This window comes from Lynx canadensis, chromosome X (genome assembly GCF_007474595.2).
Source record: "Lynx canadensis isolate LIC74 chromosome X, mLynCan4.pri.v2, whole genome shotgun sequence".
NCBI classification, from domain to species: Eukaryota; Metazoa; Chordata; class Mammalia; order Carnivora; family Felidae; genus Lynx; species Lynx canadensis.
The window spans coordinates 116866492-116938580 of NC_044321.2; the positions used below are offsets into that span (position 1 = coordinate 116866492).

A 72089-nucleotide genomic window follows, 5' to 3' on the forward strand; every position below is an offset into this window, starting at 1 on the left:
TATCCGTAGGCTACACACGAGAAAACTGCGGTCTTGTCTGAAGGGAAGGTGCTGTTTGGTCTCTCTCCTGCCATCTGCATCCCTAGAAATTCCATACCACACAAGCTGCCTTCCAACCAGCTATCATCTGTGTGTGCGCACGCGTGCACGCACATGCTCACATGCGGGCTAGAAACCTATTAATCGTTCTATGAAGAGTCCTTATTGGGCCCTCCTCTATTTTGTGAATATTGGCTTGTGTATGGAAGGATTGTCTTCAGCAACCAGCGATGCTTTCCTCCCCAACCCCCATGGCAACAGCCTTTCTTTGTGAATTAAAATAAGTTTGATATGAATCTTCAAACTGGAGTTTTGACAGGTAGGTAAGAAAAACAGATCACTGAGTACATTACACCCACTGTGCTGTAAGATAACCATTATCTTCCATAAAACATCATTGCATTTTTTTCCCGGCTTGACTTTAATATTAGCATGCCAGCAAAGTGCCTGTGTGATTGCGGTCAGTACTCTTTCCCCAAAGGGCAAACCCATCACGGGGTGGCAATGAGTGGTATCACCAGTATGGCGCTGGTCGAAGGCCAGTGGGTGCTCTTTTCTTGCACACAAGACAAAGCTTCTCCCTGGGACTGGGAATGTCGAGCAGTCTCTTACTCTCTAGGGATACCAGGCCTGTCACGTCCAGAAGAAGGTTCTAGGTTCTCCCCAACATCACCCCCACTTGAGCTTCGGCTCCGTGTTTCATGAGACCAAAGGTTGTGTGCCAAGCTTCCACAAAGAGGGAGATTTAGAAGTCCGCAGGAATAAGAGGATAAAAGGAACGAAAGGAGGATCCTAGAAAGTTGGGACGCAGAATGCGTAATAGAACGGACCCCAGAGATGTTTCCTAAAGCAGGAAGTCAACATTCCGGCTCCGAGAGAAATGGCCAAGGATATCTCAAGACCTAGGCTGATACAAAACAGTAGGACAAGCACAGCTAGGTATAGAAGGGACTAGCCTAGAGGCGAGAGCACATGAATAAGTCAAGGGAGACAGATATCTTAAAAAGTAATTATAAGGCGGATTATGGTTGAGCTGGGGAATGTAGAGCGTTATGTGAACATAAAACAGGGCAACCAAACAGGATAACATCAGGTGTCGAGTGCAGCAGCAAGTGTATAAATCTAAAGAAGGAGGAGGAGGGGGAGGAGACGGAGGAGGCGAAACGCTAATGCCTATGGTTTCAAATATATGTCAGGTTTGCTGATGCCCAGGCTTACGATACGAATATAAGAAACTTCTGGAAGGCAACAGCTCTGTTCTGGCGTGCTCTGCTACAGGCAAAGAAGGGCTTTATTATGGAGAGAAGGTGGCTTCTGAACAGCTTCTCTTTCATGGATACCACAGATCTCCAGGGCACTTTTGATACAGGTCAGGAAATCTCTTTGACACGAGAGGGCCAGAGGGCTGGTCCTAAAACTAGGGTGTGGGTACCACAGAAAATGTCTTACAATTAGAAAACCGTGATTCAAATGCAAAACCAACTTGGCTCTTTCTGGAGAAATGTAGTAAGAGGGAGCCTGGGGGAGGAGGCCTGTGGAAGACTGTGTTATTGTTCAAACAGTCCCTGGTCATCCCACAGGGAAGGTTGTACATTCCTGCCCCGTCGGCCTCAGACATACAAGTTAGTTTGGCCAATAGAAAGTGAGCAGAGAACAGACCGGGGTTGCTGTGAGGGATACTGGGGGGGGGGGTGTTGATGAGCTAAATGGGCGATGGGCATTAAGGAGGGCGCTTGTGGGGATGAGCCCTGGGTGTCCTATGTAAGCGATGAGTCACTGGGTTCTCCTCCTGAAACCAAGGCTACACTGTATGTGAACCAATTTGCTTTTAGGTAGCTAAATTTAAAATAAAGAAAAGAAGAGGCAGAAAATGAGCAGAAAGATCCATACCCCATCAGGACAGAAGCCTTGAGAGCCATCGTGCCCTTTACCACCGCCTTTCTTTTTCTTTTCTGCCGCGACACGAGCAGCGGGCATGAGATGTGAGTACGAAGTCAATTAGCTAATTAGTGAGTACGAGCCGCTCAAATTTAGGATGTGTTTTGTTACCACAGTCTAACCTGACCCATGGAAGATTTTCTCTGAGGATACTATGGAGAGCTCAGTTTAGAAACAAAGCCGTCCATTGATCTAAGAACAGGTAAGAATCGAGCACATATGGACTCATGAATTTGCGCCAGAGCAAAACCAGCTGTCTGGCCCTGAGCCCACGGACGGCTACTATCATGGGCATGTAGCAAAGTGTCACTTAAAATAACAAGGAGAAAGGAACTCTGCCGGTTGCCTTTGTTCGGTGATTAGTGAGCGTCGTAACAAAAACCCGGTGTTACTCAGCAACTCAGGAGCGTGGTTTGGTTGAAGGAGAAAAGATGAGGTATCCAGACAGAATCTGAATTCCCACTAGGTCTCTAAGAATGCCTCACCTCCATTCGCTGCTTAATAACCCGATCTAATGCCTTTATGAAGTTGGAAGTTTCAGAATAGTTTTTGTTAATGGTGACTATACAAAGGGATGAGATTTTTAAATATGAATGAAGCTGTCAGGGAGGAAGAAAAGTTTTGTGCGCTGCTAGGGTCTTCTGGCTGGTCTAATAATCAAATCGACATGAGACAGAGGAACAGGGGAAAACCAAATTCAATTACGTACATACAGGGGCCCCTTAAGAGGACGAGGCCCAGCCACAAGCAGTCAGGCGGTGGAAGCTTCCATATCCCGTCCTGAACTGAGGACAAGGTGGCGGGAGTGAGGACAGCGAAGGAGACGAAGACAGGTCACAGGCAGACGGGGACAGCCAGGGTTCGTAAGCAAAGGTTTGCTATGCCAAGCAGAGAATTCTTTCTAATGGTAAACAAAGCCATCTTCGGTGATGGCTCTTTCCCTGATACTGCTCCCCGACTTAGGAAGGCCCCCAAGTCGCGGTGGGGGGCGCACGGGGCGTCCGGTCTGGTTCCCCAAACAGCGTGGCAGTGAACCCGGGCTCTGCAGGGGGCGCTCCGGGGTGGCCCGGACCCAGGCCCGGGCCCCTCTGCGGCCACCACAGCCTGGGGCCCTCGCGGGGTCGCCGTGGGCCGGGGGCTGGGGTTGAGTCATCCGGTGTAAACAGGGAAAGAAAGAGAGGGCGACCTATGACCGAAGGCTGGGGGAGGCAGGAGCCGAGGGAAGGAGGGCGGGTGGGCGAGGCTGGAAGTGCTTTCCTCGGTTGACCGGGACCCAGCTGCCGAGGCTTTTTATACGAATCCTGTGGGTGCGAGCAAGGGCGTGTGGGAGGGCTCGCACACGGCGGGGGAGCAGGGCTGAAGTGTCCCCGTCTAACACGGGCCAGCAGCCCCGACGACGAGACCGAAAACATGGACCGAGATCGGGGCACGATGTCTGCTGCTGACCCCCCACTGGAAGGTGAGCACGTCTTCCGCCAGCCGGGGCTTTGTGAGCCACAGCGGGCTCAGAGTTAGGAGATGGAAAGGCCCCCTTAAAGCAGAGCTTGTGCAGGCCTGAAAATAGTCCAGTTTTGCTTTCTAGGAGCATCCAGTTGACAGAGATAGTAAGAGGGTGCCAATGCACTTGCATACCGAGTGGGTAAGGCTCTCGGGATGAAAATGCGCCAGCGGCCTCCCCGGGGTGCGCGCTCTTCCTGGCCGATGCTCTGGCCTTCAGAAACCCCCTGGTCCCTGAGGAAATTCCCCTGGTGGAGAAGCAAAGGCTGGCGCCCTGTCCCCGGGTCTAGAAAAGGAGCACGTGGACCGAGCCCCGGGATCCGCACGGGACTTGCCCAGCGCCCGCCCCGCCCCCCGCTCACCTGCCACCACCCCCAGCTCCAGCCTGATTCCCGGCGGGAGCCGCAGGGTGGGCAGGAGGCCTGGGGTAAGGAGACGGGTGTGGTCTCTGAGACTGAGCTGACCGATGTGCTCAGCTCTACAGACCGTGGCCCCGGCAGCGTTGGCGCGAAGGTTCCAAAAGGAACACGCTTAAATGCACACGCGAGGTTGGCAAGGTGGCCATCGACACTTAGTTTCATTTTGCCTTCACAGTTTGGAGGGTTTTATTTATTCCCAAGCCGGAGTGACTCGTTTTAAATTAAAGTGTTGCATACAATTAATTAATTGCCACCAGGACGTTCTTCCTTAATCTCCAGAATCAGCACGACTCCTTCAGGGGAATCCTTCTTAAGCACACCATGAAACGGACCCTCTGATTTGCAAGCCACTGGAATTGCTTTGGGATTCAGTCCAGCCAAAGAGAACTATACTCAGCCTTCTCCCTCCTCCACACTCACACCCACACCGTCACCAGATCAAAGGATCAAAGCCAACTCCCAAGTATAACCAGTGTTTGCCCCGCTGGAAAATTAGCTGTCGAGAAAATTTCACTGGGGGGCCTAGATATTCACTAGATATTACCAGAGGTTCCTCCTAAAAAAGCTAATTCTATTTGAAATCGCAGGTTTTGACAGAATTCAAAAGATTATGCAACTGTTGGGTGATATGCAGCAATGTAACCCGATACATCTAATATAATTTACACTTAATTAGCATAGAGGGTTATTTCAATATTGGAAACTTGACTATGCCGGTATGACTTTGAATTGTTAATTTTTGGTGTATCAAACATAAGATTGGAAACTGACACCGCAGTGAGGGACTAGATATCAAACTGAATTAAGACAAGATTCCCTACATTCTTGAAGGGTTTTTTTTTTGTTGTTGTTGTTTTTTTTAAAACCCAGTGATGCTGCAATTAACAAACCCTGGGAGAACAGAGCTCCTTTTATGACAAGCTCAGCTGTGGGAAAGCAACCAACAAAACAGCACTTCTCCCACTCACAGAACTGGGAATCTTCCTATCCTCTGCTCTCTGAACTCCAAAATCAGGGCGGGCCCAGTGGGGGCAGGGGCTGCCCAGAGGCCCGGGGCTCTGGAGCACATCTGAGAAGCCTGGCCCTATAGGCTGTGGAGTAGACTTCCCTCCGGCAGAGATGTTTGGGATGAGGGACCTGCAGAAGTTGGTGAGCCAGGCAGGGTGCCAAAGAGCGGGGACCCTGAGACGGGCGTGCGGGCAACAGCAGAAGAAACCGGGAGGCCGCAAAATAGACGTCTTCAGACACGGAAAGGGCTGCCGTGTACGAAAGAGCACTTTATTAAGGTTAGCGGCACCGGAACTTTGTGCCATACCTAGCCACCCACCCGTCCGTGTGGCGTCATCCCAGCCAACTGTGGAAAGGAGGGCTTTGTGATAGTGATTCCAAGCAACAGCCGGCAGGCGGGGCAATGTTTTAGGCCGGCAAAGAACCCCATCTTCCTATGCTAGTTAAAAAACAAAACAAGACCAAAAAACCCCAGTGAACAGAACCAACACCGAACGGACAAGACGTGTTAGCTTTTAATGTCACAAACGTGAAGACCGGGGGTCACTTTTTACAAGATGCGCCTGTGTGTCGCGCATTATCAGGAAGCACCGACCCAAGTGTCCGCAGAGCCCCCAGGGTTCACGAAGGACTCGCGGGTCCTTCCACGCGCTGCCTCTATCCTCTGTCCTGAAATCCACCTGATGTTATTCTGTTTCAAAGAGATCGTATGTGTGTGTTGTGTGCAGGTTTTGCAGCTACAACTTTAGTGAACGAATACAATTCTATCAGGAAAACTAGCCCTTGGAAGTCTAGACTCACGGTTGCCCACACTGCAGAAAAAATAACGACCAATGGCTCCGGTGTACCAGAAGCTCTCCCTATTTTCTCTCAGGTAACCCTCATGGCGATCCCCAAGTCAAGTGTGAGCTCAGTTTTACAGAGGAGGAAACAGAGGATCGCCAGGGCTGACTAACCCCACTGGTCACGTGGATAACGAAGTCCAACGTCAATGCCAAAATGGCCACTCGCCATTACACCGCCCTCCCCGCGTCCCTCCTACCCCCCGCCCAGATCCTTGACCGTGGCGCCTCCCCAAATTATTTTGACACGGCTCATAGCACATGGATGGGGAAAGGGTGCGATGCCCAATACGTTGCGAAAACGGGCTTAAGGAAATCTTGGTGAGTTTCTTTACAACAGCGTTTCTTAGGGCCATTAAGAGACGAAAAGACACAGGCCTTATGTTTGCTGTCGCCCTTCTTGCAGGGTACCACCGAGGCCAGAGCAGGACACGGGCCCTGGGAAAAACCTTAAGCTGCTTTCAAACCTCCCTCGCAGGCAAGCACTGTCCCAGAGAGCAGGGCAGGCCCTCTGCAGCCAGGACGCATGAAGACCCTGGGCTTGTCCGCATCTTGGCTCCGGTCCTGCGGACATGCGGCCTGCCCACGTCCTGCTGGGGGGCCGGAGGTGGCAGGGCTGACGCCCACGAGAGCCTCCCAGCAAGTGCACGAAGAGCCTCACCGCCTCTGGGACAATCCGTGACCTCCGGGACGGGAGGGCAGCTGAGCGTGATGAGGACAGGCACTGTCTCTCTGATTCCCAAGGCCTGTCATTTCCCCAGGGCCAGTGGAGCCCGGGGATCGGAGGGCAAGAAGCCCAGCCGTGGTGTGAGGGGACGATTGTGAATGGGTCCTGTGTGCTGAGCGGAGAGGAGGGGGAGCTCTCCTCTCTGGGCTCTGGCCACTCGCCAGACCTGAAGCAAGGACTGGATACGGAGAATCGGTGTCGGCGCTGGCGTGGCCAGATGCCGGGCACTGCGTATAAAAGAGGCTGCATTTGGAGAGGCTGCATTTCCTCAACAGGGCTCGGCTCTCTCCTCTCCGTTCCTGCCTCCGGCCTTGCCTCCTCCAACCCACTCTCCGCACGGAGGCTCGAGAGATCTTCCCGAAGCAGACGTCTGACTCTCTCTTTCCTCTCTGTAAGACTCTTCGGTAGTTCAGAAACGGGTGCTCCGAGAGGGCCAGTAACTTGACCCACTAGCACATTCGGCTGGTGTCAGAGCCCCCACTGCTTTTACCTCCAACTCCCACTCTGGCTCCCACCCGGGTGTGGCTCTGCGCCCTCTTCCGGGGGCCCCGGCCGCAGATGAACCCCCCTGCTGGGATTACCCGGATCCAGATGTCTCTCGGAACCCACTCCTGATCTTGCACTCGTCTGTCCGTGTCTTCCCCTCCCGTTACACCGCAGGCTCCTCGAGCCCGGGGAACGTATCTCGCGGAGCCTCACATCCCAGCCCATAGCACACGGCCCGGCCTCGAGCACACGCGTGTTGAGTGGATCGCATACAATTTCCCGGGGCCCCGGTCCCGCGCTCTCTGTCAAAGTCGATATACGCTGGCTTTCAGAGGTGCTTCACTTCGGCTAATCCAAAGTACGAGCATCAGCGGCTCTTAAGACCCATGCCGGCAAAAACAAAATTGATATGGAGGCCAGAATAAAAAAAGCAGGCTGGGGATTCAAATGGCTCAAAGTAGAGGTGCGGTGTGGGATCGTCTGCCTGACTCTGAGATAACTAGGATACATTTTCCAGATAACAGCCTCTGTTCCACTGTACAAGGGATTCCCACATGGTCCACGGGAAATCGGTTTTTCAAAAGAGAGGGTTTTCTTCCCTCCTGTAGCTCTCTTTAAACACTGGATTTTCAGTTATTCACCATTGAACTTGAAAGCAAGAACATTTTAAACATCCATTTACCTTGTTCTCTGTATGTTTATAATCAGCTCTACTTTAATTGTCACTAGTAAACTTAGGGGCGCCTGGGTGGCGCAGTCAGTTAAGCGTCTGACATCGGGTCAGGTCATGATCTCGCGGTTCGTGAGTTCAAGCCCCACCTCGGGCTCTGTGCTGACGGCTCAGAGCCCGGAGCCTCCTTCGGATTCTGTGTCTCCTTCTCTCTCTCTGCCCCTCCCGTGCTCACACTCTGTCTCTCAAAAAATGAATAAACGTTAAAAAATTCATCTTCCCCAGCAAATTTATGCAGTAACACTAAGTATTCACCATAATAGCAACAAATATTTGTAGCAGCAAATAAAACTGGACATGTCTTTTCATTTAAAACTGTACCTTCCAACCTGCTGACTCCGGTCCACACTGCTGGGGGCAGGGGAGACGGATGCTCTCAAGTTCACACAAGCAAGGCCTTTTTTTTCCCTTTTTTTTAAGTTTATTTTTTTGAGAGAGAGAGAGAGAGTGCGCCTGAGCGGGGGAGGGGCAGAGACAGGGAGAGAGAGAATCCCAAGCAGGCTCTGCCCTGTCAGTGAAGAGCCTGACTCAGGGCTCGAATTCACGAACCATGAGATCATGACCCGAGCCGAAATCAAGAGTCAGACGCTTAACCGACTGAGCCACCCAGGTGACCCAAGGCCATTTTTCCTAAGGTCAGGAGTGCAGGCCACAGATTCTCAATTAATATGCTTGCTGTCATATTAGATTCCTTGGTTCCAAGAACTAAATATTTCCAGCAAGAATTCCCTCTCGTATAAAGGCTGAATTGTTTGCCATTATACACATAAATTGGCCAATTCCAACAAGGGAGGGACTCAACCCAAAATCCTTGCAGTTCTGAGTCCTGAGAGTGAGCAGGGTCTCTCGATTCAGTCCTTCCATATGGGACGGCATCAAAACCTTGCCTGCCTTCTTTACTGTCACATCTCCGGCAAGCAGCCCAACGCCAAACACGTAGTAGGTTCTCGGCAAAGATGTGGTGAACGAGTAAGTGCTATTGAATGAAAGAGAACCTTGAGAAGGAGCTACCACTTAGAGAGCTCATGCATGTAGACGTTAGGAGCTCCAACTCTGGAGCCAGACTTCCTCCGTCCCAATCCCAGCTCCACCCTCGACAAACCGTGTGACTTCAGGCAAGCCCCTAACCTGTCTGTGCCGCGGTTTCCTCATCTGTAATACGATGATGTCAATCATGCCTCCCTTAAAGAGTTGTTGTGACGATGGGATTTTTTTAATGTCTACTTCTTTTTGAGAGAGAGAGCGAGGGAGCGAGCGTGAGCGTGCGTGCAGGCACCCGTGAGCAGGGGAGGGGCAGAGAGAGAGAGAGGAAGAGAGAGAATCCCAAACAGGCTCTGCGCAGACAGCGCGGGGCTCGAACTCCCAAACCACGAGCTCACGACCTGAGCCGAAATCAAGAGTCGGACGCTTCACCGATGGAGCCACCCAGGCGCCCCAGGATAGAATGTTTTACAGCATAGAAGGCACTGAGAAGAGCGCCTGACTTTTACAGTGAGCGCTGGGTGAGAATACTGTTGGCACGAATTATTGCCAGGCCGTGCTGGTTGCGGGGCAACGCGAACGCACCAAAGTCTGGGCAAGCAGACAGCATCGTCTTTTCTGTGGCTCCGGGAGATAAGGCTGGCTTATCTCTGTGTCTCGTGCTCAGTGGCTGACCAAGGGAAGGTTCTCAATAACTGAGGACTGTTGGAATGGACGGCCGCTCGCTCAGCAGTCCGGGCCGACTGGCGTTCGCACACGTCCACGCCACGCCACGGCTATTCTTTCCAGTCAGTAATCCTTCGAGACTCTGGCTTCACCCCTCCGCTTGGAACCTTCTCGCTCTTTGCCGGCTCTCTTGGCACGGCGTTGTATTTGGAGTCTCCACCTGCCTACCCGCTTCAGTTTGACGGTCCAGTGGGACTGTCCACAAGCTCTTTCATCATTTCTCCGCAGGGTAGGGTCTCGTAGACAACGCCTCCCTGATTTCATAGACCAGAGCCTGAGGACATGAGACAGCCCCTCCCAGATCGCAGCGGTCACAGGTGCCAACCTTGCACAATGCCCCAGGGGCCTTCTTTCCTTGCAGGAGTGACTCCTATCCCGGAGGCATTATTCCTCATAGTGAGGGGCAAGGGCTCTGAGGTCAGACCAGCCCGGGTCACGTCCCCAGTCAACCGCCTACTTGCTCCGTGACCTCAGGCATGTTTAACTTTAGGATTTTGTTTTCTAGTGTGTGTGTGAAATAAGAATAACCACAGACACCACCTCCTAACTGTAAGGGATAATGCCTAGAATGGTGCCACATACAAAGAGTGTCCAATAAATGCCAGCTACGATGCATGCAGTCAGCTCACGGCACTAACCGCCTACTGTATGCCAGTCCTCATGTTACACGTTAGGAATTCAGTGATGAACAGAACATCTTGGCTGCCCTCAAGAAGTTTACAGTCGGGCGGCACCTGGGCGGTTCAGACGGTTAAGCCTCCGACTTCGGCTCAGGTCACGATCTCACGGTTTGTGGGTTCGAGCCCCACGTCGGGCTCTGTGCTGACAGCTCGGAGCCTGGAGCCTGCTTTGGATTCTGTGTCTCTCTCTCTCTCTCCCTTCCTCTCTCTCTCGAAAATCAAACATTAAAAAAATTGAAAAAAAAAAAGAAGTTTACAGTCAGATGTATATAGCATACAAGTAAACAGACTGGTGTGTGACTACGTGAGGGACACGATGTGGGGGCGTTCGTGTGAAAGAGAAACCTGGACCGTGTACTCACATGGGCAGCTGCCCAAGGAGTTAAACAAGTTTTGCCAGTGTGGTATATACAGGTGAATCCCGGTAAGTTAAAGATTAGCATAACAGCAAAGTTGCTCTTACCGAAAACGACACCAAAAAGGAGTCTATGCAAAGAGTTTTCAAAGTCGGTAGGTGTTTCTGTAGTCTCGGTGAGTGGGACCCGTGTACTGGGACAGAGAGAAACCAAGGGAACATGCTAAGTTACTGTCCGTTGTCGTAAATGCCTTCCGAGCCAGCCCACTGTCATCTGAAATGACATCTCGGCATAACTGTGAGTCTGATCTTTCGGATGCAATCTGATAATTGTCTCTTACAGGTTATGACAAAGGTGTACCTAAGGGAGCCACCTCACCTAGAGGTGGGGCAGGGAAGGATCAGAACAGGAAATCTTTCTATCAGACTTAAAAGATGAGTAGAAGTGGGGCACCTTGGGTGGCTCAGTCAGTGAAGCGTCCGACTTGGGCTCAGGTCATGATCTCACGGTCCGTGAGTTCGAGCCCCACAGCTCGAACAGCTCAGAGCCTGGAGCCTGCTTCAGATTCTGTGTCTCCCTCTGTCTCGCCCCTCCCCCACTTGTTCTCCCCCTGCTTCAAAAATAAATGAACAAACATTTAAAAAAAAAAAAAAGAGGTGAGTAGAAGTGAGCCAGCAAAGAGTTTGAGGAAGGACCGTCCAGCCAGAGGAGGACACTCTGTGCCACATTAACTTAAATGGATGCATTTTTGGATCAGGGGAAAAAGGTAAAACATATAGCCTTATTAATGGACAACCCCTTCAAACTAATGCCAGGAATAACTAGGATAATAAGGTGGCTACATTTTGGTCCACAGCCTAGCTTCCGTTCACGTGTAATCTTAAACACAAGATAACATCACAATCAGTTGAGCTAGGGAAATATGGCTTATGCCAACCAAGCAATCTGCTATGGACAAATTTAACGAGTCCGAGAATTATATGTGTTTAATTGACCTAATTTCACTTGTCACATCTTCCACCTTTGCGTAATTTCGCTGCTACATTGAGCTTTAGCCTATGAATCATGGCGCCCCAGAGAGCCATATCTTCAGTGGGGTATAATGAAGGTATAATCGCAGGAAATGTGAACAAGGTCTCCAGCAGCCTGAACATTCCAATTATCACCCTTGCTTTTGGACGTGATTTTTTGTTTCCCTTGCTTGTCTAGTCAGGTAATTGATGCTAAGCCTTTTTAATCCTCTTACTGATTGATAATAAACCAACCAAGGATGTAACTTCTAGTGAGTTTTCACTTCTATGTATTTCCATCTTAACACTGAAGATCCGGTTAATGTCAAGAAAACAAGAGATGCAAAATCTTACTTTTGGAAACTTTTGGGTACTTCCTTAAAGCTGAAAACAAAGAAAATGCGAACGACAGTTACAACACATTTCCTATAAGGATTATTCCATTTTCTTTTCCCTCTTCTTCATTCTAGTACCTGAGTAATTCCTTTGGACCCATTAGAAATGTACATGCTACTGCAGCTGAGTCACACGCTTACATCCCCAGAATTTCTCACCTCTTGTCTTCAGGAGAAAGCGAGTGAACAGCAAGCATTTACCTTAAAAAGGCGGCTTCGTGTGGATATGTTGAGATGAATAGAGATGTAATTGCTAATCTGTGACTTCTTCATTTCTAGAGGTAAGCAGTGAAAATTGGTTAACTAAGGTTACCCTGAGTGCCCGGAAGGCAAGACACAAAGTCACTGCTGTAATCAAGGAGAAAATAGCATATACAGTACACGATCCAAGTGATGGGGTCAGAGACAAGTGTCCAAATAGATCCTGTTCACCCCCTCTCTCACATAGGAGCTTGGCAAAGGGTGAGTTCGGCTGGTCAATCCGACAGGGCTTTAAATGCTGTCGGAGGTACCTCTTGCCTAGGGTTTCCTTGAATCAAGCTGGGTTCCGATACCGAAATTTTTGCTCTAAAATGATTTTGATATCAGGTTACAAGAATTCAAAATTACATTGCTTCTCCCCAGGGCAAAGTGGAAAGCAGGCGATAATACCCAGAGTCAAGATGAGAAGGTCCACAAACAATGATAATCGAGAAACGGTAATGAAAACAAGATGTAGACAGATGGCCTGGATTCCTACGTGGGAGTCTTCTTTGTCTAGAAATGGACTTTGGATAGTGGTAGTCGATCATGAAAAATAAGGATTCGAGGCCGTAAGAGACAGATATGTGGAAACAGTGGTGAGAAGGGTCCAACCAACCCCACCGAAGTGTGCTTGTCCACTTGAGTTTGCTTTAAACAAGTCACAAGCATGTATGTCTTCGAGACGCAAACCGGAACCTGACGGGCACAATCATGTAATCAAGAAAATTGCAAAGGGGATTGATGGGTTTTCCCATCGGGGTGAAGCAGAGACGAAATTTACCTCTCACCTTCGGTTAACTATGATGTTAACTCCGTTGATTGTTAAACGTTCAAGCTGGTTTAGATTCAATTTTTGTTTTGCTATTTTCATTCTGCTTACTTAACTGAAAACTTCTGTTTATACACTTTACCAAGCAGAAATATTGACGCTTCCTGCAATAACGTTGGGTCCCTTGATCTGTTCTCTGTGTGAATGCACACACACGCATACGTGCAGGCCTGAATTTAGCTATCAAAACGGTTCAATTTGGAAAACAGTCACCATTGCATAAAAATAATTAATCCGTGGGCATACCTCAGCACCTGACCGTGGAGCCGAATATTAAGAACGCCAGCCAGGAAGCTCGGAATTGTAATACACATATAAAATATCTCTTTAAAACTCACCCAAACTCATTCAACTAAATTCTCACCTTTTTGCCTTTAGTTAAAAACATTTCTTCTCAAGCAAACATAATATGGCACACGGGAGGCACAGAGCAGTGAGAAAAAAAAAAAAACACATAGCAGGTTCTGGAGGAATCCACATCGGCATTTAGTTCCCAGCCCTCCCTCTTCCTGGCTAGCACAGGAAAGTTAGGAGGCCTTTCTCCCCAGCAGTTGTTTTCAGAAGGACGAGGATCACAGTAACCCCTACCTCCCGGGGTTGATGTGAGGCTCGGATGTAGGCAAAGGGCCTGGAAGAGTACCACGCACACACAGGTCCCCACAAAATGCTAATTCTTATTTTTTGTCCAAAGATCGTGGACGGAGGTTTGTGCGCTGATTTGCAAAGCTTGAAATCTGCATGAAGGGATCACAGAGCGTGAAACCCGTTAGGAGGAAGTGGCGACCTATTGTTCCCGCCCGTCTCTGTAAGTCAGGTGTGGACCGCGCGTGCTGTGCCCTGGCCTCCCGTGCGCTGAGAACACCACTGGAGCAAGCGGGTGTTCGGCCCCCTCCTCTGCAGCTTCCTGGGTCCTGCGCACCCAGTACTCAGAGAATCCTATTTCCGTACACAGCCTGCTAACTGGTGCTCTGATCATCTTTTATATTGGATTTGTACTAAATAAAAGATCCTTTATTATTGACGCCCTCACCGGTCCTTTTCATACAGGAAATTGGCTAATAATAAAGATTTGGCTGCACACATAGGGGAGGGGAAAAAAAAAAAACCCACAGACAGCAGGTGGTCCAGCCATGCCACTATTAAATAGTCCTTACTGTCGAGAAGTACAGATGTCTGAGAGACTTCTATTGTGTTAGTCACCTTGCTTTTCCCGCAAGAACACTCCACGTACGTATAACCATTGCTGTTGTTCTCTTGGTTAAATCACGCGAATACATTTACCTTTTTCCCTTTAGATGTGATCTTTCAACTTGTAAACATCTTTAAGTGTGATCAAAAGATAACCATATTGGTTTTTTGTCGTGTTTTTCTTTGTTTAGGCAAAGACGTCGGCTAATAACATAAATGAGAATGACTGCTTCCAAGTCCCAGAATTCTTCGTGTCACTTATCGCTCACGGCATGGCAAAGAGTGATGAGTTTTTTTGGAGGGGTGCTGGGTGGTTCAATCGGTCGAGCGCCCAACTTCAGTTCAGGTCATGATCTCACGGTTCATGGGTTCGAGCCCCGCGTCGGACTCTGTGCCGTCAGCGCAGATCCTGCTTCAGATCCTCTGTCTCCCTCTCTGTCTGCCCCTCCTCAGCTCACACTCTCTCTCAAAGTAAACATTTTAAAAGGCGATGAGTTGTCAGCAAGAGTAACAGCGGGAAATGCAGCCATAAATGTTCCCTGAATTCCAGTTCACAGAGCTTTGTGTATCCGAGGACAGAAAGTGCATGAGTTCACGACGTCATCATTGTGTCTTCGCCCAACATCGCAGGAGTTTGAGCCAAACAAAACCACAATAACAGCGTACGTGTAAATCGAGTCTCAGCCTGAGCCGCAAAGGCTAGATCAGGCAGGTTTCACTGAAGTGCGAAGGAGGGAGAGGCAGGGATAAAGTGGTCACCTTCTCTTTCCTATCTCAATGGTTTGCTACTTTGACTTAACAGGTCACAGCTGCTGCGAGGGGCCTGGGGGTGGGGAGATCTTGCCTGTCAACTCACTGTATACTTGTGCCCTTTGGAATATCTGCGCGCTCATCCTGTCCTCCTCTCGGAACCAGAAAATAAAGATGATAGCTATGTTAACACTTTGTGTCCTGAGGAATCTAAAGCACTGGGTTTAGAGTCTTTTTTGGGGATATAGCGTTGTCAGTTTCCAACTTGGCGATCCTGTTTTTAAAATGAAACAGAGGGGCACCCAGGTGGCTCAGTCAGTTAAACGTCTCTTTATCTCGGCTCAGGTCACGATCTCACAGGTTCCTGGGATCGAGCCCAGAGGCGGGCTCCGCACTGGAACCAGGGACAGGCTGGGACAGGACTGAGCCTACTTGGGATTCTCTCTCGCTCTCTCTCTCTCTCTCTCTCTCTGCCCCTCCCCCACTTGTGTGCATGTGCGTGCACTCTCTCTCTCTCTCTCTGTCTCAAAATAAATAAGGAAAACATTTTTTAAAAAGTAGAAAAGAAAAGAAAATGAAACAGAACACAGGAGGCAGTATGGTGGCTGAGTTCCAATCCTGATTCTGCCTCTAAAAATTATTCTTGAGCAAGGAATTTGATCTCTCTAGGTAGAAGCAAGTCGAGTTTGCCAGATGAAAGCACTGACTTAGGAATTATCTTACATGCTCCTCCCAGCTCTAATCTTGCAGGAACACATAGTCTTGGTATTTCTATTTAAATTCTCCTCAATCAAGAAAGTGCATTTTAAACCAGCCCATTTCAAACATTAGATGACCTATACAGACTAAGTAAGAAACGTACGCAAAAGCAGTTAATGTAAATATTCATTTGAGACTGTCCATCACTATTGAAGTAGCAGAAAAATATGCGGAAATAAAATGGTAGACACTAAGAAAAAAGACACTTCAAGAGAAAGTATTGTAGCCTCATGATGGTGGTTTCATCAGTATTCTTTGCTTTCCTTCCAAGTTGTCACACGAATGTATCCTTCTACCTACATTTTATTCATTTTTAATATAGGAGATGATTCAATATGCAAAACCATAATGTGTGACACCACAGCAATTCACACACTCATAACTTTAATTCCAAATCTGTCACACATTGATAATGGACATCAGAGCAGAGAATAGTCGAGTCCTGATTTTGATCCTTAAAAGATAAGGCCATGATAATTTCCCTCTATTAGAATGTACGTAACTCTGGAAGATCTTAACATCCCCTTTGAAAGCCAAGTGTTTTATCGATGCAGAGAACAATATAACTAAGCATGATTAATTCAGAAAGAGGGAAGAAATTCAGTATCTGTGTACATTATAATTATAGGTAACAGCTATATGGGGGCACCTGGCTGGCTTAGTAGAGTGTGTGACTCTTGATCTTGGGGTCGTGAGTTCGAGCCCCATGTTGAGAATGGAGATCACTTTTTTTAAAAAGTTAAAAAAAAAAAAGTTACACAACTGGGGCACCCGTGAAGTGTCTCTTGGTTTCAGCTCAGGTCATGATCTCAAAACTTCATGGGTTTGAGCCCCGCATCAGGATCCCTGCTTGAGATTCTCTCTCTCCTTCTCTCTGTGCCCCTCCCTTACTCTCTCTGTCTCTCTCAAGATAAATAAACTTTAAAAAAGTTGTACAAGTAAAATGTTTTAACCCGGCGTATTTAATATAAAAGCACACTGGGTTAAAGGATATCTGGGGTGTGCCGGATCCTCTAAAATGCTAAAATGGTCCATCTTTTTTGCCTGCTCTTTAATTTTAACGGTTGCCTTTTATTTCTAATTTACTCCGTGCTGGCACTATGCTAAGTGGCTTGTGTATTTTCTCTCATTTACTCATCACAACGGTGCCATGAGGTAAGGGTCATCCCATTTCTCTGAGGTGACTGCGCCTTTTCCGAGTTTACAGAGCTAGAAGTGACAGAGATGAGACGAGATCTGACTCCAAAGGGGTGCTCTTTCTTTTACATAATACATGCTTTTGCATGGCATCAGTTGAATTTCACTGAACCCCCCCCCCATCCATATGGACTCTCTTTCCCACTGCTGTGTTCACCACCCAGCCCCTTCCTCTGAAATCCCCCCAAAGCCACAAAACGACTATTAGCTCCTTTTTGAAGGCGGGGGGGTGGTTGATGTGGAGAAACGTTAAGTGATTTTCAAACGCGCGGAAACGAGTCAGGCTGGAGTCAGGGACCGAACCCAAACGTTTGCCACGACAAGAGGACTAGTTACCTGCACACCTGGATGCTCTTGAAAACCTCTTTTCAAAAAGCACCTTTGGGGCTGTTGTTTCCCATATATCCTTTATAAGGAAGCAGACGTTCCCTGCATGGAGCACCAGGCGGTAAATTGTGAATTATTAAGTGTAATTAAGTGTCCTCTAAAGTAACAGAGTTTGACAGTTTCCCAGACTTGTCGTGCTGTGATTCTCAGTCTCTTAACTCTGGAGAACTTTTCTGGACTTTCTACCAAGGCAAGAGTCAGTCTATAATCAAATTTCTCACATCCATATGGGGTCATAAATAACTCCACCTTTTTTAAATGTATGCATACGCACAGTGAGCCAAAGAAAAGAAAGGCAGATGTACCCTTTATCCAGGAGAGAGTTGGGGAAAGCAATTAAAAATAAAGCAAGCAGGGGCACCTGGGTGGCTCAGTGGATTGAGCGCCCGACTTGGACTCAGGACATGATCTCACGGTTCGGCGGTTCGAGCCCTGCATCGGGCTCTGTGCTGATGGCTCAGAGCCTGCAGCTGCTTCGAATTCTGTGTCTCCCTCTCTCTCTCTCTTTGCTCCTCCCCTGCTGGCGCTTTGTGTTTCTCTGTCTCTGTCTCTGTCTCTCTCTCTCTCAAAAATAAATAAACATTAAAATTAATTAATTAATTAAAGCAAGCAAAGTGCCATTGAAATATGTTCCATCCATATTATTTTGGAAATCATTAGGGATGTTCACAAATATTCCAGTTCTCCTCCTTTCAGACAAACAACGGGATTACACTTCCTTGCTCCCTTTTAAATCAGGTATGGCCGTGCGACCCATTTTGGCCAACGAGATACGAGAAGGAGTGAGGTCTAATGGAAGTGGTGTACGTGTGTATCACTTCCAGGCAGAAGCTTTGAGAAGCAGGGCATGATTTCTGATGTCGTCCAGCCCCTGCTATGGTGATGCGGGCAGTGCGCGTTGAGGTGAAGCCCCCATCACTCTGGGGCCTTGAGTGACCACACGGAGCAGAATCATCTGCTAAGACAAGAGGAGAAGATGGACGAGGACCTGGAGAGGTTTGGAGACGGAGAGAAGAGAATGGTTGAGAAGCACCTGCCTGACGATCGCCATTTTCTTAACGGTGCTGGAGAGCTGGTGGGAAAAGGTCTTAAGCTAGTACCTGGTTCCTGCGGGGGTGGGGGGGAGAGACCGTGTGTGTGCTTTAGGAGGGACCAAAACTTGGGCCCGAGAATGGATCTGGCTCTTAAGTTGCTCATAGGCTAAAAGGAATAGAGACATAAGAGGCTGTGACACAAAGTTGAATATGATAAAGAGTCATCAAAGAGGCAGGCATGCAATTTGAGGAGAGGCCAGAAGAAGGGGAAACCACACACGGTTTTAGATCTAAAAAGTATCATTTGAAAGGAACAGAAATGGGAAAAAAGACATTCTAACCACAGCAATAGCACAACTAAAGTCAAATATTTGGGCCGAGGAATGTGTACGAGGAGGGGCAGTAACTAGTTGAGCAGACATAAGGCAGGGGGCATGTGAGAAGGGGCAAAAGGAAAGGAGCTCTGAGTCAGATCCTGGAAGCCTATAGGTCCAACTGTCAACAAAAATATTCAGAAATAAGACACAGGTATTTAAAGCCACTCTTTCCCCGGGCCGCCTGGGTGGCTCAGTCGGTTAAGCAACCGCCTCTTGATTTGGCTCAGGTCATGATCTCACGGTTCGTGGGATCGAGCCCCGCGTCGGGCTCTGTGCCGGCAGCGTGGAGCCTGCTTGGGATTCTCTCTCTCCCTCTCTCTCTGCCCCTCCCCTGCTCTCTCTCTCTCTCTCAAAATAAATAAACTTAAAAAAACATAGTCTTTCCCAAACTCGCCTGCCCACAAAATCCACGGAGTCTGCCACGAAACGAAATTTGACACTTGTGGGCCACCCCTGGCTTCTCTGCCTAATTATCTATATTTTTAGCAAGCACTCCAGGTGATTCTTATGATCAGGCAAGTTTAGGAAACACTGGTCTAATTGAACACAGAGAAGACCACAGGCGTGGTTGCACCAGGATCCAGAATTTGCACGCATGACTCCATTCTCGCACTCCAGAAACAAAATCTTCGCGGGTACCTCGCACGCCTGCGGCGGCGCTAGGAGCCGGAGGGGCAAGAGTGAGCCAGACAAAGCCCCTGCTCTCGCAGCATTTACATCCTACTAAGAGAAAGTGAAAGCCAGAATTATATAATCAATTCTTTACGGTGATGTGGATTGCAACTGGGTGTCTTTGTACGCTATGAAGGTGGATACTGGGGAGACCCGACTCCGTGAGGGGTGCCTGGAAGCTTCTCTGAGAAAATGAAGCTAAGCTGGTATTTGAATGATGAATAGGCGTGAGCTGGGCAAAGAGACAGAAAAGAGAATTCCAGGCAAAGGGAAGATCACTGGCATCTGCCTGGACAGAGAGAGTCCAGAAGAATCTTCGAGAATTCCATTGAGACTTGGCCGCAGAAAAGGAGTTAAACAGTCAACATGAGCTATAGCCCACGCTGGTGACACACTGATATATGCCCAGTCGAAGTATGTGCCAACCAGACAGGACTCAGACCTTGGCACGAGTCCCAGATTACACTTCCGAACTCGCCCAGCCTCGTGACCTTTCCCATGAAACCGATATGCTTCAATACCGAGAGAACAATATTCTATTATCTTCCTCACATTTGTCATTTGAACATTTTCAGGCAGCGTAGCATTGTGGGAAAGTGTGTGGGTCTTAGAGCCGGCAGACAAATTAAATCCAACCCTATCACTCACTAACCATGGTCTTCATCTCGTTGAACTTTAGTTTCTTCAACTGTAAAATGGGGTTAATGATCGTCTCTGCCTCGTAGGATGGCCGGAGTTCTCACTGAGATGAGGCATGTCTACTGCGGCGGATAAGAGGTCTGATCCACACAGACCTGTGTTTGACCACTGACTCCCGGGTGACATTGAGACTTGTTGATTTACTGTTCTAAGCCTCATCTGCATCATCTGCAAAGTGGTGATAATAACACATACAAGCAGGAGATGTCGTGAAGAATACGGATAAAATGCCTGACACATAGGCCATCCCCTCCAAATGGTAGCCATCGTTAACCCCTTTTGGGGTTCAATTCACCACTCCGTTTCTCATGAGTTCGGAATAAATTTTGGAGCATGAGAGGCAACAGGCCTGAAGCAAGAACCAGGAGCCCTTGAGAAAGTCACTTCCCACTCTGGATTTCAGTTTCCGCAGGGGAGACACGCGGGAGTCACCCTCTTCCGGTTCTCTACAGTGAAACACCTTTTCATCCCAATACGAAATCACACCCTTGCACGTCACCGCAATGCCAAATCGCTTTAAAAGTCTGCAAACGCCTACTCTCACACTCCGCACTTGGCACGTCGAGGACAGATAGCCCCAATCCAGGGACCACATACTGAGTAGCAGTGGCCTCTATGATCTCTGAGGGCTCTTCTGGTTCAGACATACTGTGCTGGGGATTAAGCTGGTAAGGGCTGTGATGTTCACCTTCAAGTACACTTGACAGGCTCCTTCAGGATAAGGACCTGGTCTCATTGACTTCTGAAGCCTGCCACCGTGGACACGCCATAAAATGTTAATGGATGGGATTCAATGAAGAGTCTTCCCAGATGTCATAAGAGCCGGGCTATTTTTGTCCTACAGAATGACTCCGGGTTGTGGCTCCGTGTAGCAAAAACAATTTGCTGCAGGAGGAGGAGGGGAAAAGGAGCGAGTGAAAGAGATGGGGGTGACGGCCAGGCATACACCATACACTCTTCCCGAAGCTTCTGAGAGCGTACGCGCTAGTGATGCACAGGGCACGGCCAAATCTGCACGCTGATGTGCGGAGGTAACCAGGCGCGTCTCAGGCCAGCAACTGCGGGCTGCGTGTGCAACAAAAGCAGCCAGCCCAGATTGGCACCCACGTATGTGTGTGTGGGTAAGAACAGGACCTTGCATATAGTAGCACCTCGATAAATATTTGTTAACAGAGTAAATCCACAGAAAGCATTTAGCCTAGCACCTGCACACAGTAGACCGTCAGTATGTGTTAGCGATTATTGTGCTAATCATAATGCCTCGTGTTTAGTTAGAGCTAAACAAATAACAGTTGACTCTTAAATTCTAAATTAGATGGTTGTCTATGTGGAGTGATTTTATTTGATCTTATTAGAAGGGCTCCTCTGCTGGTTTTTTTTCTTTTTAAATCAGCTTTATTGGGGCGCCTGGATGGCTCAGTCAGTTAAGCGCCTGACTCTCGATTTCGGCTCAGGTCGTGATCCCAGGGTCGTGGGATTGAGCCCCACATCAGGCTCCACCCTGAGCCTGGAGCCTGCTTAAGATTTTTCTACCTCTCCCTCTGCCCCTCTCCCCCTCCCCCACTCATGCTTTCTCTTTCTCTTTCTCTCTCTCTAAAATAAAAAAAAATTGTTTTAACAAATCAACTTGTTTACGGTTTAATTTACATAAAAGAAAACACACTCATTCTAAGTGACCAGTCCAATGTGTTTTGATGAATATATACATATATATATACTCACCACCACAATGAAGATACAGAATATACCCATCATGCCAAAAAGTTTCCTCCTTTGCCTTTGGACTCCAATTTCCCACCGCGGCCCCAGGCAACTACTGATTCGCTTTTTGTCACTGTAGGTGGCTGTTGCCTATTTTCAAATTCCATATAAATTTCATATATACTCTTTTGTGCCCGGTTTCTTTCACCAAGTGTAATAGTTTCGAGATCCATTTTTTTTGGTACATATATCAGTACGTCAATCCTGTTTGTTCTACTGTATGGACATACCACAACTTCTTTATGCATTCCTCTGTTGCTGGTTGCTTTGGGAGTTGCCAGGTTTGGGCTCTTAAAGCTACTGTAACCATTTGCGTGCAAATCTTAGCATGGGCGTACGCCTTAATTTCTCGAAGGTAAAAATCTAGGAGTGGAATGACTGGATCCTATGGTGAGGGTATGTTGAACTTGATGAGAAATTGCCAAATATTTCTCCAAAGTGACTGTAGAAACTAAACCTATACAGAATTTCTGTTTGTGGCCATGATGGAATAAATGGTACCATATTGGTCTTCACACAGTGAACAAGTAGTAAATTGAACAAAGGAAGTGAAAAAAGTGTTTTCAGGTATTGGACATCAGGCAGCACTAGAACTGAGCTGAGAGAAGGGAGGCAGAGGTTAGCCCTATGGTCACTCTGATGTGGCATGTATTAGCCCTTGGATAAGTATTTCCAGAATGTTCGCCATCATTACAGGTGAGTCATCGTTATAGCTAGCATAATGGCCCACACGCAGTAGGTGCTCAACAAATGATACCAGAATCTAAATCAAAATTAAGCGGTTCCTTATATGGACTTCATTACTTTAGTGTCTTTTAAAAAAACTGCATTTTGAACAATTGCCAAACCTGGAAAAACGTAGCAAGAAAAAGTCGCACCAAACTCCCATATACCCTTTTTGCAGAGACCCCATTCTAGTTTTGCCATTGTCTCAATATGTCTTCTAGCAAGAGAATACAATTCGGGACCACAAGTTGCACCCTGTTGGTATATCCTTCCGGTCTCTTAATCTGGAATGGTTCCTCAGTCTTTCCTCGATGTCATGACCTTGACGTTTTAATGACTGCAGGTGTCATTTTGCAGAATGTCCTTTATTATGGGTTTGCCTCATGACAGACCCAAGCTCTGCATTTTTGACTGAACTATCACAGCGCGATGCTACGTTCTCATTCTGTTCTATCGGGTAGTACAGGGTGTTGATTTGTCAACCTTAGGTGTTATTAAATTGGGTCATTTGATTAATATGGTATCTGCCCTGTCTTTCTACCGTGCAGTAACTTTTTTTCTTCTTCATAAGGAATAGTGTTTTGGGGGGAGATATTTGGGAACTACGTAAAATCCCATCCCTCATCCCATTTTCACCCATTGGTTTTATTTTTTTTATTTCCTTTCAGTAAAGGGTTTTTGTTTTGTATTTTTAACTAAACACTACATCCAACATGGGTTTGAACTCACGACCCCGAGATCAAGAGTCGCATGCTCCACCAACTGAGCCAGCCAGGTGCCCCGTCTTACCTGAATTAAATATTTCTATGATGCTTGCGAGGTGGTGATTTTGTAATTTGATCATTCTTTCAACATTTACTAGTTGGCCTCCTATTATAAGGGAGAGCTTCCTCTTTTCCTTAATTTATGTATTCATGTATTTACATCTGGATGGATCCACGGATTCCTCATTTTAGTGGGCTATAATCCATCACTATCATTATATATATATATTGATGTCCAAATTGTAGATTTGGCCCGCGTGATCCTCTTTAAGCTGGCATTTGTGTCCTTTGACATATCCCCATGATTCTTAGAGAGCATCCTTATTGTGGGAACAATAAAAGGTTCCAGGTCCATCTGGTTCTTTTCTTGCCCCAAACCTCGATGCAGTCATTTCTCAAAAGTGCTCTGACTTTTTTTCATTGGACAGTGAGAGGTATTTAGAAACCAGTAGCTGGACGGTAAGTGTGCTTATTACTCCCAGGGTATCACTGCTTCTAGGACTGTTCAGTGAACAGTTAAGAAGTATGTGGGGGGGGCGGGGGGGGGGTAAATCTACACACATGTATACATATGTCTACACTCACATATAAGCATGTAACATACACATTTACATCGATATTTATTTCTACATTGTATCGATTGAATATTGGGTTCACGTCAATACCTCTAATTCCCACCCAACATCTCAGGGCTCAGTCCAGCTTTACCTCTTTACGGATTTGCAACTTCCTTCCTGAGTAGTTAAAACCCACTGGCTCCCCTTGTTCTCAATATATTTAGTTATTTTCTCAAAATATTTACTTAGTGGATTTACTCATTTGCTTCATCTTCCTACACATATGAAATCTCTTAACCCTGAGAGGCTGGGGCACCGCTTAGACATCCTCCCCAAACAGGCCTCAGCTGCCACTGGACTGCCTTTCCATTGCCTTCAGGTCTGCCTAATTGCTTTCTGGCAAAGAAGGAAGACGGAGGGAAACAAGGAAGGAAGAAAGACGGGTTTCACAAATGTAATTTTAAGGTTACCTGAAAGAATCATACGGCGCGTTTACAGTGAAATCACGTATCACTCAAAGACCAAGTTACGAAGTCAGTCTAAGGTGAAAATCAAGTACAGTCAACATCACTCCCGAAAATCTTTCAAGAGGGTATCTTCTCGGAGACCTCTAAACCGTGTCTCCATAAGAGACATGTGTTTCTTTGGCTGAGCAGAATAAGTAGCTTGGCTTGAACGTTAAGAGCTGTGCTGTCTAAACATCACGTACGGCACGGCCACGGCCTCGGTCCACGTGCAGCAAATAGGAACTGAGACCAACGAAGAGCCCACACTACCAGTTCACACTTACTTCTGGACGTCAGCTCATTAGGTGGAAATTGTGGGCATGATTGCTCAAACTGTTCCCATTTTTTCTCTATCAACCCTAGTCCTCCTGGCTCCTAGTTACGGTTCTTTTCACTAATTATTCATTTACCAAATATTTGATGAGTTACTACTATGTGCCAGGCGATATCCTAGGGGTGGGGGATACAAATGTAAACGAACGGACACAAGTCCCTATCCGCATGGGACTTTCCTTCCGGTGGAGGAGACAGACAAGAAGCAAACAAATTTACAGCGGGCAAGGTGGTGATAAAGTACTCTGGGGAGAAATAAAGGCGACGTGACGCAGCGATTGGTTGGCTACTTGAAATTAGCTTTTCGCAGGGGTGTCTCTGAGCAAGTGTCACCTTACGCCGAAATACGAATGACAAGTGGGGTCAATCACCCGGACGCTGTGGTGAAGCCAAGCAGAGGCAACAGCCAGGGTAAAGGCTTTAATGCAGGAAGGAGCTTGCCACGTTCTAGAAAAGGAAAAGAGGCCAGAGGAGAGAGTGGTACGAGCAGGTGGGGACGGGGTGTGAAGAGGCAAACAGGAGAGCACCGGGCGGCTGAAAAGGGAATGGAAAGGGGACGAAATGGTAACCGCGCCCACTTCCATCATTTCCCCGGGAGGGGGGCCGAGGCATCCGCTAAGGCAGCGGTTCTCAAATGTTAGCAGACATCAGATTCCCCCGGAGGGTTTGTCAAAACACATTGCCGTGTTCCAACCCCAGTTTTTCATTCAGTAGGTCTGGGGTGGGAGCGTCTGGAAATATTCATTCCTAACAAGGTCCCAAGTGATGTTGATGAGGCTGGTCCAGGCACCACGCTTTGGGAACCACTGTGCCAAGGTCTTACTCCTCGGGCTGAGATATAGGGACACCTGGCGGGGGGCGGGGGGGTCATCAATGACACAGAAGACCTTGACAAAAATGTATTGCACGGCTCCTTGTATTGAGGATACTGTGTACTATTTTAGACAATATTTGTGAGTGTACTTTGATAAAAGACCCAGGTGCTTTCCTCACACAGATTTTCCTCGGCCAGACCTCTATAAAAATACCAAAAATAACATTAAATCATAGTGAAGGCATTTCTTTGGGGAGCTAAGATAATAGAGTCCAGGTATGTTTTTTTCTGATTATCTAAGGTGTGTAATAAACAATCTACAGGACGCATTTCTTGAAAAAATCGCTATCCTTTGATGACTTGAGGAAAAACCTTATTTTAAGTTAAAATAAAGATATATAATGAATAAGAATTCAAAATTTGCATAAAACTTTTAGGTAAAGTAGGAGACTTTAAACACGTTTTGTGCTTGCATTTCGTTGCCTCCGGCTCAGCTCCAATGGGTCTCTTCTGCCATTGGCGATATTTAAAAGCAGAGGTTTGAAAGGCACTGTTCTTTTTATTTTTTTAATGTTTATTTATTTTTGAGAGAGAGAGAGAGAGAGTGTGTGTGTGTGTGTGTGTGTGTGTGTGAGCAGGGGAAGGGCCAGGAAGAGAGTGAGCCACAGAAGCAGACTCCAGGCTCCGAGCCGTCAGCACGGAGCCCGATGCGGGGCTCGAACTCACGGACCACGAGATCATGACCTGAGCCAAAGGCTGACGCTTCACCGGCTGAGCCCCCCAGGCGCCCCTGAAAGGTGCTGTTCTAAGGCAAGCCTTCTTAGGCATCAGTTAGTGGTGGATGGGTTTTGAATGGTTCAACGGAAGTACCGATTGTACTTGGTGGCAAGTCTTCGAGCTGGGGTAGGTGGCCGTGACCAGTCGTTGAGGAAACCCACCCCACCAGCCAGAGCCGTGGCGGCAGCGATGACAGACAACCAGGAACTAGTACTGCAAAGCAAGGAAATGCTTAAGTGAAGCGGAGAGATTGGGAAATGAGAGGAACAGGAAGTAGAAATCAGGGAGAGATACGCCTCCTCGACCACCACCAACTGCTCACTGTACTAGGCAGAATGGACGAGGCTTTGCTACGGTGACAGACAACCTCCGATCGGTGGCTTCGATCAATGAACATTGATTTCCCCTCCAAGCTATAGGTACGGGTCCAGTCGGTTAGATCAGACTCTTGATTTCAGCTCAGGTCATGATCTCACGGACTTGAGATCGAGGCCCGCGTCAGGCTCTGCATGGGGCACGGGGCCTGCTTAAGATTCTCCCTCTCTCCCTCTGTCCGTCTCCCCCGCTCACGTGCTCTTGCTCTCTCTCTCTCTTCCTCTCTCTTTCTTAAAAATAAATAAATAAAAGATAATATGTGCAGTGCAGCACCATGCACACACTAAGCGCTCAGTAAGTTGGAGCTTTTATGTAGCACCCTCACTTTGATGTAAGTACCTCAAAATAGTGCTAATGAAATATACTAATACACAGTATCCAAGAGCATATCCAATATGTCATATATGTTATGTGTAACACCATTAGTGTATACAGCGTTATCACGTGCAACATACACTTGTTGCTATAATAATAGGTAATAATATTCCGCAAACTGCCGCTTCTCCAGCTTTCTCTACCTCAGTCAGTAGTGCCACGTATCGCTGTCCCCTTGCAAAGTTTATCGTACCACATTGCAAGGCAAAGTCCAAATTCAAAGCCCTTAAAACGTTGCCTCTGCCTGGCATCGCACCTGGTCTCTTTGCCGCGCTCTGCGCGTAACACCTATGTTTTTGGTCACATGGAACTAATGGGATTTCTTTGCATACGCGGAGCTCCTCTCACTATCCAGGAGTTGGTGACCCGGCAGTCACGTTTCCGCTGCATGACCCTGACCCCTAGGGATAGCGTACTGGATTGGGGTACACGCTGACCTTAGCAGGGCCGATCAGATTCTCTTTTCCCAGGAAGCACTCTCTACGTGAGGCTGTCAATTCAAATGGCCACATTTCACTATGGATATGCTGAAGTACCAGCTGCTGGTTGACAGAGAAAATGAGAGTGACAAGGAGGGCGAGAGACAGACTGAAGTCTACCTTTCAAAAATAAGAGAGAAGCACAAAGCAAGAATCCTTCTAGGATTTCAATTTCTGGCTTCAATTTCTTGTTCTTAGAACCCTTGAGACAACCTTTGAAGTCTTTTAAAAAGCATTTTGTTTGTAAATAAGATCAAGTAAGTTAGTTTTCCCACGTCCTCAGGAAAGTCCTCTGTAAGGCAGACTGAGATACTTTTTATTCTCACGTGATGTAGATATTTCCATCAGAGCAGCATCTCACCGTAATACTTTGGGCTTTGTGAGCCTGCGTCTATCCTCCCTTCTGCACTGCAAGATACTTGAGGACAAAGCTTGGTTTTTCATCTCTGCGTCGCACGGAGGGCACCCCAGAGGGGCCCATGACTGTTAGTCGAGGTTGGCCGAGACCTTCGCAGTGGAGGCTATTCAAGCTCTCCTGAGGCTCTCGAAGACGAGGGGGACTTTGCCAAAAAGGAAGGGGACGAGCCCTCATCCTATTAAGGAAAGAAACTGGTTACTTTTACCCCTTGGGCATTTCTCTTGAGTTCCTTACTACACTAGGATCACTCAGCCCTTTGTATCTGCTGCGGACGCAGAGTTGGAGCAAATACGGGAGGGAGAGGGGGCTTGAATTAGACATGCTCAGACCTTTCCAAGGATTTACGGAGAAGGATGGAGTGGGCATTCTGGGAACACACGCACAGACCACGTGCATCCCATCCGGGCACCTGCGGCGCGAGGGAGGCAGGGGAGCAAATGTTCTCTGAATATGCTGTGGACTGTAAGCTGGCCCCTCAGGGGGGTTCTTCCAATTCCTCTTGATATTCTTCTCTATGAACACATTTGATCTGTCCTACGGCCTCACTCATCTGAAAGATGACTCAGACAAACTAACCCGGGAGGCTGTAGCTTCTTCTTTTTTTTTGGTGGAGGGGGAGCTTCATTTTCAATCAGCAGCTACATCTGGGTTGAGCCAACTTTCCCGAACATACCTTTGCATTTCAGATTATGTTATTTGACTTTCTCACAGGTTCTGTGAACACGAGGAAAAAAAGATTTAGATATTATGTGGAATAGAAAAGGTCACACTTTGATAGAAAATATTTAAGATCGGTTGGCACTGATACATATTTTTATGTTCTTATGTTCATAAAAATGTCATGTTTGTGAGAATCAAAAAGTCGTCTGTTTACAAAATCTCAAGCCAGACGGGTTGGCATCAGGAAGGAAAAATACCACTGAAGGATTTATGGATGCAAATATTTTGAATTTTTCGATGAAGCGATTGAATAACTAAGGTCAGGACATTATGCTGATAATGTCACAGGCCATTCTTCGTGACATTTTTCAGTTCTGCTGGGTCCGTTTCCATGTGCTTATTCTTGTAAAATGGCAAACCTCCTGTTCAGGTTTGTTGAAATTGATGATCAGAATTTGATACTCTTGAAATGGGAAATTAGACACAAGTGATAGACTGCTATCGGGGTGCCTGGGCGGCTCGGTTGTTAAGCATCAGACTTTGGCTCAGGTCATGACCTCGCAGTTGGTGAGTTCGAGCCCCGCGTCAGGCTCCGTGCTGACAGCTCAGAGTCTGGAGCCCGCTTCGGATTCTGTGTCTCCCTCTCTCTCTCTGTCTCTGACCCTCCCCCGCTCATGCTCTGTCTCAAAAATAAAAATTTAAAAAACACATTTAAAAAAAGTGATAGACCTCCCGAGCGCAGATGGGGACTAGATATTCATTTGTACCATTACCTTGATGATGGAGGGGCTTACACTGGCCAGACATCCAGTCCATTGACTTCAGGCTCGGTCCGCACAGGCACAGTCACGGTGATCCCCACCGTGGCCAAACTGTTCCATTGTCGTCCCTTTCCCCCAGAGAACAACTGGCCCGTCCATTTCGCTGCCAATCACACTGATTTATTGTTGACTGACTCCACGGTTTAGCATCTGCTGAGCATCGATGAGAAAAAGCATAACCCTTCAGCACAGGCAGAACACCAAGCACCGTGGAGGCCCAGTCAGCCTTCATTTATTCACTCAAAACCCATTCACTGAGACACAGTCACCGGGCTTTACGCATGTTTCCTGAATTTCAGGCAGCCTAGCAAGGAAGGCGGATACGTCGACAGACGGTTACGATACAACGTTCAAGGTGCACAGGGTATCTTGGGAGCCTGAACGAGAGGCTCCCAACCCTGACCGGAGGGGCCTGGCTGAATCTGCTAATTACAGCAGGTGGGGAGAAGTCCGATATCCATTCCGCATTCAACAAACCTTTCTTATGAGACTTTATGTACCAGGCACTATGCTGGGTGGTGAAAATTGAGTGATAAATCAGACACAGTCTCTGCCCGGGAGGAACTTTTGGTCTGGAGAGAGGAGACAAATATATGAACAAGTGTAATAGAAGTCAGAATGAAAAAAATACTATAGTAGAAATAAATGCAGGCTGTTGTGCGAATATGGAAGAAAATGCCATGAATCGTCCCCCAAGAGGCACTGAGGAAGGCTGCACGAAGGAAGCAGCAATTAACCTGAGCCTGAAAAATTACAGGCCGCTTGCCAGACCAGGAAGGAGGAATGCGCACTGCAGACAGAGAGGAAGCACACGCAAAGTTACGGTGCGCTGCAGCCCCTAGAATATCGGGAGGGAAGCAGTCAACGGGTTAGCTTGGACAATGAACTGTCAGGGGCCATCAAATGGGAGATAACGACCTGAAGCGGGATAGGGGTAGATTGTGAAGATCATGAAATGCCAAGGTTTAATTTTGCAAAGGGATCTGTGTTTGGGCAAGATGTACGAGAGCTGGTACAACAATCACGAGACTTAACCCGGGCACCGCTGAGCTGAAGGAGCTAGAACAAGTCATGTGAGGCCTCCGAACTTGCTTCTGCATTTATAATAGGAACTACGACCAGTCCTACGCTCAACATGTTGCTGGAGGAATTAAAGGAATGACAAAGGTGAACTACCTAAAGCCAAGCGTGAAATACGGAAAATGCTCGCTGCGTGATCTCAGAACGGGCGCAGCTGGCCACACCACGGGCGCCAGGTTAGGGAGCCGGGAACACCGGCTCGAAGCTACGCCAGTAGTTCGCGCGGAGGGCAACGAACAGGGGCAGAAGCCGGCAAGGGAGAAGGGGTCTCAAATGCCCGAAGTCCCCCACGTGGATGGAAGGAAATGACGCGCAAATCAAAGCGGGCTGGAAGAGGCAGGCTCATCGCAGGACATCGTCAGATCTTACCCATGCTCGTCTGCCAGGCCCTGTAGCGAGAACATGACACGACCGGAGCCTTGACCAACCCCTCTTGGCGTGTCCTCCTTCGCAACGCCTGGTCAGAGTGCTGTATTCTGTCTCCCTTGTACACTTCCCTTATGTTGGCCTTTAATTGCCTCTTCTTGCCGACAGAGAGGGAGGGCCTCGAGAGTCTGTACTGACCGTGTGACAAGGTGGCCACCCGGCCAGCTTTCAGTGTAGGATTAGGCCTCATCTAGGAAAAAAGGGGTTTCCAAAGATCACACGCAGGTTTTCATAGCTCATCCTTCCTAGGGCTTGTCCACTATATGTAGCAAATATTTCTTGAGTGTTCCATGTGTCAGGGCCTATACATACATATGTGTGTGTGTGTGTGTGTATATATATATATATATATATATATATATATATATATATGATCTTTTTTCAAGTCTATTTATTTTTGAGAAAGAGAAAGCAGGGGAGGGGCAGAGAGAGGGGGAGAGAGAATCCCAGGCATGCTCTGCACTGTCAGCACACAGTCCGATGCAGGGCTTGAACTCATAAACCGTGAGATCATGACCTGAGTTGAACTTGGACAGTTAACCAACTGAGCCACCCAGGCATCCCTATATATAAAATCTTTTATATATATATATATATATATTTATATATATATATAATATATTATATACATTATATATAATTATATTGTATTGTATTATATTATATATATAAAGTAAATATATAAATACATATATATTTATATATTAAAATTATATATATTTATATATATAAATACATATATATGTATTTATATATATAAACAAAATCTTTAATTTTTTTAACGTTTACTTATTTTTGAGAGAGAGAGAGGGACAGAGCATGAGCGGAGGAGGTACAGAGAGAGAGGGAGACACAGAGTCCGAAGTGGACATCAGGCTCCAAGCTGTCAGCACAGAGCATGGATCAAACCCACAAACCATGAGATCATGAGAGAAAGACTGAGAGAGAGAGAGAGAGAGAGAGACAGAGAGAGAGAGAGAGAGAGCACACATGGGGGAGGGCAGAGAGAGAGAGGGAGACACAGAATCCGAAGCAGGCTCCAGGCTCTGAGCTGTCAGCACAGAGCCCGATGCGGGGTTTGAACCCACAAACGGCGAGATCATGACCTCATGAAGTCAGACGCTTAATGGACTGAGCCACCCAGGTGTCCCTAAACAAAATCTTTATACTATCCCTGGAAAATAGGTACTAGTATAACCCTGGCATGCCTGATTATGAGTATATAGAATTCCAGATGTGGAGGAGAAAATAAAACAAGCCTACAAAACGGATATGAAGGGTTAAGAGCAAGTTGGAATGTGAGAAGGATCGATGCCCAGAGAGCGCGTCACTAACAAGGTGACATCTGAGTAAAGGAAGTAAAGCAGCAAGGCATGTACTACACCAAGGAAGAACACTCCAGGGAGAGAAAACACCAAGTGCCAAGGTCTACAGCGGGGACTCCCTGGCAGGTTTGAGGAACAGCAAGAGTCCCATTGTGACTGAGGTGGCACACTGGAGAAGGGGAGAGTGGTAGAAGGCGGGGTCAGAGAGGTAAAGAGCAGGGGAGAAGGACACAGGTTGTACGTGACCTGGTGGATTGAAGGACGTTAGCCTCTTCTCCGGGTAGGACGGGAGCCGCTAGAGGCTCTTGCAAAGAGGAGTGACGTGGCCTAATTTCCGTGTTAATTTCCCTGTTAACATGTCCACCTTGGCCGCCGTATTCAGAGTACACTGGGACGAGAGGGGGAGGGGAGAGGCAGAGGGGCCGAGTGCCACAAAGGTGGTGGAGGCCAAAACCAGTGTCAGTTACCAATTTATTACCTCTCAGTTCCAACATCAGTGTTTTCTGTCTCTTGATTGGACCCGAACCGATATACCTCCGCTAGTTAAACCACATCAATTTGTTTGAAATACTGGTCCCTCTCCCTCCACCCCCTCCAGTCCTGAATGTCTAATCTTCTGGGGAAACTGTGGCAGTCATTGATGTCTGGCCCAAGATTCAGCCGCCAGGGGCCCTATCATTCCTTAATCACTCTCTATCTGGAGATAGAACTAACTGAGCTGTAGCCATTCCTTCAAGTGTTCTCCAGCGAAAATAAAATTGATTCACGTTAACACATATTTAGATTAAGACATGATAGAGAGGATAATGTGGTGATAATAAAAAGTGGCTCTGGAAAAATCAACTAAAATATTCATAAATGCTAATGCCAGCCAACAGTACACAGATTACTGCTTCTTTTGCAGAACTTTTTTTCAGACCTCGGATGGTTACTAGATACGAAAATGAATGCTCATGAGAATAACTAAGAGTGATCGCGTGCTTTACAAACCCATAATCGAGAAAATAATAACAAAAAAGGATGGGGCAAAAAGCGTCAGTTTTGCTTTTAGAGGAAAATTCAAATGATGCTTCACCCAGAAATACTTACGTAATCAACACTTGAAGAGCTGCAAAACGCAGCTCTCTTCTTAATTTCCAGCAGGTATTATAAGCTCATAAAATCATGTTATTTTAGGCGAGGAAAAAACTCATAACTATTACAGAGAGGCAAACTCTGTGCTATTTTACCAGAAGTTTTTTCCCCTTCTTGACATCCTAAATGCCTATAATTTTAGTCACCAAGACCCTACATAAAGTTTTACTAGCATAAAGCTGAAGTACCTTATTATCTTTTCTATTTATAGGGCACAGATTCACCTGATATCTGGGTCTCCGGCGTCCTTATTTTCAAAGCCGATACCACAAATGCAAAGAGACAACACCCTATTTAGTCTGAGCTGATAACTGACCTTTGACTGAGTGAACAACAAAGCTGAGGTAACTTACATCAAAATTGCTGTTTTAAAGTGAAGAAGGAAATGGCCACACGATTGAGGTTAAACCAAACTTATAATGGAAAAAAATTTTAAACACCTGGTTAGAACTGGTGGGCAGAAATGTTCCTAGATTTCAGCTTAAAAAAAAACAACTCCATCCACCAAGATGTGGCTGATATCAGGTGTCTTTGAGGTGCTTCCTGAAGGGCTGACGAGGAGAGACAACGTATCTCCTAAGCTCTGTAGTCCCTCTGTAGTCCCAGTCCCCTGGCAAGTGCCCGGCACGGAGGGCAAGCTCCATGGATCTCACATTAAATATATCATATCATACGGTAAGTATGTTATATGATAAATGTCTCAAACGGGATGAGATGGGAGTCAAACAGCAGAGTGTAACATACTGTTTCCCAGACTTCGCTCATTCCTAGGACGTGTACAGGCTATTTTCCATCCCTTGGATCACCCATATTATTATTTACTTAACATTGTTCTTTTTTAAATGTTTATGGATTTATTTTTGAGAGAGAGAGAGACAGACAGACAGAGCACACAAGCAGGGCAGGGGCAGAGAGAGAGGGAGACCCAGAATCCGAAGCAGGCTCCAGGCTCCAAGGTGTCAGCCCAGAGCCCGACGTGGGGCTCGAACTCACAAACCGCGAGATCGTGACCTGAGCCGAAGTCAGGTGCTTAACCGACTGAGCCACCCAGGCAGGCGCCCCTTGTTTACTTAACATTGTCCTTTTAATTGAACCACATCTTCCACTTAAATACACTGGGCTTCACCTTAGCTCCTAAGATCCATGAAATCAGAGGTGTTCTTACGCTAATCATTTTTGCCACACATGCAAATAAAAGCATACCTTCAGAGCTGAAGATGTTCCTGCACGTACAGCCCAAACCATCTCATGCCTCGCCGGCTTTACACGTGTTACCCCACTTTGGGAAACACTGGCACGATGCAAAAAGCATGACAAGGAACGCCGCCTTCATCGGGTTCACATTCTAGTCGGAGGTTTCAACACACGAAAGCATTTACATACAACCCTCTGTGACCCACACACACACACGGTTTTGTTTTGTTTTGTTTTGTTTTGTTTTGTTTTGTTTCAGGTTAGGGCTCGATAGTTTCTACGGTGAATTAAACTTCGGTCATAACATGCTCCACCTCTCCGTAGATACGTTACTAAGAACCGGAACATTTTCTCTGAGTTAGTTAAATTATGGTTGACATGTTTATTTGGGGGGTATTCAGCATTTGGGCTATTGCCCAAAACATTAGAGGCAGGTTAGAAGTTTCTTCTAAGAAAATACAAATCTGGACGATCGCGGGATTCAATGGAAGAGGAACTATTTAAAGTCAGCAGAGAGGGAACATTCTACCAGGCAGCTGAATCAAGTCAGTGACCAGAGTTGGGCAGTGAATTGGGTACCAAGATTTCTGGCAATGAAAGTCCTAAAAGGGAAACGCGGTGGATCTTTTCTTTAGTCATTGTTTGAAGAAAGGAAACACACACGTTAGTCTACAGAAACAAGCTTTGTTTCTGCTGGAAAAATAAAGTCTCATGATAATCACGCCAGTCCCTGTGTAAGACGCACGGAGGTGCATGTCGGCAATATTGTCAACTGTCACTGTACAAAAGACACAGAAGCACTGTTTGCAAATAGGCCACTCTTGTCTAGACCCTTTAAAGAGCCAGAGACTAGGGGCGCCCGGGGGGCTCAGTCGGTTGAACGTCCCGCTTCGGCTCAGGTCACGATCTCGCGGTCCGTGAGTTCGAGCCCCGCGTCGGGCTCCGTGCTGACGGCTCAGTGCCTGGAGCCTGCTTCGGATTCTGTGTCTCCCTCTCTCTCTCTCTCTCTCCGTGTCAAAAACAAATCAACGTTAAAAAAAAATTTAAAGAGCCAGAGACTATAACACATTCCATCATAACTGAAGGGAGCCATCTCTGCAGAGCAGAACACGCAGGCGGAGATACTAAAGCACCGAAAGAGATTTTGGTGACACCACAGTGATAGATGTCACGGAATCTAGGAAGGACCGAACCGCACACCTGCTACACCATTTCATTCAAGTTACGGCCGTCTTCCCTCCGCCTCAGATATTCTGTAGTGACCTCAAATGAGGGCCTAGTACTTGAGAGCCCACAGGTGCTAAATAGTGCTGTTTAGTACTTGCTACCCCCAACTCAAAACCTCACTGCTGGCTCACGTCCGCAGGACAATTCTACTTCTCGAACCAAGGTAGAGCCGCACCTGACCCACCAAGGCTGCGGAAGCCGGGCGAGAGACACTTTCGTCGTGGGAATCTGCTGAGAGCGGGAGGTTGTTACCGCAGGATAGATTAACAAAAACTGACTGCTGGGCAAAAACACATCGGCAAGGAAGCCGGTTTGCTCTCATGAATGGACTCTCGGCTGAGCTCGTGTTCTACCAGAATGTTCTGTGCTATATTACGTGGCAAATACAACTTCCCTCTTGCAAGTTTTAATTCGGGTCCCGCCAACTGACTTCCTCAGTTTATAGAGCAAGGAATTTTAACCACCACCCCTGAGGGGCAGGTCGATAATGAACTTGAGCTAGAGCTGCCAAAGGCCCGGAGGGATGGGTGGGGAAGAAAACAAAAGAGAGAGAGAACCAAGAGAAACCAGCCTTTTGTACGCACTTGGTGCTTTAAGTATATTATTTCAGCCAATGCTCGTGGCAACCCTCTTTTTGCTGCTATTTTGTGAACGTAAGTCCGAGGGGTTGGATAAATTGGCCACAAAGAGCTACTGGGTGAGACAGCTGGAATTGGAGCCCGGATCTGACGGGCCCAGACACAGAGCATCACTCCAAGGACTGCTAGAGAAGTCTTTGGAAGCCTAGTCTTGCACTACGTTTAAAGATAAAGGGGTCACGTTGTGAGGGATTATCCAGTACGTTTCTAGGCCTGTAATTTGGGTTTAAGGTTCATCGTAGTGTTAACTATAGTTTATGACTTTAATTGCAAAGGTCACAGGAAATTTGGAAAATGTAAAAATCACAAGCGAGTGTTCATCAACTCTCTTGAGGGTCAGGAACTTGCAAACTTGAAAGCGGAGGAGGAATCTCAAAGAAAAAGACGTATTTGACTACATAAGTGTTAAACAAATGCTGTATCTCAGGTATAGGCTTTAAATTTTAGCAGCTACAGTGCGTGTGATACATTCAGTAGGATTCTATTAGTGGGCAATCTCGTATTTCTATTCATTCTTATGATAATACAGTGTTACATGTTAATATTATATAACATGTTCATTCATATAGTATATGTCAACATTAATAACTACGAATAATGTATGTTATACCTTTTCATATGTTTGTTCAGTTGTGAACTAGAACTAGAAACTGGGGGAAGGGGGGACGTAGACATATACACCTGAGGAATCTAACATCCAGAAACGTCGTGACTATTGGCCTGACGCGGCAGCATTGGGACCTGGCTATGCAGTTACTGAACAGGGGCCAGGATGCGGATTGCTTCTCATGGACCACATGTGAGATGTGGGCCAGGTGGTAGGAGAGCTATTCACCTGAAGCCTTTTTAAAATCTTGCCAAGGCAGGGGCGCCCGGGGTGGGGGGGGGGGCGCTCAGTCCGTTGAGCGCCCGCCTTCGGCTCAGGTCACGATCTCGCGGTTCGTGGGTTCGGGCCCCACATCGGGCTGTGTGCCGACAGCTCAGAGCCTGGAGCCTGCTTCGGATTCTGTGTCTCCCTCTCTCTCTGCCCCTCTCCTGCTTGTGCTCGCTCGTGCTCTCTCAAAAATAAATAAGCAAACATTTTAAGTAAATAAAATCTTGCCAACGCAGACGGCATACCAGGGTAAAGTGATCAAATAGAAGATAAAAATGCTGAATTCTCAGGCTAAAATGGAGACAGCTCTAAACAACCACCACAACCAGAGACACCGACACCAGATGCCTTAAATTCCAGTCGAGATAGAACTTGACCCTGACCTCCCCTCCCTGGAGAGGTCAGAAACTGTAGCCACCTGCTTGTGTGGAGGAAGGAGGAGATGTGTGAGGGAGAGACATTCACGTGGAGGATAGAATTCTTCACCGTGAGATTCAAAGTGTTGCCATTATCACCCTGGACTGCACAGGTTCATTGCTGAATTGGAACTATTACAGATGAAAGCAACCAGAGGACTTTACGTCGACTAAGACTGAGTGCACGAGCTACGAAGACTGGCTAAAAGTTCATTCTTGGACTCAAAAAATTTTTTTCCACAAGATGGATTTAAAGTAATAGTGGAGAAAAAGGAAAAGAACGTCTTACTGCACCTTAGAAGGACTCCCTGTCCGATGTACTTCATACAATTGCTGTCATCTTCTCCCACGGTTTGAAAGGTAGGCGCTAGTGTTCACTCAAGCGTTCGCTCATTTCGTTGACATACGTATGGAGCGTCACAACTCTGTGCCAGGTTGTGTCCTAGGCATTTGGGAGACTGCAGTGAATACAGACTTTAAAAAAGATCAGATAAAGGTATTTGTACTGGAGAGGACTGATCATGACTAGGGGGAGACCGCCATTCGAAGAAGAGTTTCAAAGGTGGTCTTGCTGAGGAGGTAGGACGTAAGGCAAGACCTGAATGAGAAGACGTAGACAGCGGCGTACGATTTACGGAGGAGAATACTGTTGGCAGAGGGAAGAACTGGCGACAAAGCCCCAAGGAAAGATGCTCAGGGGACAGAAAGAAGGCCAGTGTGACTGGAGCGCGGTGAGCTAAGCAGAAAGTGTTGGGGCTCGACGTTGGCAAGGCAGAAGGTCCGGAGCATGGAAAGGCTTGTTCGTAAGCCTACGCTATTTGGATCGTATCCCGAGTGAGATGGCAAGCCACTGGGGGATTTTAAGCATGGTGAGGACATGATAAGAATGACACTTTAAAAATATCACTCTGGTGCCTGTGAGTAAGCGAGACTATGAGGAATGGGGCAGAGAGATAAGCTAGGAAGCCATTACAGAAGCCTAAACAGAACAGAATGGTGACTTAGGCCGGAGTGGTAGAGTGGAAGACACAGGAGGAAGTGGACATATTCAGAAGCTGTTTGGGAAGCAGAGTTGGGAGGATATGTTGATGGAGCAAATGCAGAAAACGGAGGAAAATTCAAGGATTATCCTGAAGTTTTTGGGTTAAGCAATCGCATTAATGGTGTTACTACCTGTTGACATCTACAAAGACTAGGAGAGGGGCACCTGGGTGGCTCGGTCGGTGGAGCATCTGACTTTGGCTTCGGTCATGAGCTCTCTGTTTGTGAGTTCGAGCCCCGCATTGGGCTGGCCGCTGTCAACGCAGAGCCCGCTTCGGATCCTCGATCCCCACCCCCCGCCTCTCCCCTGCTCATGCTCGCTCGTTCGCTCTCAAAAATAAATAAACACTTTTAAAAAGTTTAAAAAGACTAGGAGAGGTACAGGCTTAGAGGGAAGTCAGAAGGTCTGTCTGTCACGTGCTAGATTTGAGATGCCTATTTGGTACCCAGGGAAGGAGATCGTGAAGGGCTTGGATATGTCCAATAAGTCAGAAGCTCGGCGGAGATGTCAGGGCAGGATACAGATTTGGGATCCTTGGAACCTGTTTGTTACTTAAAACCATGTAACAAATGAAACCGCCTAAAAAGTGAGTAGAGTAACAACAGAAAAGTGGCCCGGGTTTAAATTCTCGGGACACCATTTTCCAGAGGTCCAAGGGAAGAGAAGCCAGGAAAAGAGACTGAAAAGGGGTCAGCCAGTGACATAGGTAGAAAAAACAGAATTGTGCGGTGTCATGGAAACAGGTAGAAGAAAGTACTTCAACAAGTAGGGAGTAGCCAACTATGCGACACGGTGCTGAGCGATTAACTAAGAGGGAGATAACGAAGTGACCACGGTATCTGACAGGTAATCTCAATACCAAATAATATATTTGACTTCCCTTTACGGGCCTTATTAATATCTTCTGCAATTGCAAACTGTCAACAAAGGTTATTGGAAAATGCAGTCATGTTTGTAGTATTCATCAACTTTGCAATTTGGAGTGCTTCCTTGACCTCGATAAATATTCACTCTCACACCTAAATTTGTATCCTTTTTCCTAAGTGGGTCCCCTAAATTGTAAAAGCTTCTGGGAGCACAAACCCTGGGACTATAAATGTTTAGGATAGAAGATAGATAGATAGATAGATAGATAGATAGATAGATAGATAGACAGCATTTCTTTCAAACATACTCGGAAGTGAATGAGAATTTGATATCTTGGTCTATTTAGACTTTAACTCACACCCTCTGCCCTCTCGGCTCTACAGTTGATGATCTACTGTTTTCTTCAATTTTGTATTTTGGAAAAGACTAACAGTCTGATCGTGTTTCTTTACGGATGACTATTATTAGGTTAACACGTCTGGTTTTTGTTTTCGTGGGCTGTAGGGACTTGACAGCTAGGATTCTTTGTGACATTTAATCATTTTACCTGATGTGAATCTGTTTTTATTAATTTTTCATAGAACACAGTGAACCCCCTTATTCTAGATGTAATGCTTTCCTTGAGGTCAGAAACAGCGGGGCCGTGTGTTTTTCTGCAGTATTGCTCCTGTTTCCCACGTTCTCACCTGTCTTCGAGCTGTCTGTATTTGTAGCCCTTATCTCTTGCACCTGCCCTCCATATTGACTAGCCTCGCGTTCATGGTTTTCACCTTTCTTTTTCTCTGTGTTCTAGGAGGTGCTCAAGCTTGGCTTCTTATTTACTAATTCAATTTTCTGAGGTGCCAATTCTATTCATTACTTCCACACAGTTATTTTTTTCATTGTGTTCTTCATCTTTGAGTGGTCTATCCTTTATTTATATCTACAAAAAGAGCAAGAGAAAATGCGATAGGAACTCGAATTTGGCCACAAAACATGACAGAGGTGCTGCACTCTACATTATAGTCCTCCTCATCCCAAGCTCCCCAAGCAGAGAGGTCTTAAAAGTTATCTCTGAAATCCATTCTAATGTTGAAAATATATCAATCAAGAAAGCACTGACAGGGGGTACTTTGGGGACAGTTGGGAATGGCTCTCTGACTGACGTTGCAGAAAAACTTTAGGGCTCAAGAAAGGCCCTGAGGCTTTGGCAGGCCTTGAGACTCCGTTGTTCATCTGCAAAACCAGAGAGATACTTAGTAGGGAGGAAGTCCAGGAAGCAGAGAGCTAAAAACATTACTTGACTCATGCTCACATTAGTACTCCAGTGTTACTTGGAAACGCAAGGTCGAAGTCATCAGATCTGACCGCTAAATGGCCCCAGCAGCAACGTGCTGGGCACGGACGTCACCAGGTAGCCCGTCGAGAATCTTTGCACAGGCTGACTGGTGAAGAGTTGTGCCTGCTGAAGCCCGCTGACCGTAAAGACTGGGAGACGTACCTCCTTCCTTAAACGCACAGAGACCAACACAAGGCCACAAGGATAATGATCAAGGAAACATGACACCACTGAAAGAAACTAATAAAACGCCAATTACTGACACTGATCTCTACTGAAATAGAGATCTGTGAGCTATCTGACAAAGAATTCACGAGGCACCTGGGCGGCTCCGTCGGTTAAGTGTCTGACTTTGGCCTAGGTCATGATCTTGCCATTCCTGAGTTCGAGCCCCGCGTCGTGCTCTGTGCTGAAGCTCAGAGCCTGGAGCCTGTTTCAGATTCTGTGTCTCCCTCTCTCTCTCTCTCTCTCTCTGCCCCTCCCCTACTTGCACTCTGTCTCTATCTGTCATAAATAAATAAACATTAACAAAATGTTTAAAAAATGAATTCAGAATAATCCTCGTAAAGAAATTCAGCGAGGTACAAGAAAACACAGAAAACGAAATGAAATTAGGAAAACAGCATGAACTAATGACAGGTTCAACAATAAAGCAGAAACCATTAAAAAAAAAAACAAAAACGAAAACACCCAGAAATTCTAGAGTTAAAGAATACAATGAATGAACTGAAGAATTCAATAGAGAGCTTCAACAACAGACTTCACCAAGCAGAAGAAAGAATAGGTAACTGAGAAGACATTTCACTGACATCAACTAGTCAGAAGAGCAAACAAACAAAACAAAAACAAAAACGAGTGAAGAAAGCCTACATAAATTACAGAATACCATTAACAGAAACAACCTACATGTTACTGGAGTTCCCAGAAAGAGAAGAGCGGGAGAAAGGGGCAGAAAGCTTTTTTAAAGAAATAATGGCTGGTGTTTTACAGCCACTGTCACATTGCCATCGCTCGCTAACGCTAAGGCCACGTCTAGCCCACTGAGTTCCAGCCCAAGGTGAAGGGGGGTAAGTAAGGAGGTCTCTGTGCCTTGGCTCCAACAAAGCAGACTGCCCACCGACCCACTGGTGGTAAAGCACCCAGGAAGCAACTAGCTTCAAAAGTTGCTGGCAAGAGTGCGCCCTCTACCGGAGGGGTGTGGAAAACTCATCGTTACAGGCCTGGTACCGTGGCCCTCCACCGCACTAGATGTTATCAGCAGTCGGCTGAACTTCCGATCCACGAACTCCCGGTCCAGCGTCTCGTGTGAGAAATCGCTCAGGACTTCAAAACAGATCTGAGCTTCCAGAGTGTGGCCAGCGACGCCTGGCGGAGGCAAGCGAGGCCGATCGGGTGGGTGTCGGCAGACGGCAACGTGCGTGCTATCCGGGCCAAACGTGTAACAATCAGGCCGAACGACATCCAGTTAGCACGCCACATATGTGGAGAACATGCGTAAGCATCCGCTGTGATGGAAAACGTCTCGTTCTTCAAAAAAAATATTTCTCTTCTTCCTGTGATTGGTAGTTCCGAGCATTAGCTATATTTTTTTCCATGGGGTCAAAAGGTACCTAAGTATACGACGGCAAGTGGAAAAATCGGGGACAGAAATGAGGTATTGGCAGTTTTTCCATTTTCACTTGTGTGTGAATTTTCGATATAAATGCAGGGACATAAAGCGTTAATGAAAGTCAAAATGTTGTAGTGAACATGTTTCAGCAGTTCAACTTTATAACAATTATATATAAACTTGTTAAATTTTTCTGGGGGAAAAAAAATAATGGCTGTAAACTTCCCAAACCTGGGGAAAGATCTGGACATCAACATTCATGAAGTTAATAGGTCCCTCCAAAAGTCCAACACAAAATGATCTTCTCCAAGATACATTAAAATAAAACTATCTAAAGTCGAGACAAAGAAGGGATTTTAAAAGAAGCAAAAGAAAAACAATTGTCACCTATAAGGGCACACCCATAAGGCTATCAGCATATTTCTCAGCAGAAATCTTGCAGGACAGGAGAGAGTGGGATGATATATTCAAAGTGCTGGGGAAAAAAAACCCCTGCTAACCAAGGATGCTTTACCAGGCAAAATTGTCTCTCTTTCAGAAATAAAGACAAGATAAAGCCTTTCCCAAACAAACAAAAGCTGAGGGAGTTCACAAGCACTAGACGCATCTTACAAGAAACGCAAAAAGAAGTTCTTCAGGCAGAAACAAAAGAATAATGATTAGCAACGTGAAAACATACGAAAAAATAAAACACACCAGCAAAGGTAAATACGTAGTCAAACTCAGAATACTCTAACGCTGTAATATTGTGGTGTGTCAATCACTTAACTCAAGTATAAAGGGTTAAGGACCAAAGTATTGAAAATAACTATTTCTATGATCATTTGTTAAATTATGTACAATATAAAAAGAGGTAAATTGTGACATCAAAAACATAAATCAGGGAAGGAGTAAGAGGGTAGAGTTTTTGTATGTGATCACAGCTAAGTTGTTACCAGCTTTAAAAACACTGCTATTTATAAGAAATTTTATGTGAGTTTTATGGTAACCACAAAACAAAAACTATAGTTAGATACACAAAAGATAGAGAAGGGAATCAAAGCATTCTATTATGGAAAATCATCAATTCACAAAGGAAGACATCCAAAAAGGAAAAAAGGAACATGACAAAACAGCCTGAAAATAACAAGATGGCATTAGTAAGTCCTTATTTATCAATAATTATTTTTTAAATTTATTTATTTTGAGAGAGACAGAGAGCGCAAGCACAAGTGGGGGAGGGGCAGAGACAGGAGAGAGAAACCTCTGTCTTATCAGCACAGAGCCCGACATAAGGCTTTATCTCAGCAACCCGGGAGATCACGACCTGAGCCAAAATCCAGTCGGAGGCTTAACAGACGGAGCCACCCGGATGCCCCATATCAATAATTACTTTAAAGGTATATGGATTACATTCTCCAATCAAAATGTATGGAGTGGCTGAAAGGATTAAAAAGCAAGATGTAACTATTTGCTGCCTACAAGAGGCTCACTTCAAATTTAAGGACACACGTAAACCCTAAGTGAAGGAATAGAAAATAAAATATTCCATGCAAACAGAAACCAAAAGAGACCAGGGGTAGCTATACTTTATCAGACAAAATAGACTTCAAATCAAACCTGTAACGAGAGACAGGGGTGCCTGGGTGAGTGCCCAGTCAGCGGAGCGGCCAACTTCAGCTCAGGTCATGTTATCACGGTTCGTGGGTTCAAGCCTGGTGCCTGCTTGAGATTCTCTCTCTCCCTTTGTCTCTGCCCCTCCCCTGCTTGTGCTCTCTCTCAAAATAAATAAACTTAAAAAGATGTCTAAAGGGGCACCTGTGTGGCTCAGTCAGTTAAGCATCTAACTTCAGGTCAGGTCAGGATCTCAAGGTTCGTGGGTTCAAGCCCCGTGTCAGGCTTTGTGCTAAATGCTCAGAGCCTGGAGCCTGCTTCGGATTCTGTGTCTCCCTCTCTCTCTGCCCCTCCCCGCCCCTCTCTCTCTCAAAAATAAACATTAAAGAAATTTTTTAAAAAGAGACAGAGGAGGTGGCTATATCATGATAAAGGGGTGAGTTCATCAAGAGGATATGACCATTGTAAATATATGTGCACCCAACATTGGAGCCCCAAAATACAATAAGCAAATATTAACAGACCTGAAGAGAGAACTGGATGATGGATGAATAAAGAAAATGTAGTGTGTGTGTGTGTGTGTGTGTGTGTGTGTGTGTGACTGTGTGTGTGTGTGTGAGTGTGTGTGTGACTGTGTGTGTGTGTGTGTGAGTGTGTGTGCGTGTGTGTGTGTGCGTTATGGAGTATTATCCTGCCATACAAAAGTGGGAAATCCTGGCGGTGGCTTGTGCAGACATGGTCCAGATTAAGGCTCGAGACCTTTGCGGCAAGAAGGAGGAAGTGCTTCAAGAGCTGGAAGTCCTGAGGGTGGGGCTGTCCCAGCTGTGCGTCCCCGAAGTGACAGGCAGCCCAGCCTCCAAGTTCTCCGAGATCCGAGTTGTTCACAAATCCGTCGCCCGTGTTCTCACCGTCATCAACCAGGCTCAGAAAAAGAACCCCGGGAAACTCTACGAGGGTAAGAAGTACCGGCCCCTGGATCCGCATGAGCGGAACCTGAAGCCCAAGAAGCAGCAGCAGGGGTGGCTACACTCGCTGTGCAATCAAGGCCTGAGCGTCAGCATCAGTGAAACACAAACCAACTCACTCCTGAAACCAACTTCGCACTGCATGTTTAACTAGAATTGAAATAAAATTTTGAAAAAAAAGAAAAAAGAAAAAAGCCACACTAACAAAATAGGAAGTCCTGCCTTTTACAACAATATGGATGGACTTGGAGGGCATTACGCTAAGTGAAAGAAGTCAGAGCACAACACACATGTGGGTTCGCGCTCACATGCGTAATCTGAAAAGGCTGAACTCCTGGACCCAAAAAGTAGATCGGTGGTCGTCAGGCGTGGGGATGGTGGAAATGGGAACATGTTGGTCAAACGCTCCAAGCCTCCAGCTATCGATGAATTCGTTCCGGGATCTAATGTACAGCATGGTGACTATACCCCACAATACTGAATTGTCTACTTTCGAGCTGAAAGACCGTAGACCTTAGCTGTCCTCACCAAAACGATGGTAATTATATGAGGGAACCGATGCGTTAACCAAACCTTATGTGGCCGTCGTTTCACTGTATATATATTATGCATCCAGTACAAGCTTGGATTGTGACTAACTTGCTCTGCGCGTGTTCCGCAAGACGAGCAAACACTTCTAACACGTTTTAACTTGACAAACGAACGACGTCTTGGTCTTGCAATACGAGTCGTACGTGACGCCCAAAGTCACATGATCACAACTGAGCCAATGGTTCTTGAAATTCGCTTTGACACGCAAGCGCTTTGGATGACGAGCGTGTTTCCGGAACGAGTTACGCTCGCACACCAAGGTGTTAGTGTGTACACTATATACGTTTCACCATATATACCCAAACGTATAATTGTCGCCACGTACACCTAAAACTTGTATCCGTCCCACGTCAATATACCTCAGGAAAGCTGGGGGAAAGTGACAAGAAGGGAGACAAGTGATTCACAGAACAGAAGAGCAGGAGGAGCCGGAAGACAGGAAGCAAGGAAGGTGGAAGAGGGCAGAAGAGGAAGAGGGAGAAAAAGAAAAAGAAAAGGAACAGAACGAGAAGTAGCAGCAGCCCCGGCGACGGCAGCAGCAGCCAGCATCTCCGTCCGCCAGGGGGCGGAGGCAGTCGCCAAACAGGGAAGTGTTCCGCAACCCAAAGAAAATGTTATGAAACAGGTACGGTCAGGAAAAGATCTTGGAAATTAAAAACACGACCGCCGAAATGTAAATTTTAGTTAAAATATAATATGGAAATCTCCTTCTAGGCAGAACACAAGTGACAGAAGAACCGAAGTGGGAGGAAAACTATAAAAGATGGAAATTCAATACAGGCTGTCTCACATCCAATAGACAGGTGTTCTGGAAAGACAGAAGTGGAAGGAGGGAACTGGTAGAAGACACAAAAGCCGACTCCCTGGGGCCATCGGACTTCAGTGTTCCAAGTGCGGGAGCCCAGTAAGTGCCCAGCCCAGGTTAAAGGTTAAAGCTCCACATCGGGGGGCGCCTGGGTGGCTCAGTCGGTTAAGCGTCTGACTCTTGACTTCAGCTCAGGTCACGATCCCACGGTTCGTGAGTTCGAGCCCCACGTCGGGCTCTGCGCTGCCAGCGCGGAGCCTGCTTGCGATTCTCTCCCCCTCTCTCTGCCCCTCCCTCCCCTGCTCGGGCATGCACGTGCACGGTCTCTCTTTCAAAATAAATACCCTTAAAAAAAAAAAAAAAAGCTCCGCACCTGGACCCATCACCGTGACATTTCAGAAGAGCCAGGATAAGAAGATAGCACAGCCCTGAAGAGAAAACGTTAGCTTACCTACGAAGCAATGGTAAGCACACTCACATCGGGTTTCTCACCAGCACTGCCAGATGCCAGGGGATAATGGGGCAGCGCCTTCAAAACGCAGGCTCAGTTTCTCAGCTACAGCCCTACACACAGGCAGAGTACTGCTCAAGGTTGGGAAGAGGGTAAAAGGAATTTGCACACGTGCCAAAATGCACGTCCCTCTCAGAAGGCTAACAGAATATACAAGGGAGTAAGCGGACCAGGGAAAGCGTGTAGCCAGGAGACGGTGCGTATAAGCCGGTGGGCAGGAAGGACGCGCTCCAGCATCACAGCTGTGCAGCAGCCCCACCAAGCATCGTCGTACCGGATGAGTAGTTCAGAAACCCCGTCTAAAGTTGCTCAAACGTGCAATAAAATTGTTAACGTATTACTTAAACTTACAAAAGTCATCAAGAGAGGAGCTAAAAAAAAAAAGTGAAAAGACCATCCCGGGGGAAGGTTGGGGGGCAGAAAGTAAAGGGGCGCAATGTGCAACAATACATCAAGAAGCAGTGATGTATACAAATTATCTAGAAATGTATCACTAATCAGAAGCTAGAGTTACAAGAGTTAAACAGTGTGTCCATCTGAGGAACGGGGGGGGGGGGGGTGGGGGGAAGGGGGGAGGATGGTTGAGAGACGAGTTGCTTTTCATTTTAAGCTGATAAAGTTGGTGATGAACGGACTGGATCAGAGTCAAGGAGACTGGTCAGGGGCTACTGGAGCATCGAGCCACGAAGTGCGGAGGCCCAGCACTGGCGGTGGGCATGGAAGAGACGACTTTGAGGAACCTACCAGTGAGTGACCAGTGTATGAGTCGAAGATGACTCCAGTGTTTCCAGATGGAGCGATTTTAATTAAGTAGTAATATTTCCAGGGGCGCCTGGGTGGCTCAGTCGATTGAGCGTCTGACTTCAGCTCAAGTCATGATCTCACGGTTTGTGAGTTCGAGCCCGCAGCGGGCTCTCTGACCCCACTTCGGATCCTCTGTCCCCCTCTCTCTCTGCCCCTCCCTCATGCACGGGCACACGTCCATGCATGCTCTCTTTCACCCTATCTCTCTCTCAGAAAAAAAAAAAGTTTAACAAAAAAGAAGCAAGATTTCTGTGCAGTAAGTGGACTTTTCCGTTTATGTGCAGCCCTCTTATGCAAATTGCTACGCCTGTGGAGAAGACCTCACTGGTCCATCTTCATTACTGATATTTTCCAATATATTGTTTACATCCAGTAGCGTAAGACTGTATAACTCAAAATTGTCATGGGTACCCACAGCTTAGTCACTCCAAGTGGAATGGGGAAATAGAAAGAAAATGACTTTATAGAATGTTGTAGAAAGAGACTTTTTTGGCGGTGGGCAGAGTGGGGATAAAATAGCATGGCTTTAATCTAGATATCCAAAAATAATCACGATTGTCAGATAAAAGAGTGCTTTTTTCACGGGAGATAAAACTTGCCTTTAGAATCTCTGTTGATTTCAGTAACCATGGATGTTCCACACTTCTGTGTTCAACAGACCAATAGTGAAGCGATGCTAGGAAAATTGATGGTGTTATGACATTTTTGTGCTCAAATTAAACACCACAGCTTATCTCTGTAATTATGATATTTAGAAAGGACATCACCAAAAACGACGGGGGCATAAATCAGCACAGAAAGCTACGGAGTCAGTATTTGGCACGAGTGAGAGACAAGTCCCACAGAGACCCACTGAGCTCCGAGAGAAGCCGATTGAAAGGCCATTAGCTCAGATGATGATCATGTAATCAGATAGGTTAGCTGATAATTTGTGCAAAGTGCTCAGGAAGCTCCTTAAACCAGAATAGTTAACGAGGTTGACTTCTTTCTGTGTGATAGATAAGGCATGACGCACATTCCCACTAATGGAGGATTTTAAAAGGAGATAAAGAGAAACCCCGGCAGTAATGGTAGTGATTGCGGAGTTGGGAATGGCCAAGCATTCTGCCCTGATGTCCCGGGTGTGCTGATGTCCCGGCTCAGGCTCTCCTGGGGAGGCCGGGATGGGGGGGGGGAATCCTCTCCAAAAGAGGTCGGCAGTTTGCCTGGAGGGGGGCTCTCGGGGTAGATGTCAGGACCTGGCGGAGGAGAGTGTTGAGGGAACTCCGGCTCTTCGTCGGAAGCCCTGAGGGACAAAAATAAATTAAGAGGCAAAACCGAACAATCAAGAGGTGCACTCAGAAGCTTGATGCGGGGAATCCCTCCCCTTCCCCTGGAGACTACGACCTTCCTTCTTTTGACGCTTGTGGGCATTCTGTCGGCCGGTGGAGTCTTTGAAGACCCAAGCACGGGAGATGGGCGGTTTTGAAAGCGCTGTAAGAACCGAGGCACTACAGAAAGTACCTCGGGCAGGAGAGGCCACGGGCCGCTTAACCAGCCCAGAGGAGGCTGAGAAATGGAGAGGAGAGGATCGGACCCGGACGATCTCTCGCACCTCACTTCTCAGTGCACTTGCTCACCCGTAGCAAACACGGAGGACGTCGTAGGGGTCAGGACCGAGAGGTTGGCAACCTAAGTATTTGGGATCTTTAGATGAGGACGCCTCCTCCCCCTCCCTCCCCCCGGCCATCGAGCAGCTCAACAGTGTGTTTTAAATATGTGATGTTATCAAGGAGAAATTAGTATTCTCGCTCAAAATCTAGTCTGAAAAGCACCGCGCTCAAGAATTCGTCTTACCATCTTCCCCTGATAATGAATCTGGTCCAACGATCTTTTTTTTTTTTTTTTTTTTTTTTTTTTTTTTAATTTCCTCCCTGAAGCACACTTTATTTCTGGAAATGCAGATAAAGCACCACGCAGAGAAACTCAATCCTAAGTTGTTTTTTTTTTTTTTTCTTTAAGATAAGGAGTTCAGTAATCAGGAGTTACCTGTCATGGCACAGGCAGACACTGGTGGCTCGGGGTTAAAGAGTCAGAGTCGCGAACCCGAAGGAGGCTTTCTTCTCTCTCTCTCTCTCCCTCTCTCTCTTTCTCCCTCTCTCTCAGCTCTACCGTGGGGAGTGCACCCTTCTCCAGGGAACACAGCGCCGGCTGGGTGTTGGGATCTGATAGATAAGAAGACCTTGTGGCTATTTATAAAAATCTCCTTGTATAAAATAGCTTGTGAAGTGTTGGCGTGTGTGTATTTCCTGTGAGTTCCACCCGTGCAGCTGCAGCTGGGCAGAGAGGCGGCCCCCAACAGCACGCACGCGCAACGTGGAGGTCAGCTAGCACCGCTTGCCCAGCCCTGCTTTTGCACGAAACTTGGCCTACAGACACTTGAGTGCCTTAGGAGTAATCCACAGAGCCGGGGAGGGAAGTCCCACTTCTGGCAATGACGAGGGGCCGCTTTATGCGATGGGACTGGAGTTTTTCCAACATTTGTTCCTGTTTCCTTATTTTGACAAAGAGAGGGCGCGAGGGACGGGACTGGATTTAAACGAGACCTTCCGGGGCGCCGGGGTGGCTCAGTGGGTGAAGCGTCCACCTCTCGATTTCTGCTCCCTTCATGATCTCACGGTTTCCTGAGTTCGAGCCCCCGCGTCGGGCTCCGGGCGCTGACTGCGCAGAGCCTGTTTGGGATTCTCTCTCTCTCTCTCTCTCTCTCTCTCTCTCTGGCCCTCCCCCACTCACACACTCTCTGTCTCTCCCAAAATAAATAAACTTAAAAGAAGGACCTTCCACAATGAGCAAATTGCAGTCTTTTGCACTCTCTTAAATATAGTAGTCAGTTGAAAATACCTACAGCATTCTTTACTGAAAAGCATATTCAATATGCACTGATCTTCATCCTTTCAGGGTAAATTTTTAGAAAAAGTTCAGATGTCATTAAAAGATAAATCTGTTTTAAAAAGTGGATGATCTGGGGCGCCTGGGCGGCTCAGTGGGTTAAGTGTCCGACTTTGGCTCAGGTCATGATCTCGCGGCTTGTGGGTTCAAGCCCCGCGTCAAGCTCTGTGCTGACAGCTTGGAGCCTGGAGCCTCGTTCGGATTCTGTGTCTCCTCTCTCTCTGTACGTCCCCCGCTCGTGCTCTGTCTCTCTCAAAAACAAAGAATATACCTAGGTTTGTGTGTGTGTGTGTGTGTGTGTGTGTGTGATGATCATTCACCTTTTTTTTATTTATTTTGTTTTATTTATTTATTTTTGATCTTTATTTGAGTCAAAAGCAATATTTGGGGGCGCCTGGGTGGCTTAGTCGGTTAAGCATCCAACTTCGGCTCGGGTCACGATCTCTCAGTTTGTGCGTTCGAGCCCCGCGTCGGGCTCTGTGCCGACAGCTCAGAGCTTGGAGCCTGCTTGGGATTCTGTGTCTCCCTCTCTCTCGGCCCCTCCCATGTTCACACTCTGTCTCTCTGTCTCTCAAAAATAAATAAACATTTAAAAAAAATTATTACAACAAGCAATATCTGATGAGAAAATAATCAAGTTAGTTTCATCTGTTCCTGGAAAAACAGTTGGGAAGGTGTCCACAAGGAATAAAATAGAAAGGACTGCACTACTGGGGACATAAGCGGTCCTTGTCACTTGGCAGTCCCAAGGACAAAGCCACATTCCAGCGCTTCACTGATCACCTGGGAGCAATGGAGATGCACTCATTTAGGGGGGAGGGACCTGGCAATACTGGAGGGCAAGGGAGGTGCGATAAACACGCAGCACTGGCCCCAGGACAAGACCCACACGTCACAGATCAAATCCAGAGAGACTGATGGAAATCTTAGCACAGTTACAAGCTGAGCCTGGCGCTGGGTGAAAAATCGGAGAACACTTGTGTGGAGTGTGATTTCAACTACAGGAACTATTACCTGTGGGAAAATCTGTCTGTATCTGTCTGAGAAAGAGATGCCTACGAGACTGCCGAATCTCACAGGTACCCCCGCACTTGCGCAAACTAGTGGTGGTCCCCAGATGCCTGAGAAGATTGGGACAAAATCGCTGTGATGCTAACCCGGTGGGACTTTGCACAGGAAGGAAGGAAGAAGACTGCATGCGAAACCCAGGCAACACACGGGTCATACAGATGTTGCCGCCCATAAATGCCTGTGGATCTCGGGCTCTTTGGCCCTCTGATGTAGGAGAGTTCCAGATTCTTTCAGTGGTTATTGAAATGTTTCCCCCTGCCCTTGTTGCATCCTGGCGATGGGGGAAGTAAAACTGATCAAGCTGTCGACATCTGGGATGAAGACAGAGCACAGAATGACAGTTCTAGTTTCTTGAATTAAAAAGCCTCATTATTGGGTTGTCATATTCAGAGAAGAAATGCCAAATGCTTAAGTGAACTCGCCCAGAGTTACACTGCAAACCATTAAGAAGACATTAAGTAGCGGTGCCCAGAAAATTTGCGGCTATTTTGGTTGATGTTCATTCATGGCACAAATACTAATGGAACTTTATCTCCACTTCAATAGTCGGTGTTTGAAAAATGTCTTCAAATTAGATTTTCTTGACATCTGCTCCTTTCTCCCTGGCTACTGTGGGAGACACCGCTGGCTTCCTACCCAATAGCCTCACCTTTCCCGGCCTTCCTGCCAGCACAAGCCGGGTTTTGTTTCGTTCGGCCTCCTCTGAATTGTAATTTCCTTCCCCATACACGGGTGATGAGTTCTGATTGGACTTCCTAAGCTAAGCATTCCTCTCAGTCAACTTCGGGTTTGGCGTGGGCAAACGAGACGTTAGGGGGAATCTGTCAGGGGCTTCTGGGAAGGTTTCCTTTGTTCTGAAAAAGTAACAAAGAGAGATGGAGACTCTTGTTTTGAGAATTAAATGAGCTAATGTACATCGCCTGGAACAGTGACCGACACAGCCAATAACTGACCGGCACGTAGCAACTCAACAACTCTTAGGTATCGAGAGCCGACACCCAGGACTCCAAGAGGGCGTCACCCGTACCAGCGAAGGAGACGCTCCCGGATAGCAAACTAGGAGAGCTGCCTCGCTGGATACTGATGCGGGATTTCACCCGTGAAGGCATCGCCAGAGGGTTTCAGAGAGGTTGATATTACCATCGATGTTACGGTAAGTACGTCACCTGTGAAGAGAGGGGGTGTCGCCGGGATTTCGAACGCATTCCTGACCGTGACCTTTGCCCGGCACCCTTGAATCCTTTCATATCCTGAGAGTTAACATCCAATGAAAGATGAAAACAGTAATAATAATCGCCAGGGATCAGGGCCGTGTTGTTGCGGTTGCTACTGCTGTCGCACACGTAAATGCGGAGTCGCATCGGGGAGCCGTGAGGCCCAAGATACGGTAGGTATGAGATGCGTACCCGCTACGTTTCTGTGGATGTGGCTGAGACAAGCACTAGCCTACCACGGAGGCACGCGGTCCCAGAAAGGGTTTCGACAAAAGCTAGGAAAACGAGGCTCTGCGAGAATCCTTCACCTTAAACATGCAGAGGCCGGCTCAGAGCTCAGAGGACCCAGGTCCTGTCACCACAGACAGAGCTCTGATGCTCTCTCAGCGGGACGAAGGAATAATCTCAGAGAACGTGTATTTATTCTTCTTTGTCCTCCATTTGCTACCTCGCCCCACACCCCCAAACCCAATCTTTCCGCATCTGTAATTTATGCTTTACGTACTGGTCACATGGTACTAACCAGATTGCGAGAGCTGAAGTCATAACATATTCTGGAAAATGAAAACGTCAAAACCTCAAATTTAATGAAGAAACATTTCAGTTTCCAGATAATTTTTATTTTCATTCACTTATCTCTAATGCGAATACTAATGGAAAGGTTTAGAAATACTGGCATATATAGGACACGAATGCCATTTCCTCCCTGAACTCTTAGGTAAGACATTAAGGCATAATAAGTATGAATATTAAGTATTCTGGTTTTGTAGCTCATGCGTCGTTTTCAGAAATGCTACTTAATGTGGAAAAAAACTCACTAATGGGCAAAAAAAAAAAAAAAAAAGTGTCCAGCACCATAAAATAAAATAATGCCACACTAGTCCATGACTGGAAAGATAAAAGATTGTATTAAAATATTAAGAAATTATATATACATTTATCTTGGCATTTGTAAACTTGTGCCCCTCTTCCTTCCTTAACTGAACAAAATCAACTTTTCATTCGAGGGACGGCGTGGGGGGCCGTTGAGGAGGTTGCGTTTACCACCAGGTAGAAGATGGGTCCAGATGATGCTAGGACGGGTCCGAGCGAACCCCAGATGCTATATACACACGAGATGCTCTAACATTGGCCTGGCGCTTTCTCTATAGTCTTGTGCAAGGCTCCCTCCACAACTGTGCCTCAGTTTCCACTTGTGTAAGATAAGATGCTGAACCCAAAAGTGTCTTCCAGATCTAAGATCGGGACCCTCTCTTCACAAGCTCTGGCGGACAACGCTTCTAGTGATATACGCCACCCCCAGGCCTGGCCCCTACTCCGCCCCAAGCAATTTCCCACACCCTCCCTCTCTCCCCCAGCTGCATGGCGGGGGGGGGGGGGTGGGGGGGGGGCAGTGAAGCAATCCAAGATGATGAGAGAAGCCCAGTCCTCAAGTTCATGGCTGGCAGTAGGGCTGCCCAAGACAGCTTCCTAAACAGAATCATCCACATCAGATTTTCTGCGAGTGTGAAATAAGCCCTTATTAGGTTAAGATATCACCAATTCCGGGTGGCACGCTATTGCCAAAGTCAGCGTCATCCTGCCTGATACAAACACATGAGCACACAGAACACGCAAAGCCAGATCTCCGGCCACAAACGCTGACAGCAACAGCGTGAACGCTGGTCAGAGTACCTCCCTTGGCCGGAATTGTAGATATTGTTAAGCCCAACGAGGCTCTGGGAATAAACAGAAGCAAGATAACAGCACACACGAAAAACCGCGTCTGGACATCTCAGAATGCAGCTATCAAGAAATCTTTTAAAAGCTTTCTACGTTGTAAGTCTTATAAATCTGAATGAAAATGCATACAATTAGGGCATTTTCTACTTTATGTGTCCTTGGGCTTAATAATGTAGATCGGCAACTGCACAATATATACGTGCATCAAACCATCACTCGGTACATCTCAAACGTACACAATGTTATACGCCAGTTATATCTCAATAAGGCTGGAAAAATACAATGTAGATTATCTTAAAATATAAACTGTGATCCAAACGTGGCGTTTGAAAATAAGTTTCTAACAGATCATAGACGTAAAACGTGTAAGCTCTGAAAAACATTTCCTATAAATTTGTTTTCAGAGGTATTCTTTTGTACACAGGGATGTCAGAATATTAGGTTTTTTTGTGTCCTTCTTACTTTTCGTGATTTTTATTTTTCTTTCTTTTAATGTTTATTTATTTTTGAGAGAGACAGAGCGTGAGCAGGGGAGGGGCAGAGAGAGGGGGAGACACAGAATCCCAAGCAGGCTCCAGGCTCTCAGCTGTCAGTCAGCACAGAGCCCAACATGGGGCTTGAACTCACAGATCGCGAGATCACGACCTGAGCCAAAGTCGGACACTCAACCGACGGAGCCACCCAGGCACCCCCTTACTTTTCATGATTTTTAAATACAGTATTCTGCCTTAAGTACTTCTAAAATAGTACCATTTTATATCATTTATAGCCATTATAAATATTAAAGTCTACAAAAATGTTTAAATAACACTTTATAGTTTCAATCTATGTTTATACAATAAAAAGTGGACACAATTTAGAAATAAAGTTGACTAGTATTCATGTCTGAAATAACATTTCAACCACTCGTAGAGTAAGTCTCAAAAATGAACTAAGTCCAAGGAGTGCCTGGCTGGTTCAGTCGGTAGGGCATGTGACTCTTGATCTTAGGGTTGTGAGTTCAAGCCCCATGTTGGGCCTAGAGCTTACTTTAAAAAAATGAACTAAATCCAAAGGGATGAGTAAATGGGGATTTATTGTACTTCCTCTCTGTATAGTTTTGTGCATATCTGAACATTTGAGGGGAATTTTTGTAAGTTTATTTATTTTGAGACTGAGAGAGTGTGAGCAGGGGAGGGGCAGAGAGAGAGCTAGAGAGAGAATCCCAGGCAGGCCCCGTGCTGTCAGCACAGAGCCCGACACAGGGCTCAATCCCACAAACCGTGAGATCATGACCTGAGCTGAAATCAAGAGTCGGACGCTTAACCGACTGAGCCACCCGGGTGCCCCTTGGGGGAAATTTTTTAAAGGCTGAGGGGCAGAATATAGGTCCATGTCCTAATTCCCAGATCCAGTGACTATGTTTACATGGCAAAGGGAATTAAGGTTGCTGATCACCTGATCCTGAGATGGGGAGACTGTTCTGGATTATCCGGGCGGGTCCAATGTGAACACAAAGGTCCTATTAAGTACAAGGAGGCGGGAGAGGGAGAGCCAGGGAAGAAGACGTACTGCCGGAAGCATGATGGTCCCGGGTAAGAATGATTCGACTACACATTGCTGGCTTTGCAGATGCAGGAAGGGGCCATGAGCCAAGGAACGCAAGGTGGCCCCTAGAAGCTGGAAGAGGCAAGGAAATGGATTCTGGGCTAGCACCTCCAAAGGAATGCAGCCCTACTGACCGACACCTTGATTTCAGCCCAGAGAAATCCATTTCAGACTTCTGACCTACAGAACCGTAAGATAGTAACTGTGCTCTCTAACCTGCTACGTTTGTTGTAAACGTGTTACATCAGCAATGGGAACGGGACACGGGAAGAGCCATGCTTCCTCCCTCCCACCTCGGGAGGGGCACTGTAGGCAGAATCATGGCCCTCTGAAGATGTCCACGTTCCAACCCCCAGAAACCATGAGTATGTTCTGTTACACAGGAAGGGGAAATTAAGGTCGATCAATCAACTGACCTTGACAGGGGCAGATTATCCTGGATTCTCTGGATGGGCCCAACATCATCCTAAGAGTCCTGAAAGTGGAAGAGAGAGGCAGAAGAGAGGTCATGCTGCTGGCTTTGAAAAGACAGGAAGGCCCTGTGAGCCAAGGAGTGTGGAGATGGCTTCTCCCCTACAGCCATCAGAAGGCACACAGCCCAGCCGCCATCTTGATCATAGCCCAGTGAGACCCATCTTAGACTTCCCACCTTCGGCAAGACATGAACTCTGTGTTGTTTCAAGCAACCTGGTCTGCAGTCGTCTGTTATGGTAGCATCAGAGCACTGACGACAAAAGAAATTCTTATGGAATCTCTCCCTGGGGTTAGCACTGTGACGATCAGCTAGAGAGAAGCCAAGCGGTTTGGTCCCTGCCTTTGAGTGGCTTCCCATCTGCTTGAGGAAACAAGGCCTACGCGGGGGAATACCTAGAGGTAAGAAAAGATGACGCCGAAGTGAGGAATACGGAGACTACGGGCTCCTGAAATTCCAGGCACATAAACAGACACAAATCACTGGGCCCGGCTGGCTCCTGACGTAGAGTTCCGTGGGCGCAGGAGGTTGGCGCTGGGGAAGGCTGACACAGTCGGGTTACCTGTCTCGTGTTTCACATGAGATCCCTGGGTACCCGAAGGGAGTGGGAGGTGACGGGTGGCTCTCCTCTCCACGCTGATGTGCCACCATCTACGAAAGAATCAGCGAGCACTGCGACCAAAACACTGTCTTAGCCCCCCCGCTCTCCTGACCTCCTTGCTCTCAAGCTGATACCCCATTTACCTTCTCCAAGCCCCCGCCACTTGTCTCCGCGTGTGGGAACCTAGCCCGGAGAACTGGGGTTCCTAATCTGCGAGACCTGAAGGACAGTAGCAACATCCCGTAGGGGAGCCGGCTGTGGGGATTCAACAAGACGCCGTAAGGCAAGTGCTCAGTACGGTGCCCGGCGAGTCCCCGACCGAAGCCCAGTATGATTGTCCTCATTCGCTGGGGCCGGGCACTACGCGATCGCAAGCGGAGCGATCGGACGGCCGGTTTGCACCGGGCACCCCGGGCGGATACTTGCTCTCCCAGTTTAGATACGAATAGCACCCCTGTGCACTCACAAAAATGTCCCCCAGTGGCACCTTAATCGCAGGGAACGAAAGAAGAGGCCAGTTGGTGGAATTCAGGGATCAGATCGGCATCGACAGAAAAGCTGAGTTACCGTAAAACATCTGGCTGGGGCTTCTTCAGTCTTCCCCGTCTAAGGGACCAGGTGGGTGCCACGGCCCGAGAGGAGACGGGGTCCCTGGAACAGGCCGCGGGTGCGGAGGGAAGACTTCAGAGAGACGTTCTATTTCCCTTCTCCTTGAACAATTCCTTCTCCATCCTCCCTTATCCAGGGAGAAAGCAGGGATTAGAAAGAGCCAAGTCTCCTGCCATTTGATTATTTCGAGCAGGCATTTTTGTCTGTCTCCCTAGAAAGAACAAAGTCAAATCCTTTTGATACCGAATTGCTTCGATGCTTTAAAGCTCCAGAGCTGTGATTATGGTCTGAAAATAGCTCTTGACATAAAACAAAGATTAAAGATTCAGGTGAGTTTAAAGATGGGTTCTCCTTAGTTCTAAGGAGGCTAAAACCAGGGTTAGACCAAACAACAATTTATTACAAGGATAAGATAAGGGGCTGCATCTGAGCATGTGTTCCTTAGAATAGCTTTTCCTTTCGAATGACCTCTTTCCATCTTTACATTCATGATTCTGTATGGATGTATGGATTATAGAATATTGCTAAATATATATAAATAAATAGATACAGATGTAAGAGGGGAGTGTCTGTAGGTGTTGACACGGAAGAATGGCTCTATCCAAGCTGAAGTGCAGAAAACAAGCGTAAAAAATAAAAATGTGGCCTAGGTGGCCTATACATGCTCAATAAAGAATCTTTTGCTCAACAAAGGATCTGAAAGAGTATTTGCAGGGAGTGCAAAAGGGGGGGGGGGTTGGTGGGAGGTGGGTAGATTTTACATTTTACTGTGTAGTCACTGTGCTTCTCCATCATTTTACCTTTTTTTTAGAGGGAGAGAGAGAGAGAGTACAAGCAGAAGAGGGGCAGAAGGAGAGAGAGAATCTTAAGGATTCTGCCTCTGCCTCTCCCTCTCCTTCTCCCTCTCCCTCTACCCCTCCCCTGCTAGCTCTCTCTCTCTCTCTCTCTCTCTGTCTCTCTCTCTCTCAAAATAAACTTGAAAAATAAACCTGGGACTATAGTTCCCAGAGCAGAGTGGCAGCGGCCGGTACCCTCCCACGGAAGAAGCACGTCCCGTACAGGGTCACGCGGCAGGGAACGGTAGGCAGGCTAAAAGGCAGGCCTCCACGCTCACACAGAGCCCAGTGAGGGGCTCGATCCCACGGCCCTGGGATCATGACCTGAGCCGAAATCAAGAGTCAGACGCCCAACCGACTAAGCCACCCAGGCACCCCACGGACCCATTTAGTTTTTAAACCCTGAAGATCTCCCCCTCCTACGCGAAACCTTTGGGACAACTGCCAACCACACAATACTCACTGGCTGTCAAATTAATCTGGCACCTGCCTGCATACTGCCTTGAACTGTTACTGAAATATTTGGGGGACTGTATTTTCTGTCTCTCTCCAAGACTGAATGGTCCCCAGTGGAAATGCATTCCTTATGCAGCTAAGGTGTCGCTAAGCTCAAGTAACACAGCATCTTAAAACATACCGCCAGAGAAGAAAAACCCATACTGCCAAGAGTCTAGCTGTCAAGGCCTGAGAGAGAGGAATCCTGGGCCGAGAAGCCCTAGAATCCTGGGCTGAGAAGTCTGTAAAGGAAAGGATGGCGATGACCCGGACAGACGCTCCCCTAGACCAAGGCCAGCCCATAACGCAGGCAGAGAGTGTGGTATCGTCACAGGCAATCGGCACTGGGGCCTCCCAGAGGACGGAGACCCAGCCTCCTTCCCTGGAGATTAGGGACAGTCAGTCCACAGAGGCTTTGACCCTTTCGATCCGGGGAGGCTGACTGCTGTAAGCACAGGAAGCGGCCACAAGACTCCTTAGAGACTAGTCGTGTTGAAATATAGACCCTAATCCTGAAGTCCAACCCCCTAGACTGCTTCATTCCCGCCTTACGTGCAGCCTGGCAGGCTCCAGTCTGCTGAACCTGCTGAGACTTTCCTTAGGAGCCATGCTTTCATCTGCCAAATCATTTGAAACTGCTTCCCTTCCTGCCTAAGAACAAGATGTGGGTTTGATTTCAGTCAGGACCTGCGCCCCTACCAGCTCTGTGTATGCCTGCACCTGGGGCTTAGGCGCTGGCCACATTATGACTCATCGTGTCTCCAGGAGGCCTGACCACCTGTCACGGCACTGGGGTCCCCGTGGACCGGGCACGCTGCAGGGTTGCCCTACGCCGGACGCACAACTCCAGGGGCTTCCCAAGGAAACATTTAAGGGGGAGCTAGAAGGTACCAAGGGCAGGAGAGTGGTAAGGATACTATAGCACCCCTTTCTCAAATCATACCTGGCCACTAGCTCAATCCCATGCCAGTGTGCCCATGACAAAGTGACAGAAAGCTCCCTCAAGGAGCTCGTTTAAGCTCACATTCTACTCCCGTGTGTAATCAACCAACTCGGCTTTTGGAATGGCCAGAAATAGTTCCCCTAATTTTAGGACAAGCCAATCAACATTTACCGCCAGGCATTTCCACTTACACTTGAGTCCATTTCCGCATAATAATCTTTAACCATCTAGCTGGTTAAAGAAGAGAGAAAGGGAAATGTGTTCAACCCTCCATAGTAAAACAGTAGTAAAACAGTAAAATAAAAAAAAAAAATCAAGAAAAGCAGCAGACTCAGCAACTGTAATGCTGCTCACCATGAAGAGCTTCTCTGACTTTATTATCCATTACTAATGTAGCCTTTTATTGTATTTTTGGTAGCTTTTTATTTTTCTTGCATTTTTTCATTAATAAATCTGCATACAGTAGCCTGCAATAGCAACACTCTACTCATTCTAGAACGTAGCAATAAAACTTGAATCATGAAGCTCATTAGTAAATACCACTAACTTTTAGCCATTTAATGCCAGAATGTTAAAACCCAACACTCTCTTCGCTATTTTGCATCATGATTCAAAACAAAATACAGCTGAGCCTTGAACAACATGGGGGCTGGGGTGCCGGGGTATCAACACCCCCAACGGTTGCTCAAATTCCACGTATAACTTTTGACTCCCCTCAAATGTAACCACCAACGGCCTGCTGTTGAGCAGAAGCCTTACTGATCACGTAAACAAGTAAGACATGTTTTGCATGTCAGATGTATTATCCACTGCATTCTTACACTATAGTCGGCTAGAGAAAATAAAATATTACGAAGAAAATCATAAGGAAAAAGCAATGCATTTACAGTCCTGTACTATATTTATCAAAAAAGTCCTGAGGCACCTGGGTGGCTCAGTTGGTTAAGCGTCTGACTTTGGCTCAGGTCATGACTTCATGGTTCGTGAGTTCAAGCCCCCCATCAGGCTCTGCACTGGCACTGTGGAGCCTGCTTGGGGTTCTCTCTCTCCTTCTCTTTCGGCCGCTCCCCCCTCAAAAATAAATTAATAAACTTTATTAAAAACTTCCACTTATAAGTGGACCTGCGCAGTTCAGATCTAGGTTGTTCAATGGCCAACTGTATCCAGTTATAAAAAAAGTGAGTTTCGTTTAACTAGAAGCCGTGAAGACTCTTCCGTTTCACACTTTCGGCACAATTGGTATTTTTCTAAGAAACCGGAATTGCGGAAAAATTTCTACGTTCTTCCTGGAAATGAATCCCATTGATCGGTAATTCATGAAAGCTGCGATCTGAGTAGCAAAATGTCACAATTCGGATTGACTGCAAGGAAGTATACTATGAACTAGTTAAAAAAAAAAAAAAAAGGTAAAATCAAATTGCCAATTACAACATTTCTAAGCATTTCCCTTTTCCGGTAAAAAGAATATGCTGCCTTTCAGGTGCTGTGAACAACAATAAACGAGCTCGTGAGTATCAAGTGTCTCCCCGAGGGACTAGACTGGAGAAATAGCAGTTGGATGGTTGGGGGACCCTAGTGCCCCATCTTTTAGCCTTCTGGGAATCACCTTTCTTGAACTGCTAAATAAAATAACTCGAGACGTCATGGACTACTGCTGACTTCGGTCCATCTAGTTACCATTAAGTGAAATCGCTCCAGTTTTCACACACTTCTGTTTGAGGGGTGCCTGACTGGCTCAGTCAGAAGAGCATGTGACTCTTGGGGCGCCTGGGTGGCTCAGTCGGTTAAGCGTCCGACCTCGGCTCAGGTCATGATCTCAACGGTTCGTGGGTTCGAGCCCCGCGTCGGGCTCTGTGCTGACAGCACAGAGCCTGCAGCCCGCTTGGGGTTCTGCGTGTCCCTCTCTCTCTGTCCCTCCCCTGCTCGCACTATCTCTGTCTCTCTCAAAAATACAATGAACGTTAAAAAAAATTTTTTTTTAGGAAGAGCATGTGACTCTCAACCTCGGGGTCTTGAGTTTGAGCCCCACGTTGGATGGTAGAGATTATTTAAGTAAGTAAGTAAGTAAATAAATAAATAAATGCGTATGTATGTATGTAAAAACAACCTTCTGTCTGAATACAGAAACAGAGCCCCTTCCTCCTCTCCCCAAGGTGCACAAATCTAAACCCCAGGTTGTGATGGTTAACACATTGTGCTTGAAACAAGAATTTTATAAGAATGTTACAATGCAGGGGCACCTGGGTGGCTCAGTCGGTTAACTGACTCTTGGCTTCAGGTCAGGTCACGGTCTCAACGTTCGTGGGTTCTAGCAATGCACTGGGTCCTCGCTGACAGTGTGGTGCCTGTTTGGGATTCTCTCTCTCTCTCTCTCTCTCTCTCTCTCTCTCTGCCCCTCCCCTGTTCTTGCTCTCTCAAAATAAACAAAATCAATAAACGTAAAAAATAAAATAAAAAAGAATATTATAATGCAGAAAAGGAACATTTAGCTCAGTATCAGACATTGTTGTTTCCCAAATCCATAGGACATAGCCCAGTATGGAGGTTCTCTTGCAGCTCAACTGCCTCTTTTCCCATCACCTGCCCTCAACCCTCCTCCCCGCCCCCCGCCCCCGCCCAGTCCCCAGGTTTTGTCCCAGGGCATGCCAGAGAAGTGGAAGATCCCCAGACCTCCGTGAGGGTTCAGACTGCCACCCCTCCGTCCTCCACCACCAAGTAGACGTTTGCGTTATTAGAGAAAGTTAGCATTCCACTCTGAATTATTTACACTTAGATTGCCTCCAATATCTAAGGACAAAGAGTAAGCACTCAGCTTACTTCTGCATGTCAATAGTGCTTGCACTTAATTCCTTTCAGAACAAAGAGAAAGACCACCTACTCCAAATCCAAAGGCGCATTCCCCATTTTGCTCTTCCAGCCCCAGGAGGCTATCCTGCAATTTTTGAAAAGCAGCTTTATCTCTGCTGCCAGTCTTCACGAAATCAGAAAAACTGAGGTTCAGTGTTGGACCATCTCACTATGATGTGAATAACATTAGTAATTTCTTGTCAGGCTATGTTTCTAAAGATTTTGTTTTTAAGCAATCTCTACACCCGACGCGGGGCTCGAACTCACAACCTTGAGATCGAGAGTCCCATGCTCCACTGACTGAGCCAGCCAGGCACCCCATAGTCAGACTATTTTAGTAAATGGGTTTTTAAAAATAATTTAAAATTAGTACATTAACTGTTTCTGCAAATAGGAAGCTGCCAACTTTCAATTAGAAAGCAGTTGTTTTCTAAAGTAAGCCAACAATTACCCTGCAGATTTGTTTAGGGATTGTTTTTTTAGACAGTACAAAGATAAGCTTCAGCCGAGCCCACATTCAAATGATCCCCAAAAATCCAATTAATGAGCTTTTGCCAAACTGTAAAGACAGGCTTCCTTTCTGACTAATGGCAGCTCAACAATCCTGAGTGATTGTATTTAGATATGGTCACGGAATTCTCTAGCAGACAAAGATTTTGGTCTTCAGCTTATCCTGTTGTTTTGTAGGAGAAAAAAAATTAAGTCCTGAGAGTAAATTGCTCCGGTTTACACAGCCTATTAACTGGCCGCTGTACCAGGGTGTCTAGACATTTACTCTTTTTTTTTTTCCCAACGTTTATTTATTTTTGGGGGGGACAGAGAGAGACAGAGCATGAACGGGGGAGGGGCAGAGAGAGAGGGAGACACAGAATCGGAAACAGGCTCCAGGCTCTGAGCCATCAGCCCAGAGCCCGACGCGGGGCTCGAACTCCCGGACCGCGAGATCGTGACCTGGCTGAAGTCGGACGCTTAACCGACTGCGCCACCCAGGCGCCCCCAGGCATTTACTCTTAAATGGCAAGACTGTTAGCATGATATTGATACTAGCTAAATGTATCTGTTTGGATTAGTGTCACCTGACTATACAACTTTAATTCTCACATTAAAAGAAAAGCCCACAGGTAAACAATTGAGGGCTGTTATGATGATTCTACTTGGTCCTTAGGAACCGAAGCACCTTCTGGGAATCTGTTTCTCTCTCTCTAAGACAAAAAAAAAAAAAAAAAAAAGAAGAGTGGATCCCCTTTTCTGCCCTACTTTGATTCCATTCCTGCAGTCACCTTGGACCACAAAGACTAGAGAGAGAGCATGAGGAAAGGGGAAAGGGGGAGAGAGAGAGACAGAGAGAGAGAGAGAGAGAGAGAGAGAGAGAATATCCCAAACAGGCTCCGTGCTTTGCCAGGAGCCGACACAGGGCTTGATCCCAGGACCCTGGGATCAAGACCTCAGCCGAAATCAAGAGTCAGGTGCTTGACCGAGTGAACCACCCAGGGGCCCTGATCCCCTGCTCCTTAAAAGGAGACTTCCCAGAACTCCCAAATGACACTTCCGTTCTCATTGACCAGAACTCAGTTACAGAGTCATGCTTAGCTACAAAGAAGTTTGGTAATGATAGCCTTTATTGTGGCACACGATGTGCTGGAATGAAAATTTGCCTTCTTTGACGCAGCCAGCGATGGCGAACAGACGCTGAAAGGCTGCTAGCTTTTGCTTGTCTTAAGGCCTGTGTTAAGACTCCTCAGGAAAACTTTATATGCACAGAGAATGGCAGTCCCTTCTATTACCAGTGACTCTAAGATTCAGGGAAATGACATGCCTATATGGGGTCTGGGTTCTTGGTATATTATATCACATCTAGCAGAAATCTGAGCTCAAATCTAAGCCACATTTACCATGGGGAACCAGACAGGTCTGGGTATTTTTAGCTAAGCCATGGAACAGACGTGCCAGAAGCCTATTTGTGTGAAGGACGGAAGAGATTTCTGGCAGAGAATTCACCTTAAAGGAAGTCGCTTATTCGTTATTTTCATTTCGTTCACTTATTCAACAAGGTTTTCTTGAGAATACGTTATATTCCTAATGGGGGAGGTAGCCATTTTTAAAAAGGAAACCATCGGGGCTCCAGTGGCTCGGCCGAGGAGAGCACAGGACTCTTGATCTCAGGGTCACAAGTTCAAGCCCTACTGTGGGCGTACGGCTTACTTTAAAAAAAAAAAAAGTAAACAATGAATAAAATAACTAGATACCTTGTTACAAACAGCGTTAGACTGCATGGAGAAAAAGAACTAGAAGTCTGCACCACAGAAGAAAAACCAGCACCTACTCAGAACACTGAAGACAGAGTGGGAAGCAAAGGTGTTGATTACAAGGATGTGGCTTCTGCACATTCAGGAAGAACCTGGAAACAACTTAGATGCCCATCAATTAAGGAACTGATACGTATAATTTGATATATTCACACGGTGACTATTATATAGCAGTTAAGCTGAATCAATAGATTCCTAGGCATCAACATGGGAAGTTTTAAACAAATGTTAAATTAGAAGAATGAAAAGTGACACGTGTGTTTTCTCACAAAACAAGTGTATATATTGTCCATGGATAAATGTGTGTGTGTGTGTGTGTGTGTGTGTGTGTGTGTGTGTGTGTTTGTAAAGACATACAAAAGGGACACGAACATATACATCAACGTGGTGCTTTCAGGGAGAGGACTTCACCGGAATCTTCCTATATTGATTTTTATATTAATAATATTGTTCAGGGGCACCTGGGTGGCTCAGTCGGCTAAGTGTCCAACTTCGGCTCAGGTCAGGGTCTCGCAGTTTGTGAGGTCGAGCCCCGCGTCGGACTCTGTGCTGACAGCTGGGATCCTGGAGCCTGCTGCGGATTCTGTGTCTCCCTCTCTCTCTGCCCCTCCCCCTCTCTCTGCCCCTCCCCACCTCTCTCAAAAATTAATAAACATTAAAAAAATAATATTGTTCAGATTTGCTTTAGGTCATTTTTACATCGTTAATTTGGGTGACGGGAACAAAGGTACTTGCTATGCTAGTCTCTGCATTGCTCTGCTCTTGTCTCTCTGTCTCTGTCTGTCTGTCTCTCTCTCTCTCTCTCTCTCTCTCACACACACACACACACACACACACACGCACACACCAGGGGAAGCTATATTAGGAGCGCTGGTCCTGCCATGATAATACTTCTAAATCCAGTTACTTTTGATATATCAGACGTTTTCTGAGTTTAAAAGGAGTGCATACAATGTATGACCAAGCAGAATTGACCCGGAGGGAGCATCAAACATAGTATATCTTCTCGCTTTAAAGTTGTAGAAAGAATTTCAATTTAGACAAACTATGAGCCAAATGCTTCTCACTTAAATAAGACAGTCAAGGACATTTTTTCCTCCCAGTTAGTTAATGAAGAATATGGTGGTATCCCATCAAGAAAGAGTGCACTAGGGTACAGACCTTTGGTATTGCGGGACCAAATTCCTATAGAAATCATGGGGGTGCAGTCAAATGCTCCTCTGATAACAATAGCTGTAATTTATCAATTGTCTATCGTTGTGGATTTGGGAGTGATAGCTGTTCACTCCTTTATTTATTTATTTATTTATTTTATTTTTAAGTAATCTCTACACCCAACTTGGGGCTTGAACTCACAACCCTGGATCAAGAGCCACGTGCTCTAATGACGAAGCCAGCCAGGTGCCCTGCTGTTCGCCCTTTCAAATCCAGTGTGGGCTCCTACCTAGTAGAGAAGTAAACAGAGGTATCATATATGCGGAGATCAAAATATCAGCTTCATACTATGAACCTTGAATTCAATCAATCGGTTAGGTCTATGGCTACAGGTGAACTTCATGGCGGTGATTTCTGAATTGAATTTAGCCCCCAGTTCCCGGCAGTGTGAGCCATATTCTGAGGGCAAGTGGCCCTGAAAGAGAGAGAACACAAAAGGGCACTGACAGGCACCGGGCTAAACTTATTCCGATTCATCACTTGAAGTCACTAGCAAGGTCAGTTCTCTCTTGGGAGTTGAGACAGAGACAGAGACAGAGAGAGAGAGAGAGAGAGAGAGAGAGAGAATCTCAAGCAGGCCCCGTGCTGTCAGCACAGAGCCAACGTGGGGCTCGAACTCACAAACTGTGAGATCATGACCTGAGCCCAAATCAAGAGCCGAACTCCCAACCGACTGAGCCACCCAGGCGGCCCTCTTCTATGTTTCTCACAACACTCACAAGGTCAGCATCATTACCCAGACTCCACGAAAGAGGAAAGTGAGACTCGGGGCATTTAAGTAACTGGCCTGTGCCCATACTTTTGGCTAGATGGCTGAGCTGGAATTCAAACCTAGTTCTGGATGACCCCAAAGCCCATACGGTTTCTGCTATCCACACTGCCTGGCCATGAAGTCACCTGATTTCTCTTGAAAATAATTATAGTAATACAGAGGAAGCCTGAGTCCTTTCAACTTTCTTGGATAATTGGCACTTGTCAATCGGCCAAGTATTAGATGATGCCGAAGGAAATGTCTCCCCACAAAAATTCATTGTTTAATTTTAAGTTAATTCACCTTTGGAAGTCGGAGAGGTTAAGTCCCATCCTGCCTTGCGTGTGTACACACAGTACCTATTAGCAATTAAAATGAGTTACAAATGTGTCAAGAAGAGATCCTGCTGCTGAAATCCAGGTCAGGTTACTTGAAATGGATATATATCTTCCTCTCCTAAATGTTAATTAGACGTTCTATTTTATCTTCAAAGTTTCTAGCAGAAATTTTCTTGAAGTTGACACTTATAGGTCAAGAGAGTTTCCAGCCCTCACACAGTGTCCTCAGCCTCCATACTTACGAGCTCTTGTCTGAAGGGTTTATAGAACTTTACTCAAAATTTGGAAATGGAGAAGAAAGCGAAAGAAAGAAAAGAAAAACGATTATGGACACTGGTCTCCCTGCAGTATCTTCACAATGGTTCAGTAGACCCAGTAAATGATAACACGAAAAGTAAGCTCCTTCGGATTCCATCAGGTCCGAGAGTTTAGCGTTATACGCTGGTCATAAAGGAAATCTTTTCCAACTCAACACCAAGGTCTGTGCTCTTCTTTTTTGCAATTCAGTAAGTATTTATCAAGCATTTTATTGCATTTTATAGAGTTTGTCACCCAAAGCACAAATAAAGAGCCATCAAGCCTTAGCCAAACGGGTTTGAAATAAAATGGGATCGCTTCATGTGACTGACCAACAAGCCACTTTCTATGGGCATTACTGGAACACGATTCAGAACCGAAGTGTATTTGTGGCATTAAATTTTAATGCTGATTATCACTGAAAAAATGCAGTTTTAAACCTGAAGCATCGAAACACCAACCCACCAAGCAGAGGCATTTGCGTGAGAGTTGGGAGATCTGACTTTTGCCCTAGGCTCTGCCTGGGTGACTTTGAAGAAGCCACTTCACCTCCGTGAGCCTTAGTTTCCCCATTTATAAAATGAAGACGCTGGACTGGAATTGGCCCTGCAATTTGCATCCGATTCCCCTGAGAGTCCTATAAAAATATGGTTCCCAGACTCTACCCTCAGAAAAGTCCATTCAGTGAGTCTGGGGTGGGTCCCAGAAATCTAGTCTACAGACAACTCAAGGAAGAACAACGATCGCGATGGTATCTTTCTTGTAGAGACTTCTATGTGGTGCTGGCCCATTCCAAGTAATCATTTTCCTAGATGTGGACTGCTGCCTGCATGCTGATTGTTTTCTTTGACGAAACATCTAATTGTGGATGAAGGAATTCCCAGATCAGCTTTAAGAGGAAAAAGGAGAGGGGAGGAAGGAAGGCAGGCAGATGTACATATAAACCACAAATTCTTAGGCTATCAAGTGCTTTTAGTCGACGTCTAGACCCAAAATAATCACGGACATTTTACAAGTAGAAAAATCCTTAAAGATGACTACTTTCGTATGTCAGTGAAAGATAACAACTGAACATGCATAAGAGCAGCTTTGTAAATCTGCAAGGTTTAATTGTAGATCACTTGCCCCACTCCCCTGTATTTTCAGAACTTTCTGCATAGAATATTTGTTACATTAGTATATCGTAGTGGTTTTTAACAATTGTTTAAGGGGTGCCTGGGTGGCTCAGTCGGTTAAGCATCCGACTTTGGCTCAGGTCACGATCTCACCAGTTTGAGATGGAGCCCCGCATCGGGCTCCGTGCTGACAGCTCAGAGCTTGCTCGGGATTCTCTCTCGCTCCCTCTCTCTCTGCCTCTCCTCCACTCACACTCTGTCTCTCTCTGTCTCTCAAAAATAAAGAAAGGTTTAAAAAAATTATTTAAGGTGTTACTGAATACCAATATTGAAAATGGATCAAAAAATTATTTAAGGTGTTACTGAATACCAATATTGAAAATGGATCAAGAATTGGGATACTTTAAGTCCATATAGGTATTATGATTCATTAGTGTTCTAGGACTTTATTTCAGATAAACCACTTACTTAAAAATCAGTGGAGAAGCACAATTTGATGAAGCCAGGTGGCCTGTGATCAATATCATTACTATAGCTCATGATTGAACTTGGCTAATGGCCATAGCAGGGGTAAGAAATGAACGATTTCACTGTTGCCTAAAACACCCCAATGCTATCAATGTAAATCATAGCAGATCTGTTCAGACCCTTGAGTAAATCATAAATTTGAATTCCAAGCAACTGGAACTTTAGAGGAGGGACTCAGGCTTATCTAAAATTGCTACGTACTATTTATTTGCATTCAAGAGACAGAAGTGATCTTAGGTTGGGTGATCACAGTTGACAAAAACTGTAAGCAGAGGGGCGCCTGGCTGGCTCAGTCGGAAGAGCATATGACTCTTGATGTCAGGGTCGTGAGCTCGAGCCCCACGTTGAGTAGAAATTACTTACATAAATATTTTTTAAAAAAATCGTGAGCAGAGGGGCGCCTGGGTGGCTCAGTCAGTTAAATGTCCGACTCTTGATTTCGGCTCAGGTCACGATCTCACGGACAACTGTCCTTCCTTGCTACAAACAATAAGCAGCATTCATCATTTAGTAATACTGCACACGTTTTCTTAAGTATCAGTATTTCTATGGAAAAATGCATTAAAAGAAAACAATTCAGTATATTTAAACGATGGCAAGTAAGTTATCTAGTTCAAACAGCGCCATTTCCTGACCTGTGCCAACTAGGTCTTTGTATAAACAGCTAAGGAATCAGCATACTGAACTCATTATTCTGAAGCACTGATGTGTAGCAAGAAATGAGTTTCCTTTGCCTCGTTTCAAAATATTAAGAGAGTGACACTGACCCTACTACTGTATTTTAGCTGCTGTGGTGACGCCCGGGATGGGGAACAAATCTGCGGACGATGATGTCGCTAGTTTTGTCATCGTTTCCTGGGGTCGCACCAAAGGGCTTTTGCAAGAATCTCCGTGTGCCTCCTCCACTCCAGATAGACTTTGGGCTATTCTTCGCAGAGAGCTTCGGGGATATTTAGTGTCATGGAATCCGAAGCTTTTTCTTTTTCTTTCTTTTTAACTTGCCCAGGAACCGCAGTATGGCCACAGACAGATGCAAAAGTTGGCCAAACATCCTGGGGCCATTACATCGGACTTAGAGGTGACCTCACGTACGATAATCAGGTGAATAAGGGTGTCACGGTAATGTCATTTAGGAAACTTCCTGGGAGAAGAAAAATGGAAGGAAGCAAAAAAGAGCCAATACCACATCTGAGTAATAACTCATCGAGATTCAAGGCAAAAAAAAAAAAAATCCATTCTCGTCTCATTGATTTGTGATGACGGTTGAATGCCGCACTCAGCTATCACTTGGAAATGATTGTATTTACTTTCTAGATCTCATTCACCTCCCCCCTGAACCCACAATTTCTAAACCTTGCTTCATTTTGTGCAAATCACAACTTCAGGGTAGATCTGGTGTGTGCCATCCTTGCTATTTTTGAATGTTAATAGCCTAGTCCTCTTCGCAAATGGGGACTTTTTTGAAAAATCAGAAGTACTTCATGCAAATCCTTAGTAGCCGCTCTTCTGCACGTAACTCTTTAGACCCGGGCATCTTGCGGGCAGACGGTTTTGAATGTTCCGGCAGAGTCAGCATGAAACTCTCTACCACGGCACAGACTTTGCCACATATTTATACTAGTCCAACATAAATACGTAAATAAAATCAACAGAACTTAGCACACAGGCTCGACTGCATTATACTGTTCAAACGCAATAAATTTGGCTTCCTCCTGAACGCGTTCGGTCGTAACTCCGGACCGAAATAGAACTTCCAGCTGCACTGAGATTAATGGGATGAAATGTGTCAGGATAAATGAAATACCTGCTAATACTGTCCTAAGACTTATCTGTAAAATCTGTGGCTTTCGCCATGTATATTCATTCCCAAGTCCGGTAAGCTTCAGTATGGTTCTTCCTGATGAATCACTCTGCTCAATCGATAAGGACGGAGATCTAGAACCCTTAGGGACCAGATGCCATGGCTAGGTGACACTTGACAGGACTGGTTGAGCACCAGTAAGTTTTCTCATTTCCGTAACTCTGCGCCCCCAATCACTTCTTCACTGCCCCCCTTCTCTGTTTGGTCCCATTTTTCCTTCCTCTCCTTCCTGATTCAGAATGTCAGTGGTTTTCAACCTCTGAGATACAACCTATCAGTCACTCACCAAGTCAACTGAACAGGCCACGGCCAGCAATTTTTTTAAATAAACAGCAATAGAATATTTCAGGGTGCATGGCTCTGACCGGGGTAATATGGTTGCAGAAACTCTGGTCTCAACCCCTAACCGCGTCTTGGGTCATGAAGGAAAAAACACATCTTCATGAAGAACAGCACCAGTAGGCATTGCCTGCCTCTACTGGTGGTACTTGGGGCGTAAGAGACGGGAGGCTGCAGGGTATAGTAGATCGCAAAGCAGGGTGTCAGGGAGCCTGGGATCTTGCTCTCGCTCCGTTGCTAGGTCGTAACGCATATTACGT

At 46.4% G+C, this 72089-nt stretch overlaps 1 protein-coding gene and 1 pseudogene across 1 annotated transcript; both read left to right on the top strand.

Annotated features, from left to right (window-relative positions):
- The first annotated feature begins 3387 nt into the window (after positions 1-3387).
- Positions 3388-42374, top strand: LOC115506914 (annotated as a pseudogene).
- Positions 42375-44802: 2428 nt separating this feature from the next.
- Positions 44803-45197, top strand: LOC115506915 (60S ribosomal protein L35-like). The gene has a single exon (XM_032592085.1). The coding sequence runs from the start codon at positions 44814-44816 to the stop codon at positions 45195-45197; it is 384 nt and encodes a 127-aa protein (XP_032447976.1). The 5' UTR covers positions 44803-44813.
- The last annotated feature ends 26892 nt before the right edge of the window (positions 45198-72089 follow it).

Coding starts and splice junctions, on each gene's coding strand:
- LOC115506915 (XM_032592085.1), top strand. CDS start 44,814: ATGGTCCAGATTAAGGCTCGAGACCTTTGCGGCAAGAAGGAGGAAGTG.